Genomic DNA, 72,089 nt, shown 5'->3' on the forward strand with positions numbered 1-72,089 from the left:
TATAGCAAAATCACAGATAAGATCGATTTAATATTTCTTTTTTCCAGTGAAAGTAGAAGATATGGTTTGTTTGAAAGGTTCACGAATCACGAAATTTTGCGACGTCGTAGCAAAATTAAAACGACGCACTTCCACGAGATTGAGTCAAAAAAAAAAGTTGCGCTATCGACTAAGTCTTTTTTAAAAGCGAGCGCTTATATTGAAATCTTTTTTAAAATCCAGGCTTGGTCTTATCCTCGAGGAAACACGGTAGAATGATCGCGCTTGCATAACAATGCATATTCTGATCGCGAAACCCGATTTACGGTTTGCATAACAATGACGGCTTTAATCTTTGGGCTAGCGGTTTCCGAAGACGATTTGCTGAGTGCGCCTCGAAAAATATTACACATCATATCTATTCTAAATGTTTTATTGTTTCAAATGACGTGTCATGAATCAAAGTCATTTTGCCGTTCTATGTGTTTACTTTCTGTACGTAGGGTCTATTGTTACGTAATATAAGAGATAAACCCTACATGCTGCAATTTCGTATAGGCTGCAGTTTATTCATTTGCTGAACCAAGTTCATCAAACTTGAGTGATTTCTTTAGCATTTTAAAGAAAACCCAGGCAGAGATAAAAAAAAAAGAAACGTTAACTTTTTGCCTTTATTCCTCGGGCCTACTGATTAAAAACCTCAAAAGACATTTAGTACATATTAACGATGACAAAATTGTGTTTTGTTTCGAGGCAGAATATTTTTCGTGTGAATGCGCCATGAGTTTTTTCCCTGATAATTTGGCGTCGCACAAAATGCTGCCTTATGCTAAGTTTGATCAATAAGAGTGAACAATTCGAGATAAGGACCATGCCGTCGGTAGCCAGATATCGTAATTCATCATTTCGGCCTGTATAAACATACATTGAGCCTTGCTATGCAGAAAAAAAGCATTCGTACCCATTAAAATGAATAATTGAGAAACGTTAATCTGAATAAATATGTGCTTGTTTTTGTTATTGAGTAGACATGTTAAAGTTGAGAATTAGCTGTGCCAATAAAACATCAAAAATGCATAATTCGAACTGTTCGGCATTATTTAACGTGGACAAGGGCCGCGAAAAAATTCAATATATTAAAAGAGGGCCGCGAGCCCTGACCTATTGCACCTTTCAATTCAATTTCAGAATGTTAAACTTGTGCTCGATTACCATTTCAGCCTTAAATCTGTACAGAGAAGCACTGTTAGTATGTCTCTACTATCAGCGCGACTGACTACATTTCGACATAACAACACTCATTGACGAGATGCAGTAGTTTTTCCGCAGATCAGCGGAAAATAAATTGTTACCGTGAATACCTGGATTACTCCCTGAAACTGTCAAATTACCCATTTAGGGGTATTAGTCCCCAGTTTGGGAACCACTGGACTATGATATAGTTCACCTGCTATTTCATCAGTTCGTGCATAATCTTTGCTGAATAAATTTCAAATTTCTTGTTGCGTCGTTATCCCAACTGGAAGATACACCCCGCCCCAAATGTTTCAATGCGCCAATACGTTCAATAAATGTCGATTAGAAAATGCTCGGCCAAACACTTCCAGATGATATGCATTTTTTCTAATGCTAAATTTAAAAAGCATGAGTGGAATATATATATTAATAACGAACAGTATGCAAATTTATTCAAACTCGTATGTCAGAGCCGGATTATGCAAGTGTGGTACATCCGGTGGTAACCGTTACTGGACTTTCAAAATCTTTCTAAAGCTCGGAAGCTTGTTCAACCGTAAAATATATTTTAAATACTCAATTAAGGTCATCTTGTTTCGTCAAAACGGTAATGCTTCATCCGTGCCGCCCCTTTCAACTTCATTTCTATACTACGACGATTTGGATGAAATTGAAAATTGGAACCGCCTCGTTTATTTCAGTTTGAAATGCAAGTTTTGTCATTTGAATAAATGAAAAGTTGATATTAAGTAGATATGTTGAAAAAACATGAGTAGCACCGGTTAGTATGTAATTAGAAATGATATTCTCAAGATAGTTTCACTAGAATTCTCAATTCAGCAGTTATATTTGTCCAGTTGGAAATATGGTGAAAAAAAAATTTCAAAAAGTAATCAGTGTGTCCAAAAACACACACAAAAAAATAAGAGCTGAATAACGGTGTCCAAATTTATTACTTCTTGAGCGGTCATTTTGTTTCGAGGGCCATATTTTGGAAAACGCCAGGCCTGCTATTGCCGCTAGTCGTGACATAAACGCGTCAATACCACTAAACTCATTTGGAATTTACACCATATTTTGAATTTGAATCCGGTTTATTTCTGGTTTCTGTGTTTATTTATAAATCGAGAGATCTTCATTGAATCACGTATAAAATAGTCAGGAGGGGATCATAATACAGCAACAGTAATACCGATTATTGAAAATGTACAAAATAGATTTAATTACAATTATGTGAATTGTACAAATAATGCTTTTAATTTAAGGGCAAAATTGTAAACAAAAGTTACGTAACTTGTTTTATTACTTTTAATCATTAATGCAGCTATATCGTCATATGGAGTGTCTCAAACAATTGTAGAGGGACGGTTTTATATGCCTCGTGTAGTAACTTGAGCCTATTAAAAATTCTAATAAATTTGAGTAATTTTATTTCAAAGCCTTTCCCTACTAATAAAGATGTTGCGTTGGCAGTAACGATAATTATTCTAAGTCCTATCAGTAATCGACCATGAGCATTTTTCTTGTAGTTATTTAAATTTCAGCTTAACTTTTCTTTCGAAAATTTGTAATTACAAAAACACTACATCTCAACTTAATCTATTTCATTGGTCAAAATGAAAAATATCTCGAATATCGTATTTACTTCTCTTTGTCATATGTGGAGTTAAAAAAGAAATGATTTGTTGTTGTTCTTTTCAGGAATATAAAATAAATATATATATATTGATTCATGTGATCAAATGATTGATAAAAATCAAAGGGAATTAATATTCAAAATCGTCTATTTGTGTTCATCTAAATTGCCTAAATTTGACCGTTTAACAAAGATTTGGATTTCATATAGAAATATATAATTTTCTAATTATTTAAATTGTATTAGTTTGTATAGATATTGTTATTGTTTTAAACTTATTAACACAAAACATATAAAATAAATCTTGGCATTTTATCAATAGAGGAACTTATCAAGAAGTATCAGGAAACCGCGGTGACATTAATTATCAGTTGTACTCGTTTGACCCCGCAATCGATGTTTTTTCAGGTCAGGTTGAACTTAGCAGCGTAATTTTTAAAATGAAATATGCAAATGTACTTCGACAATGAACTGAATTGGTTTTAATAGAAAGTGCACACATTATACATCAGTCGTTCTCAACTTTTTTTAGTTTGCAGATCGGTAAAATTTCAGAACTAATTTTACTGATCTGTGAGCAGTCAAAATCAAATAACAATGTCAAAAACACAGAACATAATTAATCGAATGTAATTACGACAAAAGTATGCAATTCAAAGCAGATAAATTATTTTAATGAGAAATTTGCTGCTGTCTTTTTGGGTTCTAATAATGTTTCTGCAAGTCGAAGTACAGCGTTGACTTCCACGCGATTTCTCTGTTTGTTTTTGATGAGAGATAACGAAGAAAAGTTTTTCTCACACGAGTGAGTTGTACAAAAAGTCAGCAGCCCTGTAGAACCCCTGGCCACGTTTGGTTCACGCATCAATAGGAGTTAAAACTTACAAAATAAATCGGCAGGCCATCAATGTCTTACATTTTGCAACTAGGATATAATATTGGACTATATTTTGCGGACCACAGAAAGTTGACGCGGACCGGCAGTTGAGTACCACTGTTAAACATTGTCTACAACTATGATCATGTTAGTCACAGTTATTGAGGGAGAGATTACATCATTGGGATATGATCCAATTGACTCCTTTTTGAACCTCAATTTCGATGGGATGTCTGTGGTATTTAATATTTAATCTAATGTATGCGTGTTAATCATATTCCCCAGTTAGTTGTAAAACGAATACCTTCTCACATTCCTGTATACAACGAACATGATATAACACTGACAGGTAAATTTGTTTTTAGTCCCATAAGTGATGTTTGTTTATATTTTCAAGGGCATATTTTCAAAGTGGGAAGAAATAAAAGACTATCAAGACATATTTAATCTCCTAATTAACAGCTGAAGAAGTTTGTATCGATCTTTTGTTTATATCTTTTGTTTATATATATAACTGATGTATTGTTTATATTTTTGCCGAAGTTTGTATCGATTTTTTTGGAAATATCCACCCAAAGCTGAGAAACACTGTGGCATATCAACCTGAGGTATTTTCTTTGACAAATTTTAAAAATAGAAAAGTTATTTTCACTTGAACTCAGAATGTGAATGTTCCATATTTTGTAGCCACCACTTAGTATTAGACATGACACGTTCAGTTGACAGGTTCAGAACATGTCCATATGTTCCTTAATATAGACAGGTATTTTTTTATGCCAATTTGCAATAATTGCAAATGGAATTCATTTATACACTACAAATACAATGGACAAGATTTTCATACCATAAAAATTTCGATATTTCATGAATTGTATTGTGACTAGGATGGAATTTTTAATGAAGTCATGGATTGGAATATGCATTTGTGAAATATAAATTTTAAAATCCTAGAAACTGCAAGACTGTCATTAAATGACAAAATACTATGGGTAATTTGATAGAGTTTGAACATCGACATTTTCATTTTAGAACAGTTAAGACGGTTAATGGCTGCTAACCGTTTAAGAAATATACGAGCGCCATATAACATTGAAGTAAAGAAAAACTAAAAAAAATTCCTTTCGTGCCAGCATGTTAATGGTTAATTGACGCTCAGTGACATCAATAGCATACCGGTAAGTGTTAGGACTTCACTGATCATGTGTAAATTGATATTTTGATTCTAACAAACATTGTCGACAGAAATATTATTCCGTAATGTTATAACTATATATATATTCAATTAAGGCGGGACTGAATTACACCGACTGCCAAAAGAATTGATGTATTTACCCAGTTTTAGGATGTACAATTCGTTACAATCCACAAATTAATGTATTATTACATTGATAGAAACCTCCTGATATGTTTGTGGTTTTTACAAGTTCCGATGGCCGACAACTATTAGATCGCACTCAATTCCAGCCAGACATTAATAAGTGGTTATTTAGTTGAGCCAAAACATGATCTATATACCACAGAAATTAATTAAATTGTGAAAATCAGATTAGTCTGAGTAGTCGTAACATTTTGCTTTTCAAAATCGAAAGTCTATTTTTAGTTTAAATAACCTATTGAAACTATCTTCATATTGAATTAATCTAAATCATCACAAATTACAAGTTCAATCTGCTTACAATAAATTTCATTTCATTTGATAAAAAAGTATACGTAAAAATGATTTTTCAGTTACCTAATCAGTTGAGTGGCATGTTCGGCTTGACTTGCTAAACCTAGCGTATTTTGAATCTAACATTTCTAAACATTTGTTATCAACACAGTCAGGATTAATGTTAACCAATGAGGTGCACAATTACGTTTACTTAAATTTTTCCTTTAATATATTGAAATTGAACTGGTATACATTGAACTAAAATTGACGAGTGATATTTCATTCATATATAATAGGAGTGAAAATTTTCTAAACTACAAAAACAAAATTGGTGATGACTGCCATACATATGCTGCGCAATTAATATAATCGGCATTTGGACAGCACAAATGAGTCAAAACTCCGGCATCTGATGTTTCAAATTTTAAAAATTTTCGTTATTCATCATTCGTTCTTGTTTTTACCTTCTATAATTGTATGGTACATATATAGAACTGAAAATGGAATTGTGGCCAATTGATGTATTGATGATTGCTTTTAAATAACATATATTAGTAATTATTTTATTTTCAATGATTTCATTTTATTATTGCCTGACACGGAAATTGTAAAAGTTAATAGGCGATATAAAAGCTCTTGACCAATTATGCAATCAATTTATTGACGTGTAATACATATCATGAACAGTGTTATAGCCGCACGGTAGAATTTATTTCAATGACATATATCACCATGGTACATTATTTAGTTTCCAAGAACAACAAATATTTACACAGACATATTTATCCCCATTTTGGTACTTCTGAAGTATGCGCACCAAGATGTCGCACAACCGGAACCATAACCTGGTACACATCTTGGTGCGCATACTTCAGGTGGTCCCCCATTTTCATTTAGGCTAACGACATTCGAACTCTTTTATAAGAGAATAAGTCTCTGCCCAAGGTTGCTAGCTGCTCTTAAATCTATTGTCAAATGGAAGTTCAATATGCCTTTCATGAGTGAGGTCTTTCGAGTGGCAGTTGGGACCGTATAATCATTCCTATATGGTATTGTGTTGACTTTTGGTATCAATAAAGACACACAGACATATCTTATTTATTGTAATTTTGACTTCTAGTAAAAAAAATGTACCGTCGAGAGCAATTCATAGTATTTTATAGTCAAGTCAAGTTTATTTTTTCCAACCAGTAAAAAATAGCACAATCATAAATTACGACAAAAAATACTTTACACAGTTTTACTGGGGAAGGAAAGTCGCGGAGAACCAAACTGGTTATCGAGCAGCGACACCTAAGGTTCTAATATCTAATTGAAAAAGTATGAATCCAAGAGTTTTGAAACTACTATACCTTATATTTACGGTGAGTACGGCGTGAAATAACAAACTAAACCAGAAATTATGTAGGAGATACTAGGACCATAAGACCAACAGATGGGTGGGAAATTTCCCATTCCCCGAGTCTGGGGAATTTTAAAGGTGTCCTAGAATCTAGATATCCACGTGTATATATATTGTTCATAGCTTTCAAAGAAAAGCTTCCGTTGATTAAAACCACTTTTTGATCTAATAATGTGGCATAGCTATAGTATATACCATAACTTGAGTATATATATGATTAGTTGGGTGATACGCATTGATCTGAAATAGCAAATCGCCGCAAATAAGCATTTGTTAGAATCATGGCAATTGCAAACTGGCAGCGACGTAATAGACTTGGATGGTAGCTTGGCGTATGTTTCAAGTCAATTTGGCATTGATATCGCACGGATAAACGTATGTGTGTGAAAAATCGAAAAACCTCAACATCACTTTTGTGATTTCCCTCCCCCCCCCCCCCCCCAATCCCCCCTTTAAGCACCACCTTAATAAGTTATATATATCAGAAATAAAAAGATATATATAACCCCCAAATTTGGAAACACCCCCTAAAATAAAATGCTGGGCACATACTGGCTGGGTGGATGGCGTAACCTAGTGTAGCTGCTCCAGCTTTTACTTTCGGGCATCATGAACGATTAGGCCAGCTAATCTTATGCTGGAAATGTACTTAACGATATTATCCATGCAACATTCTACTGTATGGACGCCAACAAGATATTTCACGGATATTAGAAAAATACCGAAATTTAAGATTAAGTTTTTACTTGTAAATATCAAGCTTTCCGTTATTTGAAATCAACATGAACTTCTTTTTATGCTATATACACCATTGTGACGAAAATAATTAGAGGAGCTGAACTGCTCAAACTACAAAATTACAAGTTCAATCTGGTTTCAAAATTCACTCTGGTTACTAAATTCTCCATAAATGGGCTTACTATACGCCCCGCTTTAGGCGAGACAGTCCCGCTTTTTAGCGTCTTGTCCCGCCGTCCCGACAAGTCAGGCAAAAGTCCCGCTTTGGCGTTCAGCCATCCAGCATAATACACGAACATTTCCAATTAACATGTTTTCGTTACTGCTGTTGCTTTGCAGCGCAGCGCTTGCCCACTTACTGGAGGTGAATGCGTTATTCTGTTTATTTCATTTTTAGCGAACCTATCACATGTAATTGGTCCTGCTCTGACTTTTACGTGAAAGTAATATTGAACAACGTCTTTTTAAAGAAGTTGTTAATTAACTACAGAAAAGTATAATTATGCAATGAGCATATATACATGCTCATTGGATTAGGCGAACAAGTAAATTCTCAGTGCTTGAAAGCCGCAGACTATTTTATTATTCTTTCTTCCCTTTGTTGTACATAAAAAATCTAAATTCGAATTATTTTGTATCGTTAACGTCAATTCCTTTCTATTTTTCGAACTGAACCCGATATTTAGACGGTTAATATGCACATAAACTCTCGATGACAATATGGTCAATGAAGACAGCCGGGATTGCTTTAAATGTAGACCTTTGTAGTAAAATCGGAAAATGTAAAGTTACAAAATCACAGCTAAGGGGTCGTTGTTTTTGGAGGCGTCCCTCTTTGAGGTCCACAAAAATATGGTAACCCTATCCATAAAGCGGAATTTTATCAATTGTTTGTCATTTTATTTTCAATTTTTTCGCTTTGTTTTAGTATTATATATATGAATAAGAACTCCTGTCTGGTTATTGTATGATATGCTACTTACTCCAAAATTTGCCTACAGAGAATCAGCAGAGAACGCTAACTAAAACCTAATGACTTGGTTAAAACCGGAAGCGACGCGACTATTAAATACATTGGAATGCATCAAACAAATAAAAAATTCACTTTTAGTGTATTAGGTATTTTAAGATGCTTGGATTTTTTACATGTTATATTGTTACGGAAAAAATTCACAAGAAAATAGATGCTATGGGAACATTCATTGCAAGAGGTCGCTGGCAAAAGCTGACACAAGAGCGACACCATACGTTGTATATTAATAAAATATGTAAACATGTGCTGTGTGAAATTAGTGACGCGAAGTAAAGAGGGCCAGTTGCGTCAGCAGCTGTTATAACTCGCTGGTAGGCTGGTTTACAGTTTATTTTTTTGTGAGAATTGTTGGGCTGATAACCAATAAAGTAAACAGTTATTATTTGACGTCTTGTAGAAAAGTATAAACCCATTCCAACATTGAAATATGCCTCCCAAGAAAAAGGGCGAAGAAGTAAAAAAGCCCTTGTTGCTCGGGCGCTTGGGGACGTCTTTGAAAATAGGAATCGTGGGATTGCCAAACGTCGGCAAGTCTACATTTTTCAACGTTCTCACAAAAAGCCAGGTAAACAAATTTTAGAGTTAAATATTATTATTGGTTGATAGTTTTAGCAATAATACAGTAATAGGGTACTGTATTCCCGACGAGTTGAAATTTTGAATTTCAAAAATTGAGGGAAGATTCAATTTATTTCAAGATAAATATTTAATTTTATTTAGAAATGAAGGATACTCTATTTTTCCTGTTCTACTCTTAACATCCCTGAACAATGAGAGAGAGAAATTTATTTTTCACAAACAATATCAACATAAATAAATTGAAAATTGTGAAAATATAATGATACAGTGATATGGAGCTAATTGCATTAGAACAAAAAATGTTAAATTTTTGGGAAACAAAATAAAATCATGTTTCTGTGATTGCACAACTTCGGAAGTAGATCTTATTTCTTTTTTTTTATACCAAATGTAATTAATATATACGGTATCTTAAGCTATATCCGTTTTCCAGGCTTCTGCTGAAAACTTTCCTTTTTGTACGATTGATCCGAATGAGAGCAGAGTTCCTGTACCTGATGAAAGATGGGATTTCTTGTGTAAACATCATAAACCAGCTAGCAAGGTTGATAAAATAATTGTTGATGGTTACCTCTCACACCTCTGAATATTCTGCGCTGGTTCTCAGGTTCAAAGCCTTGAGGATAATTATGTGCAAGAGGATTGCTAGACTCTTTGCCGTTGTAGGGGGTTTTTGTACTCTGACTTGTGTTACTCTTCATCATTATGCATCTGAAACGAATAACTAGTTAACTATTTCCATACCAGACATGGACTGGTAAACGGATGAGAGGCTGTGGTTCGTCACATGATTAAGTTGTCTCTCCTCTCTTCTGGAACAAATATGAAAATCTTATCCTATTTATATGAGAAAGTTATATTTGTTGTCAGATAATTTTTAAAATTTCAATGTATTCACTATTTATTATTTTGTAACTTTATTCATCTAAAATGAATTTTATAGGTACCAGCATTCCTTGCTGTTGTGGACATCGCAGGATTGGTGAAAGGAGCAAATGAAGGTCAAGGATTAGGAAATGCGTTTTTATCACATATCAGCGGCTGTGATGCAATTTTTCACATGACAAGAGCATTTGACGACGACGATGTAAGTTTTCATGGAATCTTGTTTGCTCCTTATGTATTGCTTACTGGAAACAAACTTCATAAATTAAATTAAGCTTATTTATAAATTGATGATGAATGGAGAATTAGCCTAGCAATTAGCAGAAGTTTCTTAAAAGTGTTATCAAGTTTGCATGAGGCATATTAGAAATTGATATACAGTAGTTCGAAAAACTTTATTAACAATCAATATAGTTGGAAAAACTTTTATAGCAATTTATATATGGATAAGGATCACTGTACTATTGGTGAAATTTCTTTTGTATGCATCAACTCATGTTTTTGTCCTAACTTTGAGTCAGAATCCGTCATTTATGGCAGGCCATTCAAATAGTGATTAAGACCATTCAAAATAAATCTAATATTTAAACTGGCTTGAATTTAAGATATTCAATACAATATTTAACATTTTTGATTTCAGGAAAAAGAAGAAAAGTTCAATTTAAAACTGTAATGAATGGAAAACTAATCAAAACAATAATCCAAGTTTCATTTTTTGAATGCATTCAAATTACTATTATGGACTTTTAGCCAACACAAATATAATTTAATAATCACCAATTGACCTAGCATTTTTTATACATTAGAACTGCTATGAATTTAATTCATCATTGATATGTATTTAATCAGGTAACTCATGTAGAAGGGGACGTCAATCCTCTCAGAGACATGGAAATAATTCACGATGAATTGAGATTGAAAGATATCGAATATTTATCAAAACGACTGACTGAACTTGAGAAAGTATTTGTCAGAGGAGGCGAGAAAAAGGTCAGTTGTTAGTGAAATGTTGATTCTTCAAACTTCTTAATATAAATGTAAAATATAAACAGTGTTTGAAATCATCATATTAAAAGATATTTTTTCTGATATTGTTGTTAATTTGAAATACTTTGTAGCTTATAGTATTTAGGGTTTGCATATGTCTTCTCAATTTGCAATCTATCCTGTTCATACCCGGATATTCTACAAATCAAACTTAAAAGTTATTCTAACAAGTCTTTTGATATAGTTTGCTAAATAGAATATTGTGAATTGATGTAATATGAATGATAAACGAGTATGTCGAATATTATCAGTAATCATGACGAAATGCTTATTACTTATCGATTTTAATCGGTGAGTATGTTGATAGGTATTTGTCTGTCTGTCTGTCTGTTAGATGTACGCGATATCTTACAATTGAATCTGCTCCAGATTTTGAATGTGCATTCATCCTATCTCGGACCAGAAGCCTATTGATTTTGGGCGAATTATGTTGTATAATTAGCGAGTTATCAATTAATTAGTGATGGGAAACAAGGTGTCACTATGGAGTAAGAGCGCTGTTTTGGGGGATCCCCTAACTTTCGATCGATAAGTCTTCGGTCTCTGACCGATATTCTCGTTTAAACTGTTGTCTTAAAATGAAAAAATTTATTTTTTATGCTTTTTTACTGTAGGTTTTTAATACCAATGTCGAATGTACTCTTTAAGTCTTCTATGCCTACTTCTTACTTCTTAGATGTCTTTTTTGCTTTTTCCAACCAATATTCTTTTGACCTATTCATCTTATGATAGAGCTTTGTATAAAAATAAATATTGAACTATTTATCATTTAGTACAAAGTTGAATATGATACGTTCGTTAGAATCCAAACAATGCTCAATGATGAAAAGAAACCGATAAGGTTTGCAGAGTGGAATGAGAAAGAAGTGGAAGTTTTGAACAAACATCTTTTTTTGACATCAAAACCTCACGTATGAACTTTATTCTTCATCTGTTTTTTAAATTCGATTTCTTCAGTATTTATCTTCCTGGTATTATACATGATTTTGGATTTAATTTGGATTTAATTTGCGTTAACATGACCTAGCATAGACTGAAGATTTTGAACTAAGTTTGCGTCCTCTTCCAGGTACAATTGTTTGAAATCGAAAATTGAATCGATTTGTGTAGATCTTTTCAAAAGTACTCAATTATTTACACCTATACTGTATTTGGAGTGAATGTGATTAACAATTATCATCTGTTTTTTGAAGTATTTATCTTTCTGGTAGTATACGTGCTTTTTGATTTAATATGTGTTAACATGAACTAGCTTAGACTAAAGATTTTGAACTACAGTCTGTTTGCTGCCTCTTCCAGGTATAGTATTTTGAGTTCTAAAATTGAAACAATTTTTGTAGATTTTAATTATTTACAGCTATACTGTATTTGGAGTGAATTTGATTTACAATAACAATTATTTATCTAGATTTACCTGGTCAATCTGAGTAAGAAAGATTATTTGAGGAAGAAAAACAAATGGTTGCTAAAAATTAGTGAATGGGTAAAAGAACATGATCCTGGAAGTTCAATTATTCCATTTTCTGGAGCTCTTGAAATGGAGGTGACTCATGTATTCCAGTATTTAATTTTTTCTCTTCCCTTTACGAAAGGCTCTCTAATCCAACTTTTTATGAGACGTTTTCACACCTTACACTCTGAATAAGGCACATACTGGTTAATCCTATTTCTGGTTCTCATTTTACGATTTTCACAACTCCGGTGCTCTATGCGGCTCCGGGGCCAGTGCGGTAGTCAACTTTGGGAAATCATAATATTTCCATTCCTATTTAATATCTTACACAATGAGTTAGATGTGGTCCTTGGTTAAATAGTGAATTGTGCCGATGACTTCAAAATTTTTTGACTTCATGACTTCAAAAAGTTTTTGTAAGATTTATACTTTTGATTTTTTTTCGAAAATAATACCAATATTAGTACTTATAATTGAGACAACCATGTTAAAATGAAAAGTTATTTATTTTAACAATTTTTTTAGCTTCTAGACATGGGTGAAGAAAAAGCTGAAGAATATTTGAAAGAATTAAAAGCATCGAACGCTCTAAGCAAAATCATTGTCACTGGATTTAAAGCATTACAACTCGAATATTTTTTCACTGCTGGTCCTGATGAGGTTAGTTGGTAAATGCCAGATTATAAGTCTTTTTTCACTTTTCCAACCCCAATCCAACTTTCGATTTGCATTTCATGCATCTCCGAGAAACCTAAATTTTGAAAAAAAAATCTTTTGCATATGCTCCGTTATCAACAGACAATTGAAGAAAACGTGCATTATGCACGTTTTCTTCAATTGTCTGTTGATAAGGCACAAAGAATTGAGAAATTTCGACCAGACTGCAGGGAGCTTGGAATAACAACTGCGTTTCCCACTTAAATACTAATACAAACTTAGTATGGTCCTGTTCCATAGGTTTATGTTTATCCAATGTAATCGGCAACCACACTCATATGTTTACATTTTTTTTTTTCACATTTTTCTGTTCTCATTCGATTTGTCTTATTCTAAGTTGATAAATTTCGCATGCAAGTTTAGTACATAATAATAAGGTACTCCAATAGCCATAATTCTATTGAGATTTTCCTTATTTTAGTTCAATTCCGAGTTAACGGACTGTCTGTGTTATTAGACAAGTGAATATACCCCCCTGCCCATAGGCTTTCCCCCCTTTACACAACTTGGATCTAAAGTAGGCGAACAAAATTAGTTACCTCCATATTGGTACACGTACTTCTGGAGCTCCAAAAATACGGTCAAATAACTTGCTGATTACCAGTACATCTTGAATTAGTGTTAATATATTGTTATATCCGACATTCCAGGTGAAAGCATGGACAATAAAACTTGGGACAAAAGCACCCCAAGCTGCTGGTAGAATTCACACTGATATGGAGAAAGGATTCATCATGGCTGAAGTTATGAAATTTGCAGATTTTAAAGAACTTGGATCGGAATCTGCTTGCAAGGTTAAATTTCAGTTTGTATGACATATCATGCTGCTGTTAAGATCGCTAAGTTATATCTCGATGACGGAGTAAATATTCTATCAAGACCGCAATTGATGCTCTTGCATCCCATTATTTTTATGCCTAGTCATTCATAATAAGGTATTTTTGTTCAATACATCCTGGTTTTTATTGTATAGCGGGTGCCTTTACAGTGAAACTGGTAAAATTTGGTGCAAAACCTTGTCATTGCAATTTTCCATGTCTGTTATACAGAAGCAAACCTCTGGGGTGAATATTATGCTCTTGATAACGCTAACCATGCTCTTGATTTAGACATGTTTTGAAACTCAAATCCTGGTATTCAAAAGTTTTTTACCTAGGATTTGAGAGAAGACAATTATTGATGTATTGTTGGTATTTTGTGATGTTGATTTTAATCAGTATACAACAATTCTTTTCAGGCCGGTGGTAAATACAGACAACAAGGCAAGCAATATGTGGTGGACGATGGAGACATATTATTCATTAAATTCAATACACCAAGTCAAAATAAGAAAAAATGAAGAAATATATATACGAGCACTAAATCAAATATTATTCAACCTATTGCTGCTACTGAAATTGTTTCTCTAGGATTGGTGCGCTGTGCGGAAATTAACTCGATCAAGTCGCAAATATTCAAATTGTCAAGGTTCTAACTTGATGCTATGGGATAAGACCAGTATAACATCTAATTCATAATTTTCTGCAATGTTTCTGACGTATTCTTTAATATAATGTCGTGTCCTTCCTTTCGTTGGTATTCAACTAAGCACTCTTTCATAGGCTCCATTTTCTTTAAAATAAAATGTAGAATCTGATAGGATAGGGTTTTCACATGTTCGTTTCCTGTGTTTTATCCTGTTTTCAATTCTGATTTCGGAGTATTGTGTGTTTAGCAACTGAATAGGGTGATACGAATGCAACTTACAGGTGCTCCCAACTGTTTCATCTATGGTTTATCAATAATAAATATGAAATTTTAGCAAATAGTTTGTCTGTATTTCTGTTAGACTTGTGGCTGTGTGTGGTCGCTGGAACTCACACGGTTGGTTTACTGGGTTGCTTGTTCGCCGAGAGTCTCCGATGGATCCAAGAACACCGGCAGAAATTCGAAACTGGAGCATTATGCTTGCACACTGAATTTATGCGTTATAAAATTGCTTCTTGGAAGGAAATCTAATTGCTTTTGTTAGGTGGTGGAACGGAGTCCGAGTTTGGTCTAATAACAACTGGCTGTGCCATTTATTCCATATTTATTTATATTGTTGTTGTATTGTCTTTTTTCACCCAAAAGTATTAAAACGAATTAAAGTACGCACACACAATCACGGAGGCATAATAAGATCAGAAGACAAAAAAAGCGCGACATAAAATCAATTACTTGGTAAAAAAAAAATATAATAAAAATAAAATATTTAACACTAAAATATGTAAAAATCGTCTACTGAATACATAAGTAAGAGATTGAAGTTGTCACTGCAGGAAGAATATACGAATGAATTATCTGGATCAGCGACAAATAGTTTACCAAATAATATGCATGGGACAATAGGAAAGGTTCTCAAAGTCCGGGTATATGACATGACGGTTCACACAGCAGCAATTTTACCGTCCTATGCTACCTGAGATAATTATTCAATTCGGTTAAAGTTTGTTGAGCCGCAAATAAAAGTTCAAACTTCCGATGCAATTTCCCGATCGAAAACCGGAAATTTGTATCAGTCGATTGAAAATAGGTTAAAAATTAAACTTTGAGTCCAAAATGATAAAAAAATCGTTTTATTGGAGTTTGATCAGAAATTTTAACATATCCGTGTAGATCAGAGAGCGGAAAACTACGGAACAATATAATTCGGCCCGCGACGCTCCACTGAATTATATTAACAAAACAACTGTATTGACGATTATATTCTTTACGTAACAGAATTTGTTTTGAGATACTAAATTATATTATAACCTAACAAGTATATAATTCACAATCAGTCGTTTAAATGAGCCTATAAATTGCTTATAATTGGACAAATGGCAACAGAACGCAAAAAAGTTGATGCTGAGTGCAAATGGTTTAACGACGCAGAAAATATCTAATTGATCAGTCTTCGCGCGCTGCTTAAAATTTAACTGAAATCTGTATGAAAAAATGTGATTCATTGGCCATTCCCTCGATTTTTAACTCTCTAAAAATATATATGTTCGGCCCGACAATGACTTGCAACCTTTAATTTCGGCCCGCGAACGACAAAAGTTTGCCGACGCCTGGTGTAATTCTTTTACCCTAACTACTACAAAATACCCAGATATTCAAAATTTCATCAAAAACGTACAAATTATTGGTGATCGAAAGTTTAAATTTACTTTTTACCCACTGAAACAAAGGGATAAATGATTAAAATTTAGATCATTCGATTTGTGCTTTCGTTCATTCTTTTCTTAATGGAGTCATGATATGGTAAGATGTAAATAGTCGTTTTTTTTTATTGTTCAAATTGCATGTAGATTCAAAATACTTGAATTGCCTTAGGTAACTTCGGCATTGTCTCTGAATTAGGAATTTATATAATTTTTATTATATTCTGTTCATTTTATTCTATCGTTTGAATAAATTGTGGATACTTTATTTACATGCCACAACCCATCATGACGTCTTGCATGTCGGTTTCGGCCATTATCTAATATCAATCCGTCTCGGATAAAATAACACTTGAAAGCATTGCAACCGATATCTATCCATTAAAATGTGTTTGATCTTACCGCTACATTATGAGAAGATGCTTCCGGGCAAACTTTACATAATTTTAAAACCACAAAAAGTTTTTTTGATAAACCAAAGCAGAGATTGTCGCAGAAGATATTCGCCATCTACTCAGAAACTGCATCCGCCTGAGCAAGTATGAACGTCTACCAGGCCATTTTCCTTCTTGGGGTCGTTGTGATTGGAACTTCCGCTCGGGGTAAGTTATATATTATTATAAAAAATCGGATTTTGTATGCAGCCAGAAAATGACTTCATGAGAACTGATTCCTGAAAAAAATCAAAAAATTCAATTTTTATACTGATCCGATTTGATTGGCAACGTCTGACGGTCTAACAAAAAAGTCGAAATCTCTCGGCCGTAGTATAGTTGTTATAGATTTTGTTGGGATGGGATTTACGTATTTGTAAATGGATGTAGTTTAAGCTGTTGTTAAGTTATATCTCATGTCAAGCTATGTCACCAGTCAAGATATAGTTAACTTGTTGAGTCGCAAACAAATTCGAGGTGTCTAGAAGTCCAACGATCCCCTCGTGTGAAATCATTTTCTACAGCAGACCACGGGGCTCGAATCAACGAATCTATTTATACTAATCGATGACTCAGACTTTATCACTTATCTGCGATAACAATATATATATATAGAGAGAGAGAGATTTATTGATTCGTCAACCAAAACAAATATAAATATGAAAGCATGAATACAAATAAATAAACAATGTTTATGGTAAAGAGATACTAACCACCAGACCGATTACAATTGTAAAGTATTCAATTATGAGCGAAAATACAGGAATGTCGTTTTTAAAATAACGTTTATTTTTATTATTCCTTTAATTCAGAAAACACTTGTGCCACCACTGAGATATGTTACGACCCTGCTACATCAAGAATGAAAGCTGAATGGAGTGGAATGAATTTTGGGCTCGAGGTGAATATTTAAATAAATCTAGTTTGCTACTCAATAAGTATCAAATATTGCGGGCACGTTTCTGGAACTACGCCAGATTTACTCGTAAACTTATTGAATTATGTAGGCCCTATAGCAGGCCTGCACAACATACGGCCCGCTGGCTACTTCTGTGCGGCCCGCGGGTGATTTGGAAACACGCCACTTCTCGGGTCAAACAATCAAAGCCGGCATTGTTATGCAAGCGCGCCGCTACCCCGATCATATTCGAAATCGTGAGATTTTTGTTTTGCACTAGTTTCAATAAATATCGAACTTTCTGTGAAACTGGTGTGCCCTTCGCGACCCCAAAAATTTGTCTCTCGACCCCTTTTGTAGAAAAATGTAATTTATCAGTCAAAAAAGTACAACAAAAGAAAGATCTATTGGTACTAAATGAATTGTTTGTCTAGCCTACAATGGAAATATCCAATAATGGTAGATATGACTAAATAAATAAATTTGGGACGATTTTACAAAACTGAACCTGAATAAAATATTTTTTTGCAGTCAGTTTATACTGCAACACGCAATACCTAATTCTAATAAAAAAAAATATTGAAAATGAAGGGTGAGTTTTCAAGGTAGATGAACCACTAAAAACATATTTGCCATCTCATATGCAAAAATACTGTACCTTGTTTTTACTCAAGTAAATAAGATTCTTCATATTTATAAGCTTCCCAGTAATGAAAGTGTTTCATTGAATTTAACTGTTTCACAATATTATTTTGATTTGTAGTTCATTTTATGAAATATGTATGTGGCAAAGTTTGCGGCCCGCCGGGCCTTTAGATTTATGCTTGCGGCCCTCGTGGTAATTTGAGTTGTGCAGGCCTGCCCTATAGGGTATATACATGCTGATTATGACGCATTCACATGCTCACGTGCACGGTGTATAATCACATTTTTTAATGAGAGTTGTATTTTTTCAAATCGATCTTCCTAATTAGCTCATCCCAAGTACCATGTAGGCTATTAGATCTGTGATAAACTTATGTCTCTGTGATATACTAAGGGTAGAGTACCATAACTGGATTTTCAACAGAATATATGGAGGTAATAGATTTTCCTAATACACTTTTGTGTCATTACCCTACCAATTCTTGCGAATAAAGTTTGTAAAGTTGATTAAAACGGATTCATTTCGACGAATAAATAAATTTTGCGAGGTATTAGAAAATTAATATAATAAAAACCTTAAATCAACATTTTCATAGCCAAAGAACCCACCTCCAGGGCCACCCGGCCCAAGGGGAGATAAAGGAATAAGAGGGCCGCGTGGTTTTAGAGGGGACAATGGGAAAGATGGAAAAGCGGGAGTCCCTGGAGATATCGGCCCACCAGGGCCACCCGGTGCCCCAGGAGAAAGTCCGAGTGATGAAGACATAATAACGATGGTCTCGAATGTTTTGGCAGCGATGCCTCTGTCCGAACCAGAAGAAGATATCACAGTTAATGCTACTGTAGAAGGTGCAATAAAACCTACTAAACTTGTCGTGTAGCCTATTTTCACAATACAAAATAGCAACAGCTGATAACATTTAATAATTGTCTGTCAATTGACAACATGTTCATTTAAAAAAGTTTTGTTCTATGTTCAATTCAATCTAGGATTAAAATATTGTTAATTGTTTCTGTTACACATGCCAGGCCCCGAATTTGCATTTGAAATAGCAGGACGATCAAGTTTGATAAATCGTATCTTCAGTAATGAAGCTGACAGAGTTCGAAATCAGTCACGGTCGTGTATTAATGTTAAAGTTCCATTTAATAAATTTTGTTTCCGCGGAAATCATTATATATGCTATTGAGCAGTGCCGTCATTTTCATTTCTTTATGAGTACGAATGTGACGTACGATGACACTACTTGATGCAGATGATATATCATACACCATTTTGTAGACTCGGAAATATCATGCCTCAATAAATTTCAAGTGTCGTGTGGGTTTTTATGACTTCTTTGCAATTTAGAAACATTATAAACAAACTTGTTAAACTTTCCGATTTTATACATTACTATGTATAACATTGACATTTCTGTTTTTCTACAGCACGCATTGCAAAGTTGGAAAAACAGATGCGAAGTAAGACTTTTAAGAATTGTTATTTGAGGGCTTAATCAATCAACTGCTAGAATATATTACAATATTTCAATTATTCATTTTTTCTTTTGCGATAAATTCGCAAAAAATGTTGATGTACACTAAATGGTTATTATAGCATGAAAAATATATTCGTAATAGTTATTCACTTACAACAATAATTTCAATTCTGGTAAAATGTTACATATATATGAAGTTATACCGTATAGACATTTGTAAACAACTGTGAATATAGGATAAAATTATACCAGGGCCGATATTCATCGACTATTTTTGATATTTGGTCTAACCAAATGTCACAATCCTAACATAATTAGAACACATTTCTAATGCTGACAATTATGTTTATTATGACTTTTAGCTCTTATTCGCGAGAATGTACCAGGAGAAAAACCAAGAACAAAGCCAGGAGGTAAATGCATGTATACTCATCGTAAAAATAACCAAATTTAAAGACAGATCAAGTTATCGCCTGCATTTTTGCACATCCAATGTACAGAAGAATCATTGCAATTATACAGATACGCAATCAAATGCTTCGAGTAATTTTATGTAGCGCTTTGCAAACTTTTACCGCACCACACATTATTTTACATAATGAATATAACGATATTTTCTCCTTTTGTTGGCCAATATCAACAATTACTTTCTTTGAGGGTATGTGATAAAAAACTTGCATTTTGATCACAGTCGGACCATTTCAACCTGAAAAGAAAATTGACATATTTGGTTGGGTGAGCGCCCCAAATGGGTATCAGTACTGGATTAGTGGGAACGTGAATTACGAAGGAGCAAAGACGGTTTGCGGCGAAAAATTGGCTTCAGTCGCCACTGTTGGTATTAGAGATCAAAAAACTCGAAAGTAAGTACGGTGTTTATCTCTCCACGTGCACTTGTACTTTTCCTATTTTAACTATTCTCTCTTTTCTATATTTGAATATTTTTAAATGTGATACAAAATCAAAACTTTTGTACTTTTTTCAGATATCTAATTGAAAATCTCATCAAGAAACGAGCGGTCGCAGTATGGATTGGTTTGGATGACCTGAAGGAAGAAGGGGAGTGGATGTGGCAAGATGGTGTACTGTCAACATCATTTAATACTGACTGGTTTGATGGACAACCAGACGATTATCAACAACGAGAAGATTGTGCAGTTATTCAAGATAGAAATGGAAAGATACATGATAGTAGATGTACATATGACCAAAGAGCTTTGTGTGAAAGATAAACTATTTGTCACATAAAGTTTTAAATCACACCTCTACCCCTGCGAATTCGTTATTGTCACATAAATTGCTTCGTTTTTTGACTGGGCCTAATTGCCGTTAAATTAACAAACACGACTCAATGAATCGGCTCATTCTCATTAGAGTTCTAGATATAGCACAACATATTATAGTCATACTGCATGAAAAGTTATGAACAAAAATAAAAAAAATATTATATAACCATTTGTATGCGTGTTATGTATAGCATGTGTGATATCTCATGGCATCTATAATAAAACAAGAGAGCTACGCCCTAATATATGGACACGTCTGTTCGCAGTACAGTACGGTTTGCCGTACCGTCAGATCACAGTCTACAAATATATTCACACCAAGCGAAGCAGTACAGTAGGACTGGCGTCCGATTTGAACGTTTGATGACGTCATAGCAAACAAAAAACAAATCTCACAGATCTATCAGAAATATTTTAAATGAATAAAAGTAATAGCCTTCTGGGGAAAATTTTATCTTTAACCACTCAAAATTTCAAAGCAATTGGTCCAGTGATCAGAGAGAAAAGCGGTTTTTTAATATTTCCACTAGGTGTCCAAAAAGTGTCAAAGAACAACAAGAACAAGAGAGCTACGCCCAAATATAGGGACACGTCTGGTCGCAGTACAGTACGGTTTACCGTACCGTCGATCAGCGTCAGGAAAAAATCGTAGCAAAGTACCGTAATGACTTCGTTACGAACCATCGACGTTCGATGTCACGTGATCAAAAAGAAGAGGAGTGTCGGCTATGAGTCCGCAGAACGTAGGTGTCCAAAAAGTGTCAAAGAACCTGAAGAACCTGAGTTCAGGTTGTGCGCCATCTTGGTACGCATACTTCAGGAGGTCCGGTAAACTAATAGCTTACGTATTCAAAAATAAGTAAATTCCAATAAACCGAGCTACAAAGAAAGTTTGAGCAATGACTCACGAAAAAGTGAATGGCTGTCGAAATACCGTTCAAAATAAATTTTAAGTTAACTTAGTCTCATTGGTACTCCTGTAGTATGCGAACCAAGATGGCGGACATCGGAACGTTGATAGGGTTAGACCATAATTTCAGGTGCAAATAGTATGGGAGTCACTTGGCTAATCCCCGAATTCTAATAAAACTAAAATAAGGAAAATTGGAATAAAATTATGGCCTAACCCTAACCTGGCACACATACTACTGTCCGGTATCCGCCATCTTGGTTCGCATACTACAGGTGTACTGACTTTTTAACTAAACTATGCGAAAATACTGAAATATCACTGATATATACATATCATAGTTATTGGTTGGGATTGCCACATTTTGATCATCCTTGAAAATTCTATCTAGTAATGGTAATTACAATGCTGAAAAATATGAACAAGAATGACAAAACGAAGGAGTGCGACATATTTACCGATGTATAAATTTAACACACAACTTTCGAAACCCCACCTATTATGCTAGCTGTCAGCTGTTCTATATGTTACCCATTTGCTGCACTATTCTAACGCAGCAGAGGTGTGCAACCTTTATTACAGGCGGGTCAAATACAAGTATCTGGGTGAAGCCGCGGCCCGCACCTTCTTTCAAGATAGCTTTTCTAGTAGTTTTAGGCACAAAAGATTGTTTCTTTTTGCTATGGATCTTACGGCATTGTTAGGGGTCCTTTCAAAAATGGTGAGTTAAAACGCATAAATTTCTTAAGAAAACTGGCATTTAAATTTATCGTTAAACCGACATTAAACGAATTCAGGGAGAAACACGTTTTTGTAACATCGTGTATTTCGCTAGCTGGTTTTGCTAATATGGCAGTGGCACTCAGGCACTTGTACAAGCTTTGCGACGCAAAGGGATTGCAAATGCTCGCACGTACCATATTAACTAAACTAAAAAATCTTACGCGGGCACACCATTCAAAATTGACACTTCCCCGCGGGCCGCACATTTTTTCCTTGCGGGCCGAATGTGGCCCGCAGTTTGGTTACGTAATTGCTGCATAAAGTAACAATATTTAAACATAGATAAGAGAAAAATAGGGAACGAGTAACTCACGAAAGTATTATTTACGCCAAGCAAGTTGTTTACGTCTTACGGCACTTGACTCATTACTTATCGATCTTGATGGGTAAGTATATTGATAGGTATTTGTTTGTTTGTCTGCCCGTTAGATTGACGCGATATCTCACGAAAGTGAGGTTGAATCACCTCCAAATTTGTGCATGTGCATTCATCATATCTCGGGCCAAAAGCCTATTGATTTTGGATGAATTATGTCGTATAATTAGCGAGTTAATAATTAATTAGTGATGTGGCACGCGGTGTCGCTGTGGAGTAAGAGTAAGTAAGTAACTTTTGATCGATAAGTCTTCGGTATACGACCGATATTTTCGTATCTCGGACCAGAAGCCTATTGATTTTGGATGAATTATGCCGTATAATTAGCGAATTATTAAGTAATTAGTTATTCGTATATATATTTACTCGGTAGCAGATCAGATGGTGTTTTCAAAACTAACCCAGGTGAACTATGACTGGGACAAGGAAATTTTGCCTGAGACGCCAAATTTTGCTGGTTACGATGACCAATGTTTATGGGTGAATTCGGAAAGCGGGTGGTAAGAATGATATACTGTATAAAACTATATGTGAAAATAAAATGACCGTTCGTGGGTCAAAAAGTATGCTGGTGCAATTTTATGTTGTTTCGGATATGGCCATGAAGGTTATCCGCAGAGGCGAATCCTGAAATTTCTAAAAATCGGTTTTAAAATTTCTAATTGCCAAGCAAGACTCCTATCAGCTAGCGGGCCCGGCTGGTTGTCGAAAAAGGTGGGTTTTTGAGAGTCTTTGGTGTCTAAAAAGCGTATTCACCACATATTCAGTTTTTAATTTTACTCCATTGATTCCAATACAAATTAAACAAATTATTATCTACTTTTCAAGAGGTTGTTAACTTTTAAATGAGATAATAAAGTGGAATTCAAGCATAAGTGAATAGTATCGGTTTATTACGGAAAATGTTAGTAGGCTAAGTAAGGGAAATGAATATTCGAGCTCGAGAAAAAAATATCGCTAGCAATGATAGCTGAAATTATACTCATTTTTTCGGCCCCGAGTCAATGCTAGGTGCGGATGCTACGTAAAAAAATGTTCCAGACATTGCCTATTTAGTTAGTAGTAACCAAAATTAAAAGAAGCAACAAAAAATATATCCATTTTTCAAAATCGACATTAAAAATGATGTTTTCCTATAGTGCATACATGTGTATGTATGTATATTGTAATATATTTTACTCATGCGCATTTTTTGAATAATGAATTGCTATATATACTTCGTGATTAGACATTTGATAAGCTGCAGTGGGAATGCGACTCGATATTGAAGAAAATCATTGCATTTTACAAATTCAGCGAGCAAGTATATCGCGTGTCTAGACGTCAGGCCGCCCAAATGTTATTTCTGTTTCACGGAGTTTTGTTCCGGCACGGTGTCACATCACGAAAATTCTGGTAAATGTCACAGTCAGAATTTTGTTATAAATATTGAAGAGGTAGGTAGCCAATTGAAAAACCCCAATCTCGTTCGTGGCATAAATTTATATGAAACAAAAATTATATAAGGAGGACTAGCGACCTGGCGTGTATATTAAGCTACAACTTGTGCCTATTGCAACTTTGCGGGCTGATGACAAGATCTATAATGTTTATTTTATGGATAGGTTCCGATTCAGAGTATTGGGAAATGCGATTGAAACAATGTGCGAACAAAAACAATGTATCGCTAAACAACAGATAGAAAATGCGCAAATAGTTCGATTATGCAGCATACCACAACACGTATAGGTGACCGTACATTTGAACCCACGTACATTTGAACCCATGCGTATATCCGCGGGTTCAATCTATATGTGGATGCTAAAACCCATGGGTCAGGGTGAGTATTGGTTCAAATATCTGTAAAACAAACAAAAAAATCAATAGGTGCAATAGTATGCAGGTGCAATTGTCATGGGTTCAAATGTACGTGGGTTCAAATGAGAACCCGAATTAATGTTTGAAACCCTTTGGTTGAAAACTTGAGAATTTTGGTATTAACGTTAATATCATTGAAAACTTCACAAATTATGTTTGCACACTTGAAATCGTTTGAAAACTTTTATGTCACGTCTTTTGATAGCCCGGAATCTATATCGACGAGACACAATGAAAACGTATCGAACGCGCCACTCTCAGCCCCTTTGTCCACAAACAAGACACGTGCATAAATCACTTTTTCTTTATATACTTGGCAAAGAACAGCGGTTTTCTTAAATGAATAAAACACAATTGATTAACATAAGTCAAAACATATCACAACAACAAAAGGCAAATTTCTCACCAAACGTTTTCCGATCCGGGAGGCTAATACAATTACAATATATAACAGATAAATAAACAGTCCACAATACAGACAAATATCTGCGACTCTTTACACGACGAATACGTGATGCAAATGACCGAAAGGAAAACGCTAAACCAGACAATAGATAATAATACTAATTTACGCTACAAACAAAGGGAAAAAAAGGGTAATAATGGGTCTACAATGATTGAATACAAGGCAGAGCACGATGCACTGCATACAGTGGCAAAATATACGACAAACGTACGTTTACAACGTAACAGGCGGGTCAAATACAAGTATCTGGGTGAAGCCGCGGCCCGCACCTTCTTTTAAGATAGCTTTTCTAGTAGTTTTAGGCACAAAAGATTGTTTTTTTTTGCTATGGATCTTACGGCATTGTTAGGGGTCCTTTCAAAAATGGTGAGTTAAAACGCATAAATTTCTTAAGAAAACTGCTATTTAAATTTATTGTTAAACCGGCATTAAACGAATTCAGGAAGAAACACGTTCTTGTAACATCGTGTATTTCGCTAGCTGGTTTTGCTAATATGGCAGTGGCACTCAGGCACTTGTACAAGCTTTGCAACGCAAAGGGATTGCAAATGCTCGCACGTACCATATTAACTAAACTAAAAAATCTTACGCGGGCACACCATTCAAAATTGACACTTCCCCGCGGGCCGCACATTTTTTCCTTGCGGGCCGAATGTGGCCCGCAGTTTGGTTACGTAATTGCTGCATAAAGTAACAATATTTAAACATAGATAAGAGAAAAATAGGGAACGAGTAACTCACGAAAGTATTATTTACGCCAAGCAAGTTGTTTACGTCTTACGGCACTTGACTCATTACTTATCGATCTTGATGGGTAAGTATATTGATAGGTATTTGTTTGTTTGTCTGTCTGTTAGATTGACGCGATATCTCACGAAAGTGAGGTTGAAATACCTCCAAATTTGTGCATGTGCATTCATCATATCTCGGACCAAAAGCCTATTGATTTTAGATGAATTATGTCGTATAATTAGCGAGTTAATAATTAATTAGTGATGTGATACGCGGTGTCGCTGTGGAGTAAGAGTAAGTAAGTAACTTTTGATCGATAAGTCTTCGGTATACGACCGATATTTTCGTATCTCGGACCAGAAGCCTATTGATTTTGGATGAATTATGTCGTATAATTAGCGAGTTATTAAGTAATTAGTTATTCGTATATATATTTACTCGGTAGCAGATCAGATGGTGTTTTCAAAACTAACCCAGGTGAACTATGACTGGGACAAGGAAATTTTGCCTGAGACGCCAAATTTTGCCGGTTACGATGACCAATGTTTATGGGTGAATTCGGAAAGCGGGTGGTAAGAATGATATACTGTATAAAACTATATGTGAAAATAAAATGTCTGTTCGTGGGTCAAAAAGTATGCTGGTGCAATTTTATGTTGTTTCGGATATGGCCATGAAGGTTATCCGCAGAGGCGAATCCTGAAATTTCTAAAAAATCGGTTCTAAAATTTCTAATTGCCAAGCAAGACTCCTATCAGCTAGCGGGCCCGGCTGGTTGTCGAAAAAGGTGGGTTTTTGAGAGTCTTTGGTGTCTTAAAAGCGTATTCACCACATATTCAGTTTTTAATTTTACTCCATTGATTCCAATACAAATTAAAAAAATTATTATCTACTTTTCAAGAGGTTGTTAACTTTTAAATGAGATAATAAAGTGGAATTTAAGCATAAGTGAATAGTATCGGTTTATTACGGAAAATGTTAGTAAGCTATTTAGCCTATTTAGTTAGTAGTAACCAAAATTAAAAGAAGCAACAAAAAATATATCCATTTTTCAAAATCGGCATTAAAAATGATGTTTTCCTATAGTGCATACATGTGTATGTATGTATATTGTAATATATTTTACTCATGCGCATTTTTTGAATAATGAATTGCTATATATACTTCGTGATTAGACATTTGATAAGCCGCAGTGGGAATGCGACTCGATATTGAAGAAAATCATTGCATTTTACAAATTCAGCGAGCAAGTATATCGCGTGTCTAGACGTCAGGCCGCTCAAATGTTATTTCTGTTTCACGGAGTTTTGTTCCGGCACGGTGTCACATCACGAAAATTCTGGTAAATGTCACCGTCAAAATTTTCTTATAAATATTGAAGAGGTAGGTAGCCAATTGAAAAACCCCAATCTCGTTCGTGGCATAAATTTATACGGAACAAAAATTATATAAGGAGAACTAGCGACCTGGCGTGTATATTAAGCTACAACTTGTGCCTATTGCAACTTTGCGGGCTGATGACAAGACTTGTAATGTTTCTTTTAAGGATAGGTTCCGATTCAGAGTATTGGGAAATGCGATTGAAACAATGTACGAACAAAAACAATGTATCGCTAAACAACAGATAGAAAATGCGCAAATAGTTCGATTATGCAGCATACCACAACACGTATAGGTGACCGTACATTTGAACCCACGTACATTTGAACCCATGCGTATATCCGCGGGTTCAATCTATATGTGGGTGCTAAAACCCATGGGTCAGGGTGAGTATTGGTTCAAATATCTGTAAAACAAACAAAAAAATCAATAGGTGCAATAGTATGCAAGTGCAATTGTCATGGGTTCAAATGTACGTGGGTTCAAATGTAATGGAACCCACGTTAATGGTGTATATATGTACAAACACCAAGTGCGGATATGTCTCATGGACCAGGGGTGGGCAAGGTTTTGAACCAGGGGGCCAACAATTTTGCTCATGTAGACTGGTGGGCCATGTAAGTGTGACGTAAAAAGTCACATTTTATGAACAATATTTACAGTGTTACAAAGCAAAGGTGGAATACAATGAGCCTCGGTGCCAAAACCTAATTTAACCGCAATCTCAACAAATTCCTTGAGCTATTTTAGCTGAAACATCAAAATTTGATTCAGGCGGGCCCGATTGAATTACCCAACGGGCCGTACTTTGCCCCTGTATTCTCATAGACTCTGGGAAAAACTAAGGTAAAATCTTGTAACACAAAGAAATTGTTCTAGTAGTTAAAGAGAAAAGTGATTTTTGCACAACAACATAATCGCATAACGATCCGTTAGAGTCTAACGGATCGTTATGGGATTATGTTGTTGTGCAAAAATCACTTTTCTCTTTACGATCCTCTTAACGGTTAGACCATTTCGTGTTTAATAAAAAAAACATCAAAATATAAACTGTAAGGTAAAATCTTGTAACACAAAGAAATTGTTCTAGTAGTTAAAGAGAAAAGTGATTTTTGCAAACAACATAATCCCATAACGATCCGTTAGAGTCTAACGGATCGTTATGGGATTATGTTGTTGTGCAAAAATCACTTTTCTCTTTACGGTTCTCTTAACGGTTAGACCATTTCGTGTTTAATGAAAAAAACATCAAGATATAAACTGTAAAGTTAACTAACCAATAGTTTGCTGGCAAGAATTGTGCATAACGTTTTCATTATCACTTTTTTTATCAAGCATTCCAAGTTGTATCATTGGGAATAAGAATACGTTATCTTTTCCACATAAAACCCAACTGAAGCAATGAAAGCAAGAATCTTTATATATACCAGCCTGCTGCTGCTGTCAGATTTTGCCTTCAGTCACGACGGACTATCGCGCCAAAAGAAGTGCGGGGCATTAAATACCGTGCTTCAGGATTATTGCTTTGGTGACGGTGAGTATAAATAATGAGGTTTGGACGAGAATCGCCCCGTTAGATCAAATTCAAGCTCATGTTAAAAATCTTCATTTTTCTTCATGACTTCAGAGATTCACTTTCAACCGTGCCATAAAAGGAATAAATACGAGTGAAAAGACTGAGATTTGACATACGTTACGTACCGGTATACAAAAATTGGATAATATTGAAATTACAGAACACACTCTGCATAGGATCCTAGTAGTTTTTGATTTATAAAATTTGCCTTTTATTCCACATTTGCAATTTACTTGATATTCAAATGCATCGGGATTTTTAAGTTGGCGATTGTTATTCTGATAGAGTCCCAGAGAAAATCCCTCAAATATATTTTGTTCATTCACAGGAGGATCGGAAGTTTCTTCTACAGCGACATGCACAAATAAATGGAATACCGAACGTAAGTATACCTGTGTTACATTTCAATGTTCTTTTAATGATACTGCCGTAGAACGTGAACCACGATGGCGGACATCGGACCGTCGTATGTGTACCAGTTTAGGGTCAGGCCATAATTTTATTCCAACGTCCTTTTTTTAGTTCTATTACGAGTTCGGGGACTAGCCAAGTGACAGTATTTGTACCTAAAATTATGGCTCAACACTAACCCTCTAACCCATAATTCATTCTTTAATTTTCGGTATAGTTCTACAACCATTTTCCTTTTGTAGACGACGAAATGAGGTTTATTTAAATCAAAAAAGCCTTTATTTCACTTATCTTCTAGCGGCGGATTACGTGTATCTCGGCTGTTACAATGAAGAAAAACCGTGGAAAGGAAATCGTATAGTTGCACCAGTTGAAGATAAATTTCCGACTGTTTCCGGAAGCTATAAATCTAGAACCAATGCTATAGAAAAGTGTGCAAAAGTTGCTTCGTGCCTGGGATATAAAGTATTTGTGATACAGGATGGTGGATGGTAAAACACTTTTATAGTAATAGGCATATTGTATACGACTGGTGGATTAATAGTTCTCCCAAATACTATTATATATAATTAAAAAAAACGCTTCATTTTTTCAAGCGTTTTGAAAATTTCATATAAACATCCGAAGTTAAGCGCTTTGCCAGTAACATTTATCCCGAGTTTTTAAATAATTACCAAATTACTTGTTACATTTGTCTGCTTTTTCTACGGACTTTATCTTCTTCGGATCTATTCGTGCTACCCAATACGTATTTCATTGCATTTTTAAGTTCAAAAGCTAGAAACTGATCAAATAACTCCTCTCCGCTTGCGGAGAAGTACTAATCTTCCGGCGACTTCGTTCAGTCCGTAAGTACTGAAAATACGACAAAACTGATTGGTCCATTAGTTACCAGATTATTTTAAAACAGAAACTACTGCGACACAACTCCAGGAATCATATAGTTTATATAAACATGGTTTTTTGAAAATCTTTTTGTTTCAAGTAGTCCTTTGATCTGATTTCGAAATCCCCTTCGATATATTGTATTTGTTACTATGCATATTTGTACATATATCAGGTGTGCGACTTCAGAGAACGCCCACAAAGTATATGGGAAATACGGATCATCAAACGCCTGTGCTCAAGATGGGGAAGGAGCTGGCGGGACAAACGCAGTGTACATGTTACTTTGATGACATTACCCGTTGAAGACTTTTGATGCCGTTTTCGTCCTATATGATTACGCAGCAAAGACGCGTCAATTTTAGACCATATATTCACTTTTTAATATGACTCCATTCATTTCAATACAAATTAAACGAATTATTATCTACCTTTCAAGAGATTGGTAACTTTTGAATGATACAATAAAGAAGAATACACGCATATGTGAATATTGTCGATTTCGTGAGAAAAATGTTAGTAGGCTAAGTAAGGGAAATGGAGTATTCGAGCTCGAGGAAAAATATGGTTACAATGATACTTAAAAGTGTTCCAGATTACAGCCTAGCAAAAATGTATCACAAGAAAGCTGAAATTTCATGTCAGAATTCTTGACATACAAGCAATAAATCTCGCTGGGGAAAAATGTTTGAATACCTTATCAGATATAACTTCAAAGTGATAGGTCTGTTTGTACAAACATTTGTGGGTGCAGATGTCCATGGTGCAAATTTCCATGGATACAAATAGGGTTGGACATTTTCGACACACTGGTGTTTCGAAATCGAAACGAAATTTGATAATCGAAACGAAATCGACACGACACGAAGCCCAAGTTAGTCGTCACAAACAATAAAACATGACACCATTATTACACATCGAATTCAATGTATAGTAGAAGATATTTTCAAGGATTAAATTTTGATCCACAAAAAGAAAACACTTGAAGGTATTTCGAGAGCGTGAAATGTTAATGCAAAGCACCTCGTGTAAGTGATTATTTCCACAAAAATTTCTGCATATTGACAAAACAGTGACCAAATAACACGAGAATAATACGAAAACAGACTGTGCAAATGAAATTTCACGATCTTCTACGTGTAAAAGAATCAAATCGTGATACCTCTGCGAATTCCAATTGCACATGATATGACGTCATAATTTGCGTTTCGAAAATCTGAACAGCGCCGTTTCGACTTATCAGTGTTTCGAAACGCCCAGCCCTGAAGTAGGTGCCAAAGCACATGAGTGTACCTAACTAGTTAATAGTCACAAATAAAATATATTGAAGAATTTTCGTCGGTATATCGAGGTGTTCTATGAGGTTTTTGTTTTGCGCTATGCATTATGCTTTGGGGTAAATTTTACAACCACATACGTTTCTCTAATACTTATATAAGTATGCATTTCAATTAAATCACATTTTGAATGAAAACTTGCATAACGCGTTTGTTGAATAATTCTGATAATCACATTGTCAAAGGTCAGACCTTTGTTATGGAGCAATATGAATGCAGCTTGTGTCCCAGCACATTTTCATTAATAAAGAAAATGATCGCACAGACCAATTTGAAATCCAATATAGCCAAGTAGATCAATAGCCAAATAGTACATACTCTACAATTCCTTTTTGTTTGTTGGACATTTTATTAACTGGCCTGGTACCGCATCACGAAATATTAATACGGTATACAGTATATGGGTATTTCAAATGCCTGCAGCCGCAAATCATATTTTATTTCGAAGAGCATTGTTTCGGACCATAAGCAGTTGGTTGCAAAAAATGTGATCACGTTAATTAGGGTAATGTCGGACTATATAGAATGCAATTCCTTGTACTGAGGTACTCTTGTAACAAATTATTGATTTAAAAGTTAACCCACGATAAGATAACATCAAACTTGTACGTGGGTACAAAGATGTCACGTCAGGAGTTGATGTGAGCAATCCAAACGTGTTTTCAAAATCCAAGAAAGGTGATGACATTTCAGTATATTCGTGAAACGCCTTACACAATCGCCGTCGTGCCTGTAAGAGTTGAAATATAGTTCAATTTAATATTGAACGCTGGAAACGTTCGTGCTTCGCGCTTTTGATCTTCGCACATTTAAACTCGCGTCACTCCTTGTCTGGAGAGACGTCTTGTGCTTTACTTCAGTAAAACACACTTCTATTTTCAAGCATGGGGCCATGTTACAGCAGTGATGAAACGCATATATGACTTTGCGTCGCGCGATCCCGTTTTATTTAGCTACGTCCCGAAAATGAGTTTTAAATGAAATGTGACAGAGGAAAACATAGTTGAATGCTGAGAGAAAACGTATTTTTTTGCCCACAACAATGGTAAACCACAGTGTCTGATGTGCTTTCAAGTAATATCTGGTACGAAAGTGTATAATTTTGAGCGACATTACAACACAAAATACGAGAAAAATACGGAAGAAACAATAAATTGTTTTGTTAATTTGTTTGCGCTTTATATATCTTACTTAAAAAGAAAACGACGTCCACGCAATATAACGATAGGCTGATTAGAAGTTCTCTCATTTTTTTAATATATATAAACATAAAGTAAGCAAACTCGCAGTATGTTGATCACTTTTGGGTTTTCCCGACTGTGGCCCGCAGGAATTTTTTGCGGTCCTTTAACCTCGCAAACTTGGAGATACGTCCTAATTGAGGTTATTTTATTTTGCGTCGCTCAAGTATAAAAGAATTTATATTTTCGTAGATTGAAATTTATTTTTTCAATGATATCGGCTACAATATCAGTAAAACTTCCAGTGCAGTAAATTGTAAATAAAACGCAACAATAATTGGACTCCGCACACAAATATTTTATGGCAAAATTACCAACGATGATGTATGCGCAACAAGAGAATTATGCTATGATCCTTAACTTACTTGAAAGATCAAAGCTGGAAGAAGATCAAGGTTTTGACCAATGTTCCCTCTAATTTCTTGTAGTATGTGTGCGCAGAACTTTTGGTATGTGCGCACTTTTTTGGAAATGGCTAATATTTGTGCAAAAACCAATGAAGAAATTTTGGCGTTCTAACCGGGTAATGGGTGGGCCAACAACAACACTTTCTCAACCTGCCAACCGAGAAAATTGTTACATTACATCGAAGTACGTCTGTGCGCAGTGAATCTATGCGTGTGCGCAGCCTCTGAAAGCTGTGTGCGCGCGCACACGCGCACACCTTAGAGGGAACACTGGTTTTGACTCAAATTGGTAACTGCCAAGAGCACGAGAATATAAAAATAGTTTGCTAATTCTTTTTTTATCCTGTTTTACTGTACGCCACTGTTTACTCTCGTTAATTTTTTGTAAAATTTATTAGTAAATAAATGCTTGTTCGCTCATTTCGTTTTCGTACCAAGTAACAACAGATAGAATTGACATCTTGAATATGGTTTTGCATTAAATTCTTCAATGAAAAAAGCGACGGAAAAATTGAAAGCACGCAAAAAACGCTAAGAAAACTAAACAAAATATATTCTTAAAAAGTATTTCAATGTTAGGTTTCTTCTGTATAACCAGATTCCATTAATATTAAACATGACATTAATATGAAACTTTGCGCAAAATAGCAAAATGAACGATGTTTGGAGCATTTAAATGCTTCTGAACTCAAAAGGTAATTGGATTCTCTCATAATGGGGCACGTAATCGTCATTACAAAATGTGTGGTCTGTCATTTTTCTTCCCTGATATTTTTCATATTCGTGCTTCCATTTGTGTTTTGACGCCTAACTCAGAAGGCGCCTCAATATGATATATATTGTTTGCAATTTCTTATTGCGCAATTCTTCAACCTTTTACTGCACAAAAGCATGAAATAATTTGCTTTGAAACAAACTTTGAAATTGAATTACATATGCGTATGGTTAATTATAAATTTCTGGTAACTAACTTAACTGCGCAGCAACAAAAATAATTTGTTTACAATAGCATTTTCAAATATATCTGTTAGTTTATTTACGTTTTGTAATCCAATAGTTAAAATTAGGACGACATGAATTCCCAATCAAAATCCTATTTTATACTTATTTTCGTACATAAACTTTTCACTGTTTAATCGAAGTTAAAATTCGTGCGTTTTTCCAAATTGTACCCTACAAATCGAGATATATAATCTACTACTACTTGTTTGAAATATCGAGAAAGATTTTCAATATCGTGATTATCGAGGAACATTTGCAACTTTCCAAGTAATATCGCGAAGTGTATTACCCTATTTCCAATGGTGGGATTCAGCCGGTTCGCACCGGTTCTATAGAACCGTCTCGCGGAATTTTATGAGATCAGTGAACCGGTTAGCATTACTAAAAAAACATATAACAGAACCGGCCGAAAAATATGCCTTCTGTGATGGAACCGACTGACAAAAAATTGAATCCCACCGCTGCCTATCGCGCTGCCTATATGCACGGGCCAGACTAATAGCTAAAAGAGGATTCAGTGTGACTTATTAATTAATTGTAACTTTCATACAGTTATGATGTAACACAGATAACTTCTCATAAATGGTTAATACTAGTTCCACTCACTAGTTCAAGTCATACATGCGTCAATATCTTCATTTACGCATGAATAACAGTCAACTTACGTCATAAAAAGTGTTTGCAAGCTGCAAATACAAAACAACAAATCAATCACAGACCAAAAGCTTCCCCCAAGTCGAAGAAGATATATTGAAGAAAGCACAAGTCTTTCGACTTGTTTATGCAAAATGATAAAAATGCTAGAAATAGCTTTCATCTTGGCACTGAGTGTATTGCAATAAATCAAATAATTGTTTCCGAATGAGCAGAAAAAGTCAAGTGGCAACAGCATACAACATGGCCCACAATATAGAGACTCAAAAGCATAAACAAATGCGAAATCCTTAATTTTACATTGTAGCTATCTTGATATAAACTACAGGGTGTTGCAGATCGCCAGCGAGACAATGTGGCTATTGATTTTTTTGTTTGTAAGTTCTAAATGTTCACCAGGCTATGCAGGTAAGTGATTGAACTTTCTAAATTAAGTTTTGTGTTACAAATAATAAATTAGGGCTTTGCGTTTGGAATTTTTATTTTATGATACATCGTTAAATTTATGTTTGATCACAATTTAGTTGGGGTTATAATATTAGTTCATTTGTAGCTAGACAAGTAAATATCACGAGGTTATGTGCTTATTACTTATCGATTTTAATCGGTAAGTAAGTTGATAGGTATTTGTCTGTCTGTCTGTCTGTCTGTCTGTTAGGTGCACGCGATATCTCGCGAAAGCGAGATTGAATCTGCTCCAGATTTTGCATGTGCATTCATCATATGTCGGACCAGAAGCCTATTGATTTTGAATGAATTATGTCGTATAATTAGCGAGTTATTAATTAATTAGTAATTGAACACAATGTGTCACTATGGAATAAGAGCGCTGTTTTGGGGATCCCCTGATTTTCGATCGATAAGTCTTCGGTCTCTGACCAATATTCTCGTTTTCAGTTTGATCTGATCTTGTTTCAGAGGAAATATGCCTGGTGAAATATGACACTAACAGCACGTTAGTGAAACTTGGCGTATCAGAGGGCTTAAGAGGCGAACCTGGAAGATCCGGTAAACGCGTAAGTTTATCTGAATTAAATTGAAATAAGTATTTATATACACTCAAGTCCTTAAGCAATTGTGAATGTGAAAATAGAATATAGGCTACTCCGAGATGCACTATTATACTCTGTACTGAGCATAAATTACATTTTCTATGCTATTCTGATATAAAATATAAAGTGGCGATTTTCCTGTTCATGTTCACTGTATATTCTCAGGGACCAATCGGACCGCCGGGACCGGCTGGACCAGGTGAAAGCGACACCGTCTTGAGACAACGATACGACGGTAAGCATATAAACACTACTTATTTTTCAAGTTTGAGCAATAATCATTTGATTCAGACAGTAAACGTTGTGAGTAGAACAAAAAAGTGAGAGAATGACTGACAATTCTCACCTGTTCGATACAGACAAATATAGACAGATATCGCATTAAATAGCATTACTTTCGTTTTTTAGTATATTGTCAACATAAATTTCCTAATGCGTATAATTTATTGCATAGACTTAGTCCGTTTGTATAAAGGTGGTCCGCCAAAATTTTGGTCTGGCTTTACCGGTCCATCACTTGAAAAAGGTTGCCGACCACTGGATTAAGCGATGTCAATTGATGGAGATTCGTCAAAACAATGACCTTTTAAAATAAATGTTACTGTTTTTTTCCAACTCTGGGGTGCATGCTTGTAAATTATCGATTTACAATTACAAGCCATAGAAAATTAATTACGCAATTCATCACTGTTTATAAAATTACACAATGTTCATGATGATATATTTGATGAAATTTATTGTTTGGTAAAATAAAGCTATGAGTTTTGATCATAACTAATACAATTCTTTTTATTTCACCTCTTTTTTACATTTTAGCAAAAATTGCCGCTTTGGAAGCAAGACTTAACGGTGAGTGTGATTAAAATGTGTTTCTAGTCTGAAATTTTATGTCACTTTTGATCATTTATCTACATTTTTATGTTACAGCATTGAGTGACCCGGAATGGTACTTGGCCACCAATGGCTTCCGATATAGAATACTAAATAGGCCGACGGACTTTTCTGATGCACAGGACCAGTGTACCAATGCTGGTGGCAAGCTGGCAACTGTCGGAATGAGAAACAAAAAAGTGAAAACGTGGGTATTTTTTTGCTATTTAATGCAATCACTCTACAGTAGACACAGATTGGTTTCAGTATTTTTGAATCGCAAGAACCGCAATATGTTGTCCTTCGCCACACAGAGTTAAATTAGCACTAATCTTCCCTAATCGAAAAGCACAAACGCAAAATACAAAAATGATCGTAACCATACAGGATACAAAATTATATACCAAAACAGGACTAGATTTTATTAGATTGGGGTTTGGGGACATTTAGAACAACTGCTTTGGTCAATTTTTTTATGTCGGACAAGATCTCGGAATCATTGTAACAGAAGGGCGTCGTCAATGAATCAATACACCAGGGAATTTATTATGAAACAACGTAAAATATTTATGATGAACACAATTGTTTTCGGTTATTTCAATGAATAACGACAGCCAATCTATATATTATTTATCATCTCGGTTTTGATTCATATTTGACAGAAAAATTCTTGAATTTTTATTCACTGATGCATACAAAACGGGATTATGGATTGGACTGACAGATATAGAAGAACAAGGCAGTTGGGTATGGCTGGATGGGATTACTGCTGATGAAGATGCTACTGATTGGGATGAACATGAGCCAAACAATCATGAAGGAAGGGAACATTGTGCTCAGATTCGTTATGGACGTGAAGGGACTTATAACGATATCCCGTGTTCTTCAGAACTGTATTATCCGCTTTGTGAGCGTGGCGTTTGATTGCTGAAATTCAAACCTAATTTTGATAATTACTTCATACATTGTTTTAGTCGTTAAAAAGCAGCATAACAACTTTTCAAAGAAATGGACAATTAGTTCAAAAAGCTAAGTTTATAAGAAGGAAACTATTGAGCTTCGTCATCGTGCAAATATTATCAAGCCGCTATGACGATTTTGAATAAAGTAAAACATCACTTTATATATCTTCGTCAATATCTCGTATTACTTGCAATGTGCACCATAAGTGACAGTCGACGTATCATATTAGCAATAGATGTTATCTTTGATACGTTAGAATGAAATATTAGATTTGTAATCTGAGAAAATGTGATATTTACTTTACTAACACCATTGCTCTTCACCATTCACTTTAAGTCGATAAAAACAGTTCTTGAAAACGACTACCTTTGCCAGAAAATAGCCAGTAAAATACAAATAACACATTAAATTTCACATTCAGGATATTTTATCGTTAGTTTTGGTTTTATTTATCGTTCGCATAGAGCTCTTTGATCGGTGCTGCATCTTGAATCGTATACTTTTCCATATCTAACTGAAAATAAGGCGCAATCCTCTCTTTGATAACCGTCATCGGGTTGATTTTCCGCCCAAGGAGTGTTAAACATAGTTGATCTAATGCCGTCTTCCCAGTACCAATCTCCTTCCGTGTCCTTGTCGTTCAAACCGATCCAAACAGACGACTTTCTCTTTGTTATAAAGTTCTTATACAGGTATCTGGACGACATAAAATATATCAGATGATTGGCAATAAATGAACAATTATCAATTTGGGTGAACTAAATACAAATGATTAACTCACAAGAGAACTTCGGTGTCCCTGATACCAACGATAGCGAGAGTGGAGTTCCTTAATTCACAAAACTTTTTCCCTTCTTCGTAGTTGACATTCCCGCTGATAAAATATTCGTATCCGTTCGATGCAGAAACCCACCCTAAGATGTCGATCTCGCCTTCTGGTACTCCCAAAGGAACTAAAAAGTCCCAAAATGTCACAAATAGTAAAAAAGTGATTGGTGGATAAGCTAGACTGGCGGACATTTCATATTATCAGAAAAGCAGTTGAAAATTTACAGGATCATTGGTTTAGTTGGTTGTAATCATTCGGAAACAACATATTATGTAAATGAAGACAACACGATAAATTGATGTAGATAGACAGACAGACCAGATATGAAATACACATCACACAGTACGCTTGTAGCCAATTAGTTGTTATGTAACTAAAAGAGTCATGTAGCCAATTTGATGTAGTTTTTTAGTTACATAACAACTAATTAACTACACGCTAATTAAGGCAATACCATATGCTAAAATTTTGCATTTACAACTTTTTAAGATACATTGCGAATACCGTAGTTTACTCTGGACTTATCCAAGTCTACTCATAACCTTTTACTTATTTTCAACCTAAATGGTTTTGTGAAAAGTTTAGTATTACCATTAGGCTTTATCCGTGGTTTTGGTTCCGGTAAGTTCAATATACCTGAAAACATTATAGCTAGTTCAAGTTGCCTGTGATATTGAACGTTGTAAACATGGCAATTAACATAGTATGTAACATATGATGCCTGCTGATATGACCAGTCTATTATTTTGAAGCTAGCAATTTCAAAATAATGCAAGTTTTGTCAAAACATCGTTCAAATTAATTATAAACATGAAGCCGTCACAATCAACCGAACTATACCGTATTTTGATATTCCTTTTATGACTTCACACCTAGTTTCAAACTAGTTTGTATTCAATACTCACTTTTCACAGTATTTTCAAGTCTGGTTAGACGGGCTGAAATAAGGAAAATTTCGAAATCAATCAGATACTCAACTTCCGATAAAACAAAAATTTTTAAATTGGTAATTTTTAAAATTGCTCCTGCATAAAAAACGTAATAAATTATTGTTACTAAATAGTTTTTTTATCGCACCATGTCCTGTTAATTTGAACCTACTCCTCCACGAAACCGTTATTTTCCTATCATAGGAACACAATCGCATTTGATTGGTTACACATTGGGCACACCTGGCTCATTTGATTTTAGGTTTTGTCTTCTAAGATCTTAGACGAAACAAAAATGTTCCAATGTAAAAGCATGACTTTGGTCAAAGTATTTGTACCTTCAATGTTGGAATCAACAGGTTGTGTTTTCCCAACAGATGGCTCTCCCAATAATGCAAGTATTTCCTTTTTAACATCTTCTATTGAGACTCCTCCCGGTCCAACAGGAGGTCCTGGCTCTCCCTTATCACCTACGGGACCAACTGGTCCTGGAGGCCCTGGCGGACCCGCAATTCCTCCACTCTTCAAAATGAACAGATTATATTAGTAATATAAACAACATGCAAAGGAAAGTTTTCTATAATAGTTAGACTTTTAAGAAAATTGAGTACATTTTGAGATTTTTTGGAAACAGTTTTCAACATTTTTTAAGTCGTTGGTTTAGGCTGATTTTTAATGCTATTTACGTAGTCTTAATATTTCGTAAACAAATCCTAAATTTCCCCCTTTCAGTACATACATAAATCCAGTACGTATGCTAAACATCCATCCATATTATATTCTCCCATATGATAAGGATCAAATATTTTTGTCATTTGACATTGACCTTCTCAGGTAGCAGTCACTTGCAACTTCTGCGAACATTTCTCAATGTCAATGTGCGCAATGCACCCTCACGCATTTTACAAAAACTATTACATACAGAAAAACAACATCTTGAGCAGATGTACTGACCGATTGAATTCCAAAATTTATTCCACTCCATTCAGCCTTCATCCTTGAAGTCGCTGGATCATAACATATTTCAGTAGTGGCACAAGTGTCTTTTGTAGACGTCGTCAGAGTTTGCCCTAAACATTGATGACAATTGAAAAAAAAAATCATGCCATTGAATACAACCCGTCGTTATTTGTCCAGATGCAACCGAAAAATTCAGCTCCATGGCGTTGGGATCTAGTTGACATTATTATATATACACATATATATATATTAGAAATTACCCGTTCAAGGTACAGAGACTTTGTTCAGGCTGTAAGCAGAGTTTCATAAAACACATCGTGGAAATATCATTCCTTCAAAATACATTCATTGAGTAGCTTATCTGATCTGCACCTCATCCGACTGGAAATGTTGGATGAATCATTTTGCACTGTGGTTGAGTCACTTTTAGAAGAAAGCGAAAGTATCTATCATTCTGATTCAGTTAATGATGATATTTTTGTCGAGCTTTTGGAACAAATGTAGTAGCATATTTCTTCATTGTCGTTTTCTAGGATAAATCAAACACTTATATTGAAATAGATATTTATCTACCTTGTGCAGTCGGGCCATGTGCAAAAATGAACGACAGAAAAATGTAAGCTTTTCCATAGAACTTCATATTGGTCGACTTGTTAATACCGCATTTCTGGAACTTGTGGTAAGTTGAATTTTCTAATCTAAGATATCAGACTCCAAATATTGCTGAAAAAATAACGTTATTCGACACCGAAGTGTTGAATTACGAATTGTAACTGATTCTCGTGAGCTCACACGAACACCTTTTTATTATTTTGTCGCATCTTTACGTTAATCTAAAAATTGCTCTGCGAAGTTCAACGATGTGAAAGTGTTTCTAATCACGTTTCAACGAAAGTCATGATAATTAAAAATGTTTTGAAGTGAATAATGCGTTTTAAACAGAAAATTTTAAATTGGTGGATCTTTAACTGGAAATTGAATTTTAGTTTTAAATTGGTTAGTGCTAAAACATAATAACTTCCGAAATTGAATTTCACGAAATTTATAATCGCAATTTTAGTATCAATTAATTTTGTTTTCCAGTATTTTCACATGAAATCAATTATTTTGATGTTCCAGGAAATAAAATTGCTACATTTTATCATCAGGAGATGTCGAGTAAATGCCAAATGGTGCAACTGATCAGATGTTTCAGGCCTTTTGGCATCATAAACTGGCTATTGGAGTCCTTTTTCGTGGACCGCGATCAGCTGGATCTGTATTCTGTATGTACCGCTAAGTCCACATAACATGTACCGTAGATAATTTACTGTAAAGTAAAACCCCGTCTCGCCAAAGAGATTAGCTAGCCTCTAAAATATTCTCTAGGTTTACTTGAGTTAAACAAACGTAACATATGATTTTAGTTCGCAATAAACTGCACTTCGATTATTTTGTCAGAAGACCGCTTTCAATGCCCAAACTAGAAATAGTTCGTTCTATAAAGAATACTGTTGTTCACTAAAACACCAGGATTTCTTGAACGAACATTAGGCCCCCTTGGAGGGATCCAAAACGATTATGCGGCGCCACGAGCAAGGGCTTTTATTATATACATTCGCTATAGTCTAAGACAGGGGTCGGCAACCTTTTGTCGATCGCGGGCGAAATTCAAGGGTTGCGAGTCATTGGCGGGCCGCACATATTTTTAGAAAGTTGAAAACCGAACGGATGATTCTTTTTATAATAAAAATCAAGAAGTGATGCATCTCTCCTCTCGAATAGAATATAGATTTATTTCATCATTGCAATGCATCTCAAAAAATTTCATCTGAATATTTTCGGCGCCATTGAACCTTTTGCACTTAACATCAACGTTTCGCCTAATCATAATTAAATTATAGGCTCATCAAACGAGTAATTGTGAATTTTATACTTGTTAGATTATAATATAATTTAGTCTAGTAATTTAATTTACACTAGTCTCACAATAAATTCTGTTACGTAAAGAATATAATCGTCAAAACAGCTGTTTTGTTAGTTTAATTCAGTGAAGCGTCGCGGGCCGGATGGCCGGTGGCTCATCGTGCTAAGTGTTAAGAATACCTCGCCGCCATAGGGTGGTTCACGTAACCGCTGGTCGGTTACGGCTTTCTCCACTATCAATTCCATGATTCCGAAAGCAAAAAAGTAACTAGTCCCATACCCGACATGAAATGGTTACCGGACAAGAGGCCGTGGTTCGCCATATGGTTAAGCCGTCTTTCTTCTCCCCCGGGATAAATATGCAAACCCTATTCTAATGTTCAAAAGGCTTCAGTTGTGTATCCGAGCGCGTTACATATTATGAAATATTTGCCTCCATAGTACCCGTAAAATATATATATATATATTCAAAAGTCTTTCAGCAACTTAGATTATCTTCAAGACTGGAACATATTAGTTGCGGAAAAAAAACGACTTTTTCCGAGCAATATTAAGAAAAACTACCAATTCCACACGAAAGCGATTCATTAGTTGACTTCGGGTCCGATAGACGAAATATTTTACATATTAAAATTACGTATCGTTTTTGCAAATTATTCCAACCATGGTTCTAGAAAGTGAGAGTATACTATTTTGCAAAAAAATTCGAGTCAAATGACATATTTTTAAATTTCGAAAATACAACTAAGAACTGACAAATAGCTGCATGCTAGTAGCTACAAAAACAAGCTAATGTTCGCCACCATGTCTAAAAAAAGTATCCAAGAAGCCCCTAAAGTTTCACTTTCGAAATCTTACTTAGACAATGAAAGCTCGCTGAGTAAACAAGCGAGTCGATACTCTGAGAAACTAACATTGCTATGACAATTTTTCCTCGATGCATTACATCGCGATTGTGAAAAAGAAACGATGCATCCAATGTCGAGAAGCATTTGCGGTCTAAATTTAGCACTCAAAAGGTCAGGATTCGGACCGCCAGTTGAGTAGCCCTGTGATAGAGTATGTGAATAGACATATTAAATAACCAAAACCTTTAAGTAATGCGTCGGCAGCAAATGGTCATCTTCAGGTTTCTGTTTTCAATAATTCCAACGGTGAACCCAGAGGCATATACATACCCATGCCAAATAATTGTGCGCAGACTGGCAGGAGGAACGGTCTTTCATAAAAAAAAAATACAGATTATCTGAGTTTTAAAAGCTCTCCAAGCCGTTCGCGACACGATGGACGAAACTGGGAAAAGGTCGAGGAAGTAATTTTTGGCCGCCATTACTCGAGATTTCCACCAACGAATATTGGCCAATGGGAGAACAAGCGGGAATTGATGCTCAAAGACAATTCAAGTCGTCAATAGGAAATAGGCGCCAATTGGACAAAAAGAAAAAATTGGACCTTTATGATACAAACCTCCTCTAAAACAACCCCGAAACCTGAGGGACCTTTTTTCTATTCAAACAGTATTCAAATGTTAACTGTTAAAATAGTCATTTTCTTTGCATAAATAGAATCAAACCGATAATACCAACCGAACCTAGTAAAGTGATTAGAAAATATGTACCATTTGAACATAAAATCCTTAATTGTTCTAAATTATTACAAGAGTGATCAACGTAACCACGTATACAATAAATCACCAAATTCACTCTATAGATAGCAAGGGAGAGCCAAGAATATTGCTAAATGAATCTACCTTGCATTATAATACACAAAGCTTGCCTCTCGAAATTCTATATGAATTGTGATCTCAAAGCAATAAAAATGACAAAAATTTGAGTAATATTTCTAAAAAAAAGTTAAGGCTTACTTTTGTTTAAAAGCAATTTTTATTATAACTTATTTCATTCAAGTGTGGATAAGCAAACCATATTCTGTGTAGTAAAAAACCAAGTTAAACAAACTTGAATTTGGTGAAAATCCGGAATGAGCCTTTGGGTGCAATGAAAATATGCAGACTTATTTTCCACATTGTATAACCGTGAACATGAACTGCTAATCACGATTTATGCCCAATTTTAGGATTTAAAAGTAATTCTCGAATTCATTTAACATGAATTTGATATTCATTAAATATACTTCATGTTCTAAAAAAAGTATCACATAGTATTAATGTGAGAAAAGAGATTCAAGTTTACTGAAAGATCTCAAATTAAAACAGTAAAACTGTTGCATGAATGTGATTCTGTTAGGATAGAGAGAGGAGAAACGATAGGACGCTTCATAGTATGGTGAACCACGGATTCTCGTCTGGTTACCAGTCTATGTCGGGTACTGGAATAGGTAACCAGTTACTCTTTTCAGATGCATGGGTATGATGGTGGTGGAAACTGTAATATATCAATGGCTATTGTTAAAACCAGTCTCATATTGATGAATGTACGATAAAGCGAATAATACTGGGAAACTTAAAAAAATAATTAAGATTGCACCATTACAAAATCGACCACAATTGGTAGATGGTCTGACGGATGAGCTGCGTTTGGAATACTGCGAACACGTCTTAACTCCCCTGGATCGACAAGACCATATCTTTTCTGAGGATAGATGGATGTGCTCGATTGATTTTGTAAAGAAGTAAAATAATTTGTTGCACCTTCCTTGCAAGCACAAGGTGAGTAGAAAATATAGTCTACTGTGATACCACGATCCTGAGTAGTAGATGCTTCTGGTTTATCGTGAGTATAAGCAGATTTCAATGTTCCAAGACTATGACGTAGTAAAAATGGCACAGATTTCCGGTCATCGTTCTCAGAGGTAGTATGTGTTTGTGGGCATTTGTCACCTGTGGAGTAACAAACAGTTATCTCTATTGTTGAATAGGGATGATAAATTCAACCAAATTCTGGGTGCTTGAAATCACTGCTTCTAATAAAAGAGACCCAAGAAACAGAAAATTTCATTTACCAGTTATTAACATCAAATTTCACCACTGACTATAGTCTTAACATGTGTCAGTGTTAAAATTTCAACAAAATGGACAAAAAATTTATCTGAATAACGAACATTTACACAAACTGTTGGCTACATGCTAATTACATAAAAATGCAATTATATAAGCGGCCCAACTTATTACTGGGCTTCACAAATTAAATTCATCAAAAAGATAGATAAGCTTCAACTACCTTTTAATCTGTGTGTGCATCCATCATCTGCAATATTCAGGCATTCAGGCAGCAATGGATCCGGCAGCAATACTTCTCTACCCTTATGGCCTACTTTCTGACCAGAAACATGTTTTGACAACAATCCTGCAAGATAAAGAAAACAAAGTTTTCAAATATGATTGCACAAATATGAATACTGTTCTCAAACTATAATTTTGAAATAAGTCAAATATTTCAACTGTGTGTTCTAAACAAATGTATAATAAACACAATTTCACTGTCGTTGAGACTTTCAGCTTCATGCTGTATGTATAAACTGTGTATCACATGTTTGGTGATGTGATGACCATGTTCAACATCCATTTTTATTATGCTGAATTTGCATGATAAACCATAGCATATCAAACCTGTGTCAATCCAGTAGTTACAACTTACAACATGAAAAGAGTCTTCCATAATTTTTACCTTTTGGCATTATGATATAGTAAATAGTGCACAGGAATTTCTTGAAATTAAAATAAGAGCATAGGCATTTACCATTACTAAAAAACCGAAATTAAATGAGAAATTTTCCTAATTCAAATAGTGCCACAAATGAGTCTAGCTTACATCATATATATATACTGACATGACAAGTGGCCCTGTTCAGCTAGATATCAATTTAAAAAATTTATTATTAAGTTCGCTTATTATTATCAAACCTTCGTAATTGATTTGTTGTTGCGTTATCAATTCAAATAAATGAGAATTTGCAGTACTATTGAAATCTCCACACATAATTATTGGAATTTTAATGGATGGATAACTGGAAATAATCTTGTGGATCTCAGCAAATAAGGTTGATAATTGCACTAATTTGATGTCACCTGTAAATTTAAGATAAGATCAGCGTTAGAAATGAGAATTCTGAATCCCTACTGAGATTGAGTTTTGGTAAATTTAGGAGACAAAACAAAGTTTACTCTGAAAAATTGAAATATTATCATTTCACTCCAATTGTGAAAATTAATAGGGAACTTGTAAATTATAAGCATCTCCTATCTATGAAATCACCTATGATACCTATGAAATCACAATGACTACAGATCCTGAGGCCCAATATTCCAACCGAGGTGTCGCTGTTTATTTTTGGAAATAATTTACACAACATAGAGGAATATTTTATTTGACATTTGACCTTTGTCTATATATCGTTAAGCCTTGCTTTCTTGTTTCATCAAGCTCAAGTAATCATAAATATAGATTCATAGAGAACAAAGAGACATTTCAGACATACCCACCTCGTTTTGGATTATATAAAAGATGAGTGTTGACAATACATATACAATTGTTTTCATTATGAGAATCAGCAGCTTCAGAGTTTGCAGAAATAGGTTTCAACAAAGTTATAACACCAACATTATCTTGATTTACCGGAGAAAAATGACCCCTGAAAGTAGTATATAAATCCCTTTTTATTCGGTTTTTACACCTTTCGCAAAAAATATGCGAGGAGCTATTATTTTTGGAAGGATTGGAATCATTCCAGCCCCGCATTGCTCAACTAATTATTTACCCCTTTGGTGAGGTGGTGGATTAAGTTTGAATAAAATATGTATAACTGGCGAAGCCAACACAGTTAATTCTAATACATCAACTGTTAGCACCCACAAATATAAGAAACTTATATCGAATAAATGGACCAATGCAGAAACAACTCAACGAAACAATGCTCAAGGATAGGTTTAGATTGAAGTTTATATTATGTTGCATCATACCCAATCACACAGGTAAGCAATGCTTCTGTTACCGATGTTTTTCAGAGAACTATCTAAAACTGTCTTGAGGAAATCAATAATGACAATAAATAGGATATAAAGCATGATATAAATATAATAAGTTTAGTAGAAACCTGAAATATTCCACTTTTCTCTCAGAAAGCATTTTGTATTTTTCTTTTTTATAAGCGATAAGAACTCCATCAGGTTTATTTTTATTGTTACCAGTTCTTTTCTTATAAAGACATTGATAATCCAAACTTTCGAGAAAATGTAAAATTTCCTCGTTATAATGATATTCTTCAACTTCTTGCAAACATAGAATCTAAAAAGAATCTAAACGTAAATTTTCCATCCACAAATTGAAGCTCTTTCAAATTTTTTGAAACTTGATATGATGGTATATACCCATTGGCAGAATTTTATAACAAAAGATTTGCTACTTTGAACATGATTCAGATACTTGGAGTCAGTGGTTCTTAAACTTTTTCAGTTTCTGGCACACTTTATAAAAAATCACTGCAAACTTAGTGAGGCTATATTGCATATAGTGCGTGATCACTTAGCCGAAAATAAACATGATGTAACCTTTTCATATTTACTATTACGCTTTCTGTTTGGATAAAAAATCTTTTTCCATAATTCTCAAAACCAGTCTTGAATAAACAAATATTTGAATCAAATTTTTGAGTTGCAATGGGATAATACCCCCTGGCCTTAATATGATTTTGGATATTTTCCATATTATCGTGTGATCTTGTTTAAGAGGTGAATACCCACATCTGCATTGAACTTTTCAATCTCCAACTTTATCCTTGGCCAACGATATTCCCATAGTAATATGTTAGGATCACATTTTCGATATAATCCATCATTGATGTCTAATAGTTTCTGTGACAAAGTTTGAACACCATTAGTTGTTGCGAAGAAAATCTATCGGAAACTAAATTTCCTGAGTATCCATACCTGTGATAAAATATTATAAGAAACTATCCTGAAATTATTTTTCCTTCTGATTGCATCCCGACATAAACAATTAGGAGATTCCATATCTTCCCATTTACGTTCCATCTGGAATCTGAAAATCCAATAACAAAAACATTACAGTAAGTCATTTGTTAGAAATTTGCTTCTGTGTGAAGAATAAAATGATTAAAAACATACCTGGTAGTATCTGACCAATCTATATCAGAGTTTGATGAAGCATATCCTGTGCTACTTTCCGTTTCTAAAATTTAAAAATAATAAACTGCACTTCGCTTTACAAATAAGATTGAATTGGATGGGCGTTGAACGCACAGCCCGCAACCCTTTGTCGGATGATAGTACTTTTGGGTCTTGGGATATAATAAACATGACGGACTCAAATGGTGTATCCATAAAATATTATGTAGACAAGTAACTATAAACAGTATTTCAACTTTTTACAATTTGAAGTTATCCAAGTACGAAAAAAAAGATTGAAATCATGCTTGTCCTTGTATGTATTGATATATTTGTATTGCACTGGAAGAATCTTTATTTAAATAAACCGGCAGGTATTGGTAATTTTTTTTGGAGAAGGCAGGATTCAATACTTTGTATATGAAAAACCCAAACTCAAATAATACACATAAGCAGGCTCCAATTTCGGTGAGAAATTAATAACTTGAGATATGAGGTACTGGTTCTGAAGTCCCACACTTTTTTAAGTACTTGCACACATGGATATTACATTGTGAAGTAGAGCTATGGTAGGCTATCGAAAATTCTAAATATCAAAAATAAGAAAACACCAAAGGGATCAAACACATATTGTGACATATAACTAATATTTTATATTAAATCTGAAATCAGGTATTCAACCTGTAGGGGCAGCACTTGAACAAGGGCTTTCATGTTCATGTTTTTTTGATCGTTTGAAGATTCGAAAAGATGTATCTGAATCATCTCGTCTGTGGGTGTAATGACGAGCATGTTGCCGAGAGAATTTTTGATGATTCGAATAACTTGAAGTTGAAACACCTATTATGAGAGTATATAAGAAATGATGTAAAAGAAATATTGTTCTCTCAAAACAATCTATGGCAAAATGCTAACATCTCAAATCGTGAAATCTGAGCAGTAACTAGGAATAGCTAAAATCAAATAAGAGTACAGTCTGGTAAAATTACAAGTCATGTCCAAATTTGCAAGTGCAGTTTTAGGTATTCTGTGGCGTCTGCAGCTGCTGCAAAACCATGGCGGTATTTCCATCCCATGGCCGTTACGGCCAAACCTATGGCGACTGACTTTTTAGCTGCCGCAAACCAATGTCCAATAAGAAGATAGAAAAAACATTAATTTTATGCGGCAATACCCTTGGGGTTAGATGATTGCGAATATTTCTCTGGAAAACTTGATTCTTTAGTGTGAATAACACAGAATCGAATCCTGAATTCAGTAACCTAACTTACAATCATCAGGGGCTGAATTTCTCCAGGTAAAGCCCATTGATCCGAGATTGGAAACGCTGCTGTGAGTTGCAAATGGTGCACTTCCATCATAATCCCTTTTAAAAAATCTATTGGTCGATTCCTTCCTATTATGGCGAGTGGTATAATGGCTCGAATGTTTTGAATCACTTTGGTGAAATGGAGTATAAGATGGCGTTGTTCTTGAGCTCCATCGTGTGTTTGAATAGACAGATGAAGATGGAAGATTTCTGTATGTTTGATACGTACTTTTTCCGCTATTACAGTATTTATTTTGTGGTGGCCAAGCAAGGGGTGGTTGATAATAATTTGAAAAATTGCTTCTGTGATTATATGTGTCAGAGTTTGCTTCGGCAGCCCTCAGCCACGGACTTGGAATAAAACGATTTGAATTATGTGCCATCCCCCACCAAAATTTATAAAACTTGTACATTCACTAGAAAATGCAGAGTATGACACTTTTGCATCTAATGGCTCGTAGGCTTACCATAATACAATATTACAGTCAAGAAGAATTGTAGAGATGATGCAATTATTATGACTGAAAAAATAAATAATAATATAGTTTTCATTTTCAGCCTTTTGTACAAAATTTTATCAGTTCTGCAGTTTGCTCTAGATTTTTAGTAACCTTAGTTTAGTTATTAATAATATGTAGCCTAAATCCTATATAAACAGCCTAGGTCTGTATATTAAATATAAACTAGCATATACAACAAGATGCGTAAAAAAACTTGAGAGCTGCAGTGTATAATGCACTGACTGACTTCGCATACCGTACCGTACCACTGTGAAGTGACTCTCACGGTGACCTTTGTGTGCAACCAAGCGAAAAGTTCAAATATCATATCAGAATCGGAGGCGGGACTAAATTTCCATACGCAATTAGGAAGCGAATGAATATAAAAATACAAAAATAAAGTTATATACGTTATTTCTGTAAATTGGAACAATGAGTGCGTGCCAGAAAAATGTAAAGTGCGAATCATCAAACAAAAGCTTATAAATATGAGTTTTAAACAAAAAAATGCAGCACGAGTAATTACTTTAAAAGTAAATATCGTAAAACATACACTTTTCAAACATTACTCACATGTCTTTCCGCCCAAGAGGGGCGAGATTTTATTGATTGATATAAAAAAGATTCATACACTCTACACAATACAATTTGAGTCGATGGGTACAAAATTTTAAAATTATGTGTAATCCATTGCTGAAAAAAGCCTATTTCGCCTATATCGTCATAGGTGAAAAATCGTAAATTTATGCACTTTTCAAACATTACTCACATGTCTTTCCGCCCAAGAGGGGCGAGATTTTATTGATTGATATAAGAAAGATTCATACACTCTACACAATACAATTTGAGTCGATGGGTACAAAATTTTAAAATTATGTGTAATCCATTGCTGAAAAAAGCCTATTTCGCCTATATCGTCATAGGTGAAAAATCGTAAATTTATGCACTTTTCAAACATTACTCACATGTCTTTCCGCCCAAGAGGGGCGAGATTTTATTGATTGATATAAAAAAGATTCATACACTCTACACAATACAATTTGAGTCGATGGGTACAAAATTTTAAAATTATGTGTAATCCATTGCTGAAAAAAGCCTATTTCGCCTATATCGTCATAGGTGAAAAATCGTAAATTTATGCACTTTTCAAACAATACTCACATGTCTTTCCGCCCAAGAGGGGCGAGATTTTATTGATTGATATAAAAAAGATTCATACACTCTACACAATACAATTTGAGTCGATGGGTACAAAATTTTAAAATTATGTGTAATCCATTGCTGAAAAAAGCCTATTTCGCCTATATCGTCATAGGTGAAAAATCGTAAATTTATGCACTTTTCAAACATTACTCACATGTCTTTCCGCCCAAGAGGGGCGAGATTTTATTGATTGATATAAAAAAGATTCATACACTCTACACAATACAATTTGAGTCGATGGGTACAAAATTTTAAAATTATGTGTAATCCATTGCTGAAAAAAGCCTATTTCGCCTATATCGTCATAGGTGAAAAATCGTAAATTTATGCACTTTTCAAACAATACTCACATGTCTTTCCGCCCAAGAGGGGCGAGATTTTATTGATTGATATAAAAAAGATTCATACACTCTACACAATACAATTTGAGTCGATGGGTACAAAATTTTAAAATTATGTGTAATCCATTGCTGAAAAAAGCCTATTTCGCCTATATCGTCATAGGTGAAAAATCGTAAATTTATGCACTTTTCAAACATTACTCACATGTCTTTCCGCCCAAGAGGGGCGAGATTTTATTGATTGATATAAAAAAGATTCATACACTCTACACAATACAATTTGAGTCGATGGGTACAAAATTTTAAAATTATGTGTAATCCATTGCTGAAAAAAGCCTATTTCGCCTATATCGTCATAGGTGAAAAATCGTAAATTTATGCACTTTTCAAACATTACTCACATGTCTTTCCGCCCAAGAGGGGCGAGATTTTATTGATTGATATAAAAAAGATTCATACACTCTACACAATACAATTTGAGTCGATGGGTACAAAATTTTAAAATTATGTGTAATCCATTGCTGAAAAAAGCCTATTTCGCCTATATCGTCATAGGTGAAAAATCGTAAATTTATGCACTTTTCAAACATTACTCACATGTCTTTCCGCCCAAGAGGGGCGAGATTTTATTGATTGATATAAAAAAGATTCATACACTCTACACAATACAATTTGAGTCGATGGGTACAAAATTTTAAAATTATGTGTAATCCATTGCTGAAAAAAGCCTATTTCGCCTATATCGTCATAGGTGAAAAATCGTAAATTTATGCACTTTTCAAACATTACTCACATGTCTTTCCGCCCAAGAGGGGCGAGATTTTATTGATTGATATAAAAAAGATTCATACACTCTACACAATACAATTTGAGTCGATGGGTACAAAATTTTAAAATTATGTGTAATCCATTGCTGAAAAAAGCCTATTTCGCCTATATCGTCATAGGTGAAAAATCGTAAATTTATGCACTTTTCAAACATTACTCACATGTCTTTCCGCCCAAGAGGGGCGAGATTTTATTGATTGATATAAAAAAGATTCATACACTCTACACAATACAATTTGAGTCGATGGGTACAAAATTTTAAAATTATGTGTAATCCATTGCTGAAAAAAGCCTATTTCGCCTATATCGTCATAGGTGAAAAATCGTAAATTTATGCACTTTTCAAACATTACTCACATGTCTTTCCGCCCAAGAGGGGCGAGATTTTATTGATTGATATAAAAAAGATTCATACACTCTACACAATACAATTTGAGTCGATGGGTACAAAATTTTAAAATTATGTGTAATCCATTGCTGAAAAAAGCCTATTTCGCCTATATCGTCATAGGTGAAAAATCGTAAATTTATGCACTTTTCAAACATTACTCACATGTCTTTCCGCCCAAGAGGGGCGAGATTTTATTGATTGATATAAAAAAGATTCATACACTCTACACAATACAATTTGAGTCGATGGGTACAAAATTTTAAAATTATGTGTAATCCATTGCTGAAAAAAGCCTATTTCGCCTATATCGTCATAGGTGAAAAATCGTAAATTTATGCACTTTTCAAACATTACTCACATGTCTTTCCGCCCAAGAGGGGCGAGATTTTATTGATTGATATAAAAAAGATTCATACACTCTACACAATACAATTTGAATCGATGGGTACAAAATTTTAAAATTATGTGTAATCCATTGCTGAAAAAAGCCTATTTCGCCTATATCGTCATAGGTGAAAAATCGTAAATTTATGCACTTTTCAAACAACACTCACATGTCTTTCCGCCCAAGAGGGGCGAGATTTTATTGATTGATATAAGAAAGATTCATACACTCTACACAATACAATTTGAGTCGATGGGTACAAAATTTTAAAATTATGTGTAATCCATTGCTGAAAAAAGCCTATTTCGCCTATATCGTCATAGGTGAAAAATCGTAAATTTATGCACTTTTCAAACATTACTCACATGTCTTTCCGCCCAAGAGGGGCGAGATTTTATTGATTGATATAAAAAAGATTCAAACACTCTACACAATACAATTTGAGTCGATGGGTACAAAATTTTAAAATTATGTGTAATCCATTGCTGAAAAAAGCCTATTTCGCCTATATCGTCATAGGTGAAAAATCGTAAATTTATGCACTTTTCAAACATTACTCACATGTCTTTCCGCCCAAGAGGGGCGAGATTTTATTGATTGATATAAAAAAGATTCATACACTCTACACAATACAATTTGAGTCGATGGGTACAAAATTTTAAAATTATGTGTAATCCATTGCTGAAAAAAGCCTATTTCGCCTATATCGTCATAGGTGAAAAATCGTAAATTTATGCACTTTTCAAACATTACTCACATGTCTTTCCGCCCAAGAGGGGCGAGATTTTATTGATTGATATAAGAAAGATTCATACACTCTACACAATACAATTTGAGTCGATGGGTACAAAATTTTAAAATTATGTGTAATCCATTGCTGAAAAAAGCCTATTTCGCCTATATCGTCATAGGTGAAAAATCGTAAATTTATGCACTTTTCAAACATTACTCACATGTCTTTCCGCCCAAGAGGGGCGAGATTTTATTGATTGATATAAAAAAGATTCAAACACTCTACACAATACAATTTGAGTCGATGGGTACAAAATTTTAAAATTATGTGTAATCCATTGCTGAAAAAAGCCTATTTCGCCTATATCGTCATAGGTGAAAAATCGTAAATTTATGCACTTTTCAAACATTACTCACATGTCTTTCCGCCCAAGAGGGGCGAGATTTTATTGATTGATATAAAAAAGATTCATACACTCTACACAATACAATTTGAGTCGATGGGTACAAAATTTTAAAATTATGTGTAATCCATTGCTGAAAAAAGCCTATTTCGCCTATATCGTCATAGGTGAAAAATCGTAAATTTATGCACTTTTCAAACATTACTCACATGTCTTTCCGCCCAAGAGGGGCGAGATTTTATTGATTGATATAAAAAAGATTCATACACTCTACACAATACAATTTGAGTCGATGGGTACAAAATTTTAAAATTATGTGTAATCCATTGCTGAAAAAAGCCTATTTCGCCTATATCGTCATAGGTGAAAAATCGTAAATTTATGCACTTTTCAAACAACACTCACATGTCTTTCCGCCCAAGAGGGGCGAGATTTTATTGATTGATATAAAAAAGATTCATACACTCTACACAATACAATTTGAGTCGATGGGTACAAAATTTTAAAATTATGTGTAATCCATTGCTGAAAAAAGCCTATTTCGCCTATATCGTCATAGGTGAAAAATCGTAAATTTATGCACTTTTCAAACATTACTCACATGTCTTTCCGCCCAAGAGGGGCGAGATTTTATTGTTTGATATAAAAAAGATTTATACACTCTACACAATACAATTTGAGTCGATGGGTACAAAATTTTAAAATTATGTGTAATCCATTGCTGAAAAAAGCCTATTTCGCCTATATCGCCATAGGTGAAAAATCGTAAATTTATGCACTTTTCAAACATTACTCACATGTCTTTCCGCCCAAGAGGGGCGAGATTTTATTGATTGATATAAAAAAGATTCATACACTCTACACAATACAATTTGAGTCGATGGGTACAAAATTTTAAAATTATGTGTAATCCATTGCTGAAAAAAGCCTATTTCGCCTATATCGTCATAGGTGAAAAATCGTAAATTTATGCACTTTTCAAACAATACTCACATGTCTTTCCGCCCAAGAGGGGCGAGATTTTATTGATTGATATAAAAAAGATTCATACACTCTACACAATACAATTTGAGTCGATGGGTACAAAATTTTAAAATTATGTGTAATCCATTGCTGAAAAAAGCCTATTTCGCCTATATCGTCATAGGTGAAAAATCGTAAATTTATGCACTTTTCAAACATTACTCACATGTCTTTCCGCCCAAGAGGGGCGAGATTTTATTGATTGATATAAAAAAGATTCATACACTCTACACAATACAATTTGAGTCGATGGGTACAAAATTTTAAAATTATGTGTAATCCATTGCTGAAAAAAGCCTATTTCGCCTATATCGTCATAGGTGAAAAATCGTAAATTTATGCACTTTTCAAACATTACTCACATGTCTTTCCGCCCAAGAGGGGCGAGATTTTATTGATTGATATAAAAAAGATTCATACACTCTACACAATACAATTTGAGTCGATGGGTACAAAATTTTAAAATTATGTGTAATCCATTGCTGAAAAAAGCCTATTTCGCCTATATCGTCATAGGTGAAAAATCGTAAATTTATGCACTTTTCAAACATTACTCACATGTCTTTCCGCCCAAGAGGGGCGAGATTTTATTGATTGATATAAAAAAGATTCATACACTCTACACAATACAATTTGAGTCGATGGGTACAAAATTTTAAAATTATGTGTAATCCATTGCTGAAAAAAGCCTATTTCGCCTATATCGTCATAGGTGAAAAATCGTAAATTTATGCACTTTTCAAACATTACTCACATGTCTTTCCGCCCAAGAGGGGCGAGATTTTATTGATTGATATAAAAAAGATTCATACACTCTACACAATACAATTTGAGTCGATGGGTACAAAATTTTAAAATTATGTGTAATCCATTGCTGAAAAAAGCCTATTTCGCCTTTATCGTCATAGGTGAAAAATCGTAAATTTATGCACTTTTCAAACATTACTCACATGTCTTTCCGCCCAAGAGGGGCGAGATTTTATTGATTGATATAAAAAAGATTCATACACTCTACACAATACAATTTGAGTCGATGGGTACAAAATTTTAAAATTATGTGTAATCCATTGCTGAAAAAAGCCTATTTCGCCTATATCGTCATAGGTGAAAAATCGTAAATTTATGCACTTTTCAAACATTACTCACATGTCTTTCCGCCCAAGAGGGGCGAGATTTTATTGATTGATATAAAAAAGATTCATACACTCTACACAATACAATTTGAGTCGATGGGTACAAAATTTTAAAATTATGCGTAATCCATTGCTGAAAAGTGCCTATTTCTCAAATATCGGCATAGGTCAAAAATCGTAAATATATACACTTTTCAAACGTTAGTCACATCGCTTTCCGCCCAAGTGGGGAGAGATTTTCTTATTTGATATTGATTAGGTTCTAAAAGTCTACACAAAACAACTTGAGTCGATGGGTACAAAATTTTAAAATTATGCGTAATCCATTGCTGAAAAGTGCCTATTTCTCAAATATTGGCATAGGTCAAAAATCGTAAATATATACACTTTTCAAACGTTAGTCACATCGCTTTCCGCCCAAGTGGGGAGAGATTTTCTTATTTGATATTGATTAGGTTCTAAAAGTTTACACAAAACAACTTGAGACGATGGGTACAAAACTTTAAAATTATGCGTAATCCATTGCTGAAAAGTGCCTATTTCTCAAATTTCGGCATAGGTCAAAAATCGTAAATATATACACTTTTCGAACGTTAGTCACATCGCTTTCCGCCCAAGTGGGGAGAGGTTTTATTATTTGATATTGATCAGGTTCTGAAAGTCTACACAAAACAACTTGAGTCGATGGGTACAAAATTTTAAAATTATGCGTAATCCATTGCTGAAAAGTGCCTATTTCTCAAATAATGGCATTGGTGAAAAATCGTAAAAATACACACTTTCCAAACGTTAGTCACATCGCTTTCCGCCCAAGTGGGGAGAGATTTTATTATTTTATATTGATAAGGTTCTAAAAGTCTACACAAAACAACTTGAGTCCATTAGTACAAAATTTTAAAATTATGCGTAATCCATTGCTGAAAAGTGCCTATTTCTCAAATATCGGCATAGGTCAAAAATCGTAAATTTATACACTTTTCAAACGTTAGTCACATCGCTTTCCGCCCAAGTGGGGAGAGATTTTATTATTTTATATTGATTAGGTTCTAAAAGTCTACACAAAACAACTTGAGTCGATGGGTACAAAATTTTAAAATTATGCGTAATCCATTGCTGAAAAGTGCCTATTTCTCAAATATTGGCATAGGTCAAAAATCGTAAATATATACACTTTTCAAACGTTAGTCACATCGCTTTCCGCCCAAGTGGGGAGAGATTTTATTATTTTATATTGATTAGGTTCTAAAAGTCTACACAAAACAACTTGAGTCGATGGGTACAAAATTTTAAAATTATGCGTAATCCATTGCTGAAAAGTGCCTATTTCTCAAATATTGGCATAGGTCAAAAATCGTAAATATATACACTTTTCAAACGTTAGTCACATCGCTTTCCGCCCAAGTGGGGAGAGATTTTCTTATTTGATATTGATTAGGTTCTAAAAGTCTACACAAAACAACTTGAGACGATGGGTACAAAATTTTAAAATTATGCGTAATCCATTGCTGAAAAGTGCCTATTTCTCAAATAATGGCATAGGTTAAAAATCGTATATCATATATCATTCGTTCGACGTACACAAAGAAAACAAAATATTCTTAAAGTTTGAGATTTATTCATATTTATTCAAAGTCCCTAATGCATATTTGATACATACAAAACAGACCTAATCTTATACAGACAAAATTTGAAAGCCAAATCGTAGAGAATTCATCTAGAAAAAGCCAGGTTTAATTAATGAATATAAAACATACAAAAATACATACAATATATACATGTTATAAGTCTTTCGAATTCAAAATTTTTTGCCTAAGGTGCAATTAAAATACACATATTTAGGATGCAAAAAATTTAGAAGTCCATGTATCCACGCAAACAGGGTGAGATTTTATCATTTTGTACAAATGAGCTATATTTAATTAATAAGGTACATACACTATACATACATCTCAAAAACATACATTGCGTATATATATATATGTAATCAGTAACTGATAATTTTATATCTGAGCATGTCGTTTAGCATATTTAATGGTCTAATGATAAATAAAACACATTTGATGCATTTACACTAATGAAATTCCAAAATGTCCGATTAAAAAAGAATTGATAAAATTATCTGAACAAAATTTACCTGTTACGCCAGTAAGGGAGGTTTAGGGGGTGCTGTCACTTCTGGGTGAGCCCCCAGACTAGTGGAGCGATGTGGCTGCCTTAAGGCTCCATTCTCTACTGGCACCAACAAGCAACAGTAAAGCCACGAGCCATCATCCATCCTTTGTGTTGACTAAACTTTTGAAAAAAATATGTGATATGCTAACTAAATAATATTTAATATAATTCTACACTGACTCGAGACCAATAAAATGTAGACAGTATGCCCTTGGTTTGATTGTCAGCATGTTCGTGGTTTGCCCGTTATCCCTTTGAAAGATTGGCTGCGCATTTTACTGTTCAGAATTTAAACACTTCTGGTTTAGTATCAATTTTTACCTCTTTTTTTGAAAACATTGATCTTATACGTCAACAAAGCAGTAAATACAAGTTTTACATTGATAATTAGTAAGACATCAGAACAACTTAACACATATACCAGAAATTTAGTTTTCAGGTTTAAAAATCTTTTCCTAACTGAGCAAACTTGACATCTTCAACTTACATCAGTTGAACGTGGTTGGTGGAATAATCTGATAACACTCATCGTTATTGTGGTACGAGAACAAGCATCAAAAGAGAATTACCGTAGTCTTGTATTATGGCACCGTGTCATAGGCCGAAAACAAATACATAGTCAACAAAGTGATAAGGAAATTACCGGTACAGAATATGGTGATACTGCACCTGATCAATTAGAGCCTTTTTTTTCTTGACGAGACACATTTCAATATAGAGTTCAATAAACCATTTTAATGCAAAGATTCGAATTATGTCATATTGGATAGAATTGTCCTATTTATTCCGGGGAGAGGGAAGGCCGATAGAATGGTTTATTCATACGGCGCGACACGGCCTTAGGACATGGTTACGAGTCCATAAAAATAGCCAACCAGGTATTTAATTCCGGTGCGCGGACTTGACGTCGGAGGAAGTTGTAATCGACCGGGGACTACATGAACCACTTTCTAGAGACCAGCAGTCCTCTTGCATGTGATTATCCCAAAGGATTTGAATCTTTGAACCTGCCCATCGCATTCGGAGATGCGGTGGTAAACTAAGCACCAACCGTTTTGTAACAAGACATTGTCCGTTGTTATGGTGTGCGGATGCTATAATGTCATCAATATTCCCATTCTTTCCAAGTTGAAGAGGTGCAGAAAAAAGAATCACATCCGCAGTGAGATGAAAAGTCGTTCATAACTCTTAGTCACCCTACGTCACCCATCATATCCAACCATCCAACGTCAACATCGCACAAAATCCATAATTTCAGCAAGTATGTAAACAAGTTTTTAAAAAAGGTTTCGAAATTATGACATGTATTTGAATGTGGTGATCGGATTATATGGTCGAGAAAATTAAAAGAGCCAAAACCTATATTATTTGACCAAGCCGTTTCATAATTTCTCGTGTACTCGTTTGTCATCTTTGACTGATAAGAAAGCCCATGCATCAATAACATCGCGTGAACTAAAAATCTATTTCTTGCAACTTCTGAACGGCGAAAAAGTCATTTTATATTAAAAACGGTTGCGCTCATGCTACTGAAGAAAGAAGTCAACCTATGATACCCAACACCAAACCATGATATATTTGACCTATCTGATTGCTAATCCCATATCTGATATGAAGACCGTATCCCGCTATGCAGTTTTCTGTATCTGCCTCGAGATAAATATGAATATATACTATCATACAATCCTACCAAATATTCCAAACAACTATTCAAGTATGCCAATATGAGCTCAAAAACATCATAAAATGTAGGTCATTAATTATGACAAACAAACCTTTTTTAAAAATTGCATCAACATTTTGTTGCAGGATTACGACGCACGCCTGCAGCCCCATATCGGAAAGATTGACGTCGTCCCCAGCCCAGTTCCCCCAGTATTCACCTAATGCAGGGGTGGGCAAATTACGGCCCGCGGGCCGGATCCGGCCCACCCGAGTGTTTCATCCGGCCCACTTGTGCCGACATCAGGACTATGGTTTTTATGAATATAAATTTCCGTTGAAAGTATCGATGATTTAAAATGACATTCCATTGAAAATATCGATTACTGATCGTCGGCTAAAGTAAATACCGTAATCCCTACGTATTAATGTTTCCCCCTGGTTATATCCGTAACAATGACCAATCAGCAAAAAGTTTACGATGACGTAGCTAACAATTAAAGATATTCAAGCATAGATGTAAACATTGCCTAGTTTTAGCGATTTTGCGTGAATTTGTCGATTTTTAGTTGTGTTTCAATAAATTAGTTGTAAATGAACTGTTTAAATTGTCACTATGTCTTTCGGTGAGCTTCAGTTTGGTTGCAATAATCAAACAAAAATGGAGAGGTTCGTGCATGTAAATCAGTTTGTACGTGTCAACTCTCCAAAACACTTGCAAACTTCTTTTTCTATAAACTTTATTCGTGCAGCTGCCGTAATTTGCCATCCTCTGCTATAACGTCCCATTAATAATCGTTATGTCTACGTATTTACAAATAACCGTTTTTGATCATTCTGATTTTGGATCCTCTGGCCCAGTAACCAGGTCTATTATCCGAATCCAGCCCACTCAGTAAAGTAATTGCCCACCCCTGACCTAATGCTTCTAAGTTTATAATGCTCTATCTTTTAGTTATTGCCAATCGACAAATAGCATCATTGACCTCTGGCACGCAGTGAGCATGTCGGCCTGGTTGGGGAAGCACCAATGCCAAAACAAGCTAAAATAAATAAATAAACTTGATCTATTAATGAAATGGAGATGGTATTTGACGCAGCATTTTAAGTTACAATGTGAATATAATAGCTTGGCTTACAGAGTTTGATAATTCTTATTCCCTATTGTTGTCAAATGTAACGAAAAAGCAGCAAAACTATAAACGAAAAGATGTATCTCCCTTAGTACTCAGATACACGAGCGACACGGCATCCAAAAGTGGGTTCAAGTCTTTCTCGATTCGCTTTCCATACGTTGAACAAGGGCCATCGATGTCGTTCGTACTGAGCGCAAGGATTATATGTCTACCAGGTGGAACATTTTACCCTCCAATATCTAATACATGATTTTAAAATTTTGTACCCGTCGACCTAAATTGTATTGTGCAGAGTTAATGAATCTTTTCAATATCAATCAATAAAATCTCGCCCCTCTTGGGCGGAAAGAATTGTGAGTAATGTTTGAAAAGTGCATAATTTTACGATTTTCCACCTATGACGATATAGGCGAAATAAGCTTTTTTCAGCAATGGATTACACATAATTTTAAAATTTAGTACCCATCGACTCCGTATGTATTGTGTAGAGTTTAAGAACTTTTTTAATATCAATCAATAAAATCACGTGCCACTTGGGCGGAAAGATATGTGAGTAACGTTTGAAAAGTGCATAATTTTACGATTTTTCACTTATGCCGATTTTTGAGAAATAGGCTTTTTTCAGCAATGGATTACGCATAATTTTAAAATTTTGTACCCATCGACTTCATATGTATTGTGTGGAGTTTAAGAACTTTTTTAGTATCAATCAATGAAATCTCGTGCCACTTGGGCGGAAAGACATGTGAGTAATGTTTGAAAAGTGCATAATTTTACAATTTTTCACCTATGACGATATAGGCGAAAAATGCTTTTTTCAGCAATGGATTACACATAATTTTAAAATTTTGTACCCATCGACTCCATATGTATTGTGTAGAGTTTAAGAACCTTTTTGATATCAGTCAATAAAATTTCGTGCCACTTGGGCGGAAAGACATGTGAGTAATGTTTGAAAAGTGCATAATTTTACGATTTTTCACCTATGACGACATATGCGAAATAGGCTTTTTTCAGCAATGGATTACGCATAATTTTAAAATTTTGTACCCATCGACTTCATATGTATTGTGTGGAGTTTAAGAACTTTTTTAGTATCAATCAATGAAATCTCGTGCCACATGGGCGGAAAGACATGTTAGTAATGTTTGAAAAGTGCATAATTTTACGATTTTTCACCTATGACGATATAGGCGAAAAATGCTTTTTTCAGCAATGGATTACACATAAGTTTAAAATTTTGTACCCATCGACTTCATATGTATTGTGTAGAGTTCAAGAACTTTTTTAATATCAATCATTTAAAAATCGTGCCACTTGGGCGGAAAGACATGTGAGTAATGTTTGAAAAGTGTATATATTTACAATTTTTGACCTATGCCGATATTTGAGAAATAGGGACATTTCAGCAATGGTTTACGCATAATTTTAAAATTTTGTACCCATCGACTCAAGTTGTTTTGTGTAGACTTTTAGAACCTTATTAATATCAAATAATAAAATCTCTCCCCACTTAGGCGGAAAGCCATGTGACCATCGTTTGAAAAGTGTATATATTTACGATTTTCAACCTATGCCATTATTTGAGAAATAGGCACTTTTCAACAATGGGTTACGCATAATTTTAAAATTTTGTACCCATCGACTCAAGTTGTTTTGTGTAGACTTTCAGAACCTTATCAATATCAAATAATAAAATTTCTCCCCACTTGGGCGGAAAGCCATGTGACTATCGTTTGAAAAGTGTATATATTTACGATTTTTAACCTATTCCGATATTTGAGATATAGGCACTTTTCAGCAATGGATTACCCATAATTTTAAAATTTTGTACCCTTAGACTCAAATTGTTTTGTGTAGACTTTTAGAACCTTATCAATATCAAATAATAAAATCTCTCCCCACTTGGGCGGAAAGCCATGTGACTAACGTTTGAAAAGTGTGTATTTTTACGATTTTTTACCTATGCCATTATTTGAGAAATAGGCACTTTTCAGCAATGGATTACGCATAATTTTAAAATTTTGTACCCATCGACTCAAGTTGTTTTGTGTAGACTTTCAGAACCTCCTCAATATCAAATAATAAAATCTCTCCCCACTTGGGCGGAAAGCGATGTGACTAACGTTTGAAAAGTGTATATATTTACGATTTTTGACCTATGCCGATATTTGAGAAATAGGCACATTTCAGCAATGGATTACGCATAATTTTAAAATTTTGTACCCATCGACTCAAGTTGTTTTGTGTAGACTTTTAAAACCTTATCAATATCTAATAGTAAAATCTCTCCCCACTTGGGCGGAAAGCCATGTGACTATCGTTTGAAAAGTGTATATATTTACGATTTTAAACCTATGCCATTATTTGAGAAATAGGCACTTTTCAGCAATGGATTACGCATAATTTTAAAATTTTGTACCCATCGACTCCAATTGTATTGTGTGGAGTTTAAGAACTTTTTTAGTATCATTCAATGAAATCTCGTGCCACTTGGGCGGAAAGACATGTGAGTAATGTTTGAAAAGTGCATAATTTTACGATTTTTCACCTATGACGATATAGGCGAAAAATGCTTTTTTCAGCAATGGATTACACATAATTTTAAAATTTTGTACCCATCGACTTTATATGTATTGTGTAGAGTTTAAGAACTTTTTTAATATCAATCAATAAAATCTCGTGCCACTTGGGCGGAAAGACATGTGAGTAATGTTTGAAAAGTGCATAATTTTACGATTTTTCACCTATGACGACATATGCGAAATAGGCTTTTTTCAGCAATGGATTACGCATAATTTTAAAATTTTGTACCCATCGACTCAAGTTGTTTTGTGTAGACTTTTAGAACCTTATCAATATAAAATAATAAAATCTCTCCCCACTTGGGCGGAAAACCATGTGACTATCGTTTGAAAAGTGTATATATTTACGATTTTTAACCTATTCCGATATTTGAGATATAGGCACTTTTCAGCAATGGATTACCCATAATCTTAAAATTTTGTACCCTTAGACTCAAATTGTTTTGTGTAGACTTTTAGAACCTTATCAATATCAAATAATAAAATCTCTCCCCACTTGGGCGGAAAGCCATGTGACTAACGTTTCAAAAGTGTGTATTTTTACGATTTTTTACCTATGCCATTATTTGAGAAATAGGCACTTTTCAGCAATGGATTACGCATAATTTTAAAATTTTGTACCCATCGACTCAAGTTGTTTTGTGTAGACTTTCAGAACCTCCTCAATATCAAATAATAAAATCTCTCCCCACTTGGGCGGAAAGTGATGTGACTAACGTTTGAAAAGTGTATATATTTACGATTTTTGACCTATGCCGATATTTGAGAAATAGGCACATTTCAGCAATGGATTACGCATAATTTTAAAATTTTGTACCCATCGACTCAAGTTGTTTTGTGTAGACTTTTAAAACCTTATCAATATCTAATAGTAAAATCTCTCCCCACTTGGGCGGAAAGCCATGTGACTATCGTTTGAAAAGTGTATATATTTACGATTTTAAACCTATGCCATTATTTGAGAAATAGGCACTTTTCAGCAATGGATTACGCATAATTTTAAAATTTTGTACCCATCGACTCCAATTGTATTGTGTGGAGTTTAAGAACTTTTTTAGTATCAATCAATGAAATCTCGTGCCACTTGGGCGGAAAGACATGTGAGTAATGTTTGAAAAGTGCATAATTTTACGATTTTTCACCTATGACGATATAGGCGAAAAATGCTTTTTTCAGCAATGGATTACACATAATTTTAAAATTTTGTACCCATCGACTTTATATGTATTGTGTAGAGTTTAAGAACTTTTTTAATATCAATCAATAAAATCTCGTGCCACTTGGGCGGAAAGACATGTGAGTAATGTTTGAAAAGTGCATAATTCTACGATTTTTCACCTATGACGATATAGGCGAAAAATGCTTTTTTTAGCAATGGATTACACATAATTTTAAAATTTTGTACCCATCGACTCCATATGTATTGTGTAGAGTTTAAGAACTTTTTTAATATCAATCAATAAAATCTCGTGCCACTTGGGCGGAAAGACATGTGAGTAATGTTTGAAAAGTGCATAATTTTACGATTTTTCACCTATGACGATATAGGCGTAATAGGCTTTTTTCAGCAATGGATTACGCATAATTTTAAAACTTTGTACTTTGTACTTCCATCGACTTCAATTGTATTGTGTAGAGTGTATGAATCTTTTTTATATCAATCAATAAAATCCTCTTTTGGCATGTGTCCTTATTTCTGTTTTATTTCAATGGTAGAGGTTCTTATTCCGGGCGCTCGGGTTGGGCAATTGAAATGATTGATTTGACAGAAATTATATTAGAATCTTATTGATTGCTAGGCGCATTAGTGACAACAACAACAGCAAATTATTGCCACAATAGCCAAGATCAGTTCGTTTATCTAGAAGCAAAATACAACTTAGAAGTGAGATGGAACTAATAGTTTTTAGGACTAAAGAACTTATGTAGCAAATCTTTGCTAATGAAAAGTATGATTGGACCCTGGTCGCTCTGGCATGAATACATTTTGGTTCATTACATTTCGTTCTTTGTTATCTTATGATTATGTTTCCCTGTTGTCCTTATTGTGGGGTTAATATCGATGGCAGCCCTGGCTATAGGACTTAGGCCTGTAATTGTCCTGGTTTTAAAACATTTTCAAAGTCGTATATGGATACGTGGTTCTCACGTTATAGTAGCACTGGCATTAATAATGGTATATTCTCTGAGACTAAACTCCTTTGATTACGAATCTTATTAACTGACCTGCTCAGATCTTATTTTGTTAGACGGGTGAATACTTTTTTGATAAGGTATTTAAAAAATACGGTATATTTCTTGAAATTCTTATCCCTAAGTTACCGTAAAATGTACTTGATTTTACCGCTTATCGGGATGTATTTAGTTCATATCCCAAATTCGAGAGAATTTTCTCCGTGTTGAATTTAGGACTCGCCCATGTTTCACACCACCACTCTTCACTGAACACAGACGAGAGATTCATCGCACCACTACACAGGAATAGAAGAAGGCATGTGAGTCACTTCACAGTGGTCCGTACCGTATGAACCCAGAACATTGGAACAAACCACATGCTGCCACAAAACCACATGAACTTAAAACTGTAGATTATCATACGGTACGGTACACCACTGTGAAGCTAGTAGCAATTTGACCTTTGTGTGCGGCGAAGCGGAAAGGTGAATATTGGCAGCAGAAATGAAGGAGTGTCATAATCTACATCCGAAAAAATTTAGAAAAACGAATTTAGAATACGATCAATGGGAAGATACTAATCATTTACGATAAATTAACATCTACAAAGCAAAAAATAACAATAAATTACATGATAAACAATGAAAAAACAATAAAAATGACACGAATTTTATTTAACTTCCTTCGAAATAGCAGATGAGCAATTCCTAAATCAAGTCAAGTTGTACAGTAAACAAAACTAAGGAGATGGATGACGAGTTTAAAAAATGGGGAGTCAGCGTACCCCCATAGGAGAACATAAGCCTTCCAAATTTTAAAACCTAGGGTATTCTCATAGCTAAAAAACGTCCTTATTCGGAAAATTACCTATAGCTAAAAAAGCTGATTTAGTCAAATTTCAAAGCCTAGCAGCACATCCTTCCGCCCAAGAGGCATCCGATTTGATTATTTATTATTAAAGAGGTTTATCTGAAGTTATTCACACAACTCGAACCTAAGTCTTGTTTTTATTAGAATCTAGGGTATTATCGAAGCGAAAATGGCCTATTTTTGAAAAATTGCGTATAGCGAAAAAAGCTGATTTAGCCAAATTTCAAAGCCTAGCAGCACACCCTTCCGCCCAAGAGGCATCCGATTTGATTATTTATTATTAAAGAGGTTTATCTGAAGTTTTTCACAAAACTCGAACCTAAGCCTTGTTTTTAATAGAATCTAGGGTATTATCGAAGCGAAAATGGCCCATTTTGGAAAAATTACGTATAGCGAAAAAATCTGATTTAACCAAATTTCAAAGCCTAGCAGCACACCCTTCCGCCCAAGAGGCATCCGATTTGATTATTTATTATTAAAGAGGTTTATCTGAAGTTTTTCACACAACTCGAACCTAAGCCTTGTTTTTATTAGAATCTAGGGTATTATCGAAGCGAAAATGGCCTTATTTGGAAAAATTACTTATAGTCAAAAAAGCTGATTTAGCCAAATTTCAAAGCCTAGCAGCACATCCTTCCGCCCAAGAGGCATCCGATTTGATTATTTATTATTAAAGAGGTTTATCTGAAGTTTCTCACACAACTCGAACCTAAGCCTTGTTTTTATTAGAATCTAGGGTATTATCGAAGCGAAAATGGCCCATTTTGGAAAAATTACGTATAGCGAAAAAAGCTGATTCAACCAAATTTCAAAGCCTAGCAGCACACCCTTCCGCCCAAGAGGCATCCGATTTGATTGTTTATTATTAAAGAGGTTTATCTGAAGTTTTTCACACAACTCGAACCTAAGCCTTGTTTTTATTAGAATCTAGGGTATTATCGAAGCGAAAATGGCCCATTTTGAAAAAATTACGTATAGCGAAAAAAGCTGATTCAATCAAATTTCAAAGCCTAGCAGCACACCCTTCCGCCCAAGAGGCATCCGATTTGATTATTTATTATTAAAGATGTTGATCTGAAGTTTTCCACACTGTTCGAACCTAAGCCTTGTTTTTATTAGAATCTAGGGTATTATCGAAGCGAAAATGGCCCATTTTGAAAAAATTACGTATAGCGAAAAAAGCTGATTCAATCAAATTTCAAAGCCTAGCAGCACACCCTTCCGCCCAAGAGGCATCCGATTTGATTATTTATTATTAAAGATGTTGATCTGAAGTTTTTCACACAGTTCGAACCTAAGCCTTGTTTTTATTAGAATCTAGGGTATTATCGAAGCGAAAATGGCCTTATTTGGAAAAATTACTTATAGCGAAAAAAGCTGATTTAGCCAAATTTCAAAGCCTAGCAGCACACCCTTCCGCCCAAGAGGCATCCGATTTGATTATTTATTATTAAAGAGGTTTATCTGAAGTTTTTCACACAACTCGAACCTAAGCCTTGTTTTTATTAGAATCTAGGGTATTATCGAAGCGAAAATGGCCCATTTTGAAAAAATTACGTATAGCGAAAAAAGCTGATTTAACCAAATTTCAAAGCCTAGCAGCACACCCTTCCGCCCAAGAGGCATCCGATTTGATTGTTTATTATTAAAGAGGTTTATCTGAAGTTTTTCACACAACTCGAACCTAAGCCTTGTTTTTATCTAGCAGCACACCCTTCCGCCCAAGAGGCATCCGATTTGATTATTTATTATTAAAGATGTTGATCTGAAGTTTTTCACACAGTTCGAACCTAAGCCTTGTTTTTATTAGAATCTAGGGTATTATCGAAGCGAAAATGGCCTTATTTGGAAAAATTACTTATAGCGAAAAAAGCTGATTTAGCCAAATTTCAAAGCCTAGCAGCACACCCTTCCGCCCAAGAGGCATCCGATTTGATTATTTATTATTAAAGAGGTTTATCTGAAGTTTTTCACACAACTCGAACCTAAGCCTTGTTTTTATTAGAATCTAGGGTATTATCGAAGCGAAAATGGCCCATTTTGAAAAAATTACGTATAGCAAAAAAAGCTGATTTACCCAAATTTCAAAGCCTAGCAGCACACCCTTCCACCCAAGAGGCATCCAATTTGATTGTTTATTATTAAAGAGGTTTATCTGAAGTTTTTCACACAACTCGAACCTAAGCCTTGTTTTTATTAGAATCTAGGGTATTATCGAAGCGAAAATGGCCCATTTTGAAAAAATTACGTATAGCGAAAAAAGCTGATTCAATCAAATTTCAAAGCCTAGCAGCTAACCCTTCCGCCCAAGAGGCATCCGATTTGATTATTTATTATTAAAGATGTTGATCTGAAGTTTTTCACACAGTTCGAACCTAAGCCTTGTTTTTATTAGAATCTAGGGTATTATCGAAGCGAAAATGGCCCATTTTGAAAAAATTACGTATAGCGAAAAAAGCTGATTCAATCAAATTTCAAAGCCTAGCAGCACACCCTTCCGCCCAAGAGGCATCCGATTTGATTATTTATTATTAAAGAGGTTTATCTGAAGTTTCTCACACAACTCGAACCTAAGCCTTGTTTTTATTAGAATCTAGGGTATTATCGAAGCGAAAATGGCCCATTTTGAAAAAATTACGTATAGCGAAAAAAGCTGATTTAACCAAATTTCAAAGCCTAGCAGCACACCCTTCCGCCCAAGAGGCATCCGATTTGATTGTTTATTATTAAAGAGGTTTATCTGAAGTTTTTCACACAACTCGAACCTAAGCCTTGTTTTTATTAGAATCTAGGGTATTATCGAAGCGAAAATGGCCCATTTTGAAAAAATTACGTATAGCGAAAAAAGCTGATTCAATCAAATTTCAAAGCCTAGCAGCACACCCTTCCGCCCAAGAGGCATCCGATTTGATTATTTATTATTAAAGATGTTGATCTGAAGTTTTTCACACAGTTCGAACCTAAGCCTTGTTTTTATTAGAATCTAGGGTATTATCGAAGCGAAAATGGCCCATTTTGAAAAAATTACGTATAGCGAAAAAAGCTGATTCAATCAAATTTCAAAGCCTAGCAGCACACCCTTCCGCCCAAGAGGCATCCGATTTGATTGTTTATTATTAAAGAGGTTTATCTGAAGTTTTTCACACAACTCGAACCTAAGCCTTGTTTTTATTAGAATCTAGGGTATTATCGAAGCGAAAATGGCCCATTTTGAAAAAATTACGTATAGCGAAAAAAGCTGATTCAATCAAATTTCAAAGCCTAGCAGCACACCCTTCCGCCCAAGAGGCATCCGATTTGATTATTTATTATTAAAGATGTTGATCTGAAGTTTTTCACACAGTTCGAACCTAAGCCTTGTTTTTATTAGAATCTAGGGTATTATCGAAGCGAAAATGGCCCATTTTGAAAAAATTACGTATAGCGAAAAAAGCTGATTCAATCAAATTTCAAAGCCTAGCAGCACACCCTTCCGCCCAAGAGGAATCCGATTTGATTATTTATTATTAAAGAGGTTTATCTGAAGTTTCTCACACAACTCGAACCTAAGCCTTGTTTTTATTAGAATCTAGGGTATTATCGAAGCGAAAATGGCCCATTTTGAAAAAATTACGTATAGCGAAAAAAGCTGATTTAACCAAATTTCAAAGCCTAGCAGCAAAACCCTTCCGCCCAAGAGGCATCCGATTTGATTGTTTATTATTAAAGAGGTTTATCTGAAGTTTTTCACACAACTCGAACCTAAGCCTTGTTTTTATTAGAATCTAGGGTATTATCGAAGCGAAAATGGCCCATTTTGAAAAAATTACGTATAGCGAAAAAAGCTGATTCAATCAAATTTCAAAGCCTAGCAGCACACCCTTCCGCCCAAGAGGCATCCGATTTGATTATTTATTATTAAAGATGTTGATCTGAAGTTTTTCACACAGTTCGAACCTAAGCCTTGTTTTTATTAGAATCTAGGGTATTATCGAAGCGAAAATGGCCCATTTTGAAAAAATTACGTATAGCGAAAAAAGCTGATTCAATCAAATTTCAAAGCCTAGCAGCACACCCTTCCGCCCAAGAGGCATCCGATTTGATTATTTATTATTAAAGATGTTGATCTGAAGTTTTTCACACAGTTCGAACCTAAGCCTTGTTTTTATTAGAATCTAGGGTATTATCGAAGCGAAAATGGCCCATTTTGAAAAAATTACGTATAGCGAAAAAAGCTGATTCAATCAAATTTCAAAGCCTAGCAGCACACCCTTCCGCCCAAGAGGCATCCGATTTGATTATTTATTATTAAAGATGTTGATCTGAAGTTTTTCACACAGTTCGAACCTAAGCCTTGTTTTTATTAGAATCTAGGGTATTATCGAAGCGAAAATGGCCTTATTTGGAAAAATTACGTATAGCGAACTGCCACATTATATAGAAAAGATCATTTCAATGCAAACCTTAAGTGAATTTTATCTGCACCATGTTCTTGTTTTGTGAGAATGCA

The 72,089-nt window shown here is 34.6% G+C and overlaps 6 protein-coding genes across 6 annotated transcripts; 4 read left to right on the top strand and 2 right to left on the bottom strand.

Moving 5' to 3' along the window:
* The first annotated feature begins 8,804 nt into the window (after positions 1 to 8,804).
* On the top strand, positions 8,805 to 15,038 carry LOC120336561 (obg-like ATPase 1). Its single transcript, XM_078109995.1, has 9 exons — positions 8,805 to 9,117; positions 9,565 to 9,675; positions 10,075 to 10,218; positions 10,866 to 11,006; positions 11,837 to 11,974; positions 12,472 to 12,606; positions 13,042 to 13,176; positions 13,884 to 14,027; positions 14,471 to 15,038. The coding sequence occupies exons 1-9, from the start codon at positions 8,980 to 8,982 to the stop codon at positions 14,570 to 14,572; spliced, it is 1,188 nt and encodes a 395-aa protein (XP_077966121.1). The 5' UTR covers positions 8,805 to 8,979; the 3' UTR covers positions 14,573 to 15,038.
* Positions 15,039 to 16,876: 1,838 nt separating this feature from the next.
* LOC120336564 (uncharacterized) lies at positions 16,877 to 21,310 on the top strand. Its single transcript, XM_039404263.2, has 7 exons — positions 16,877 to 17,002; positions 17,647 to 17,735; positions 18,974 to 19,226; positions 19,809 to 19,841; positions 20,221 to 20,271; positions 20,550 to 20,721; positions 20,844 to 21,310. Exons 1-7 carry the CDS (start codon positions 16,942 to 16,944, stop codon positions 21,088 to 21,090), a joined length of 906 nt encoding a protein of 301 aa, XP_039260197.2. The 5' UTR covers positions 16,877 to 16,941; the 3' UTR covers positions 21,091 to 21,310.
* Positions 21,311 to 28,941: 7,631 nt separating this feature from the next.
* LOC120336329 (uncharacterized) lies at positions 28,942 to 31,003 on the top strand. Its single transcript, XM_039403991.2, has 4 exons — positions 28,942 to 29,182; positions 29,553 to 29,606; positions 29,934 to 30,126; positions 30,696 to 31,003. Exons 1-4 carry the CDS (start codon positions 29,050 to 29,052, stop codon positions 30,808 to 30,810), a joined length of 495 nt encoding a protein of 164 aa, XP_039259925.1. The 5' UTR covers positions 28,942 to 29,049; the 3' UTR covers positions 30,811 to 31,003.
* Positions 31,004 to 35,392: 4,389 nt separating this feature from the next.
* On the top strand, positions 35,393 to 38,539 carry LOC120336242 (C-type lectin mannose-binding isoform-like). Its single transcript, XM_039403872.2, has 6 exons — positions 35,393 to 35,569; positions 36,080 to 36,177; positions 36,379 to 36,448; positions 37,030 to 37,062; positions 37,141 to 37,291; positions 37,746 to 38,539. The coding sequence occupies exons 1-6, from the start codon at positions 35,515 to 35,517 to the stop codon at positions 38,005 to 38,007; spliced, it is 669 nt and encodes a 222-aa protein (XP_039259806.2). The 5' UTR covers positions 35,393 to 35,514; the 3' UTR covers positions 38,008 to 38,539.
* Positions 38,496 to 41,511, bottom strand: LOC120336241 (uncharacterized). The gene is made up of 7 exons (XM_039403869.2): positions 41,338 to 41,511; positions 40,759 to 40,874; positions 40,143 to 40,326; positions 39,781 to 39,813; positions 39,467 to 39,511; positions 38,828 to 38,999; positions 38,496 to 38,742 (listed from the first exon to the last, which is right to left on the bottom strand). Exons 1-7 carry the CDS (start codon positions 41,402 to 41,404, stop codon positions 38,496 to 38,498), a joined length of 864 nt encoding a protein of 287 aa, XP_039259803.2. The 5' UTR covers positions 41,405 to 41,511.
* Positions 41,512 to 44,197: 2,686 nt separating this feature from the next.
* On the bottom strand, positions 44,198 to 50,604 carry LOC120336450 (protein angel homolog 2-like). The gene is made up of 10 exons (XM_039404133.2): positions 50,023 to 50,604; positions 49,433 to 49,591; positions 48,752 to 48,815; positions 48,554 to 48,665; positions 48,368 to 48,478; positions 47,722 to 47,912; positions 47,111 to 47,259; positions 46,532 to 46,696; positions 45,849 to 45,974; positions 44,198 to 45,508 (listed from the first exon to the last, which is right to left on the bottom strand). The coding sequence occupies exons 1-10, from the start codon at positions 50,471 to 50,473 to the stop codon at positions 45,144 to 45,146; spliced, it is 1,893 nt and encodes a 630-aa protein (XP_039260067.2). The 5' UTR covers positions 50,474 to 50,604; the 3' UTR covers positions 44,198 to 45,143.
* Positions 50,605 to 72,089: the final 21,485 nt, after the last annotated feature.

This window comes from Styela clava, chromosome 2 (genome assembly GCF_964204865.1).
Source record: "Styela clava chromosome 2, kaStyClav1.hap1.2, whole genome shotgun sequence".
Lineage (NCBI taxonomy): Eukaryota > Metazoa > Chordata > Ascidiacea > Stolidobranchia > Styelidae > Styela > Styela clava.

What these genes read in the sequence shown, in the direction of transcription:
- LOC120336561 (XM_078109995.1), top strand. Translation starts at nt 8,980, where the DNA reads ATGCCTCCCAAGAAAAAGGGCGAAGAAGTAAAAAAGCCCTTGTTGCTC. An exon ending in GAGCATTTGACGACGACGAT is followed by an intron (nt 10,219 to 10,865) that starts GTAAGTTTTCAT and finishes GTATTTAATCAG; the next exon opens with GTAACTCATGTAGAAGGGGA. An exon ending in CTGGAGCTCTTGAAATGGAG is followed by an intron (nt 12,607 to 13,041) that starts GTGACTCATGTA and finishes CAATTTTTTTAG; the next exon opens with CTTCTAGACATGGGTGAAGA.
- LOC120336564 (XM_039404263.2), top strand. Translation starts at nt 16,942, where the DNA reads ATGAACGTCTACCAGGCCATTTTCCTTCTTGGGGTCGTTGTGATTGGA. An exon ending in GAATGAATTTTGGGCTCGAG is followed by an intron (nt 17,736 to 18,973) that starts GTGAATATTTAA and finishes ACATTTTCATAG; the next exon opens with CCAAAGAACCCACCTCCAGG. An exon ending in ACCAAGAACAAAGCCAGGAG is followed by an intron (nt 20,272 to 20,549) that starts GTAAATGCATGT and finishes TTTTGATCACAG; the next exon opens with TCGGACCATTTCAACCTGAA.
- LOC120336329 (XM_039403991.2), top strand. Translation starts at nt 29,050, where the DNA reads ATGAAAGCAAGAATCTTTATATATACCAGCCTGCTGCTGCTGTCAGAT. An exon ending in GGATTATTGCTTTGGTGACG is followed by an intron (nt 29,183 to 29,552) that starts GTGAGTATAAAT and finishes GTTCATTCACAG; the next exon opens with GAGGATCGGAAGTTTCTTCT. An exon ending in GTGATACAGGATGGTGGATG is followed by an intron (nt 30,127 to 30,695) that starts GTAAAACACTTT and finishes TACATATATCAG; the next exon opens with GTGTGCGACTTCAGAGAACG.
- LOC120336242 (XM_039403872.2), top strand. Translation starts at nt 35,515, where the DNA reads ATGTGGCTATTGATTTTTTTGTTTGTAAGTTCTAAATGTTCACCAGGC. An exon ending in TTTGGAAGCAAGACTTAACG is followed by an intron (nt 37,063 to 37,140) that starts GTGAGTGTGATT and finishes TTTATGTTACAG; the next exon opens with CATTGAGTGACCCGGAATGG. An exon ending in AGAAACAAAAAAGTGAAAAC is followed by an intron (nt 37,292 to 37,745) that starts GTGGGTATTTTT and finishes CATATTTGACAG; the next exon opens with AAAAATTCTTGAATTTTTAT.
- LOC120336241 (XM_039403869.2), bottom strand. Translation starts at nt 41,404, where the DNA reads ATGAAGTTCTATGGAAAAGCTTACATTTTTCTGTCGTTCATTTTTGCA. An exon ending in TGTTGATTCCAACATTGAAG is followed by an intron (nt 39,814 to 40,142) that starts GTACAAATACTT and finishes TCCTTATTTCAG; the next exon opens with CCCGTCTAACCAGACTTGAA. An exon ending in ACTTGAAAATACTGTGAAAA is followed by an intron (nt 39,512 to 39,780) that starts GTGAGTATTGAA and finishes TAATGTTTTCAG; the next exon opens with GTATATTGAACTTACCGGAA.
- LOC120336450 (XM_039404133.2), bottom strand. Translation starts at nt 50,473, where the DNA reads ATGTACAAGTTTTATAAATTTTGGTGGGGGATGGCACATAATTCAAAT. An exon ending in CTTATAATATTTTATCACAG is followed by an intron (nt 48,479 to 48,553) that starts GTATGGATACTC and finishes ACTTTGTCACAG; the next exon opens with AAACTATTAGACATCAATGA. An exon ending in ACAACAAATCAATTACGAAG is followed by an intron (nt 45,975 to 46,531) that starts GTTTGATAATAA and finishes TTTATCTTGCAG; the next exon opens with GATTGTTGTCAAAACATGTT.